The following is a 72,089-nucleotide window of genomic DNA, read 5'->3' as shown; positions in this document are numbered from 1 at the left end:
TGTGCCTGAATAAGGGAAAGAGTTCTGTCAAAGCACTCTGCATGAAACATTTTAAAAGACTGGATTATTCAGGACATAAAAAGCTAGAAAAACAAAACAAATATACTTAAGAATGGACTCTTAGCTCCACTAATTACTTATGCTCTGTAAAGAGTTTCAAATAATATGTTCTAAAGTATAAATGGATATGGGATAAAATAATTATGCCCAGGTGTGAATCTGAGACCTGGTCACAAAACTGCATTCTCAAATGTATAATTGCCTCTATTACCACATTCTGGATGACATGGGTGTGAGTCACAGACAGTGGATAGAAATAAAAAGGAAACTCTTTCAAATCAGACAATAATGCACTAGAGACCAGGTATCTAAATAGCTACTTGAAATATAAAAGCAAGCTTCCATTTTATATAACACATTCCATCAGACTAAGCCACAAAAGCATGGGTTAGGAAATTGCCACAAAAGAGCTCAGTCTTCTTAGAAATCTTCACACAAGGAATCTCTTTACTCCAAAAAAAGTGACTGCACCCCACTCCAACATAACAGACTGTTGTTTGAAAGAACTCTACAGTAATCTGAAGGAATCATTGTATACCCCACTCATATGCATAACCTGTTTTGCATACCCATTCCTTAATTCACCTGAATGAATGACAAGTGATCAGTGGTTCTTAAATCTGAGATTTGAAAAGCTCCTTGAAATAGTCTAGTATCGACAACTTTAACTTATATTCTTTTGATATTTCCACTATTTGTTACTAAAATTAAACAGTAAATTATTTTACTATTCCACAATTCTGAAATCCAAAGGTTTCAGAAAACTAGTTTGTTTTTTTGTTTTTTGTTTTTTTCAGAATTAATTTGGCAAGAAAACCCAACTTTTCCTACATTTCATTAAAAATGGATGCATATTTTATGATGTGATTTGCCCCCACCATTTTGTGTTTGTTACACATGTATGGTGTATGTAGAAGAGATCTCCTTGAGTAAACTTTAGTTGAACTCCTGTGAAAACTCTTTTCAATTAGGTCTTGGCCTTTGGCCTTCTATAATATCATATAGTATTGTATCATAGTTTCATATCTCCAGGAGTTTTCCAAAATCCTGCTGAGTTGCTTTAACAAGGACCCTTGACCAGTAGTCCATGACCACTCTGATTATGTTGTCCAGTTCCAGCTCTGTTGCTAGTAGATCACCCACCATGCAGTGCCCTCCACGGGGGGCATGTCCAATGAGGTTGTTCAAAGTCCTCCACTGTTTTGGTGTTTGTTTTTTAGTCACTGTCACCACACTGACCCCGGCTCTTCATACCCAGGCTCTTCATCATGTCTAACCTTCCTTCCCGGTTATAATAGTTTCTAAATAAAATCTCTTTTTGTTACTTTAATTATGTCCTGGTTCTCTTTTATTTTAATCATATAGAATTCCTTCTTTCTTTAAAGTTCTAGAAAGTCCAATATAAAACTAGCATAAGTATTTGGGGAAAAGAATTACAGTCCTTTTTATATGTGCTTCTTGTATGGCAAATACATACATACATACATGACTTACCTGTCCTCATCCATAATCAACACTGACAATTTATTCCTTTTGAAGATGATTGATAGCATCATGTGATCTGTCTGCCACAGTTTGTCATTAATAAATCATTCAGATCCAGTTGATCACTCCATTTTGAGGTACCACTAACATATATGACCTTAAGTGACCCCGATTTCTGACATTTAGACTCCAATATAAATAAGTATCTACTGTGGACATAGGAATATTAAATATTACTAAACACAAAAAGTTTAAGACCTCTGCCTAGAATGTGGGTTGAAAATCAGAATTTTTAAAATATTCACTTTAAATTTATCTAATATATAATTTTATCATAAGGATGTGTTACTTTAATAGCTAAAATAATGTATTCTATGTTAAAATAAAATCATTAAATTATACTTTACTTTTATATTTAATATTCTTGTATAATACAGGTATAGATATATTCAATCAACATATAAAAACTTTTAAGACTAGTTTGTCAATGTTAAGGCCAAGATTCCTATCTCACACTCAGAGTTTCTTCTATATAAAACTATATTCCTCCCTCCCCACAGATTATATAACAGACTCTGAAGTTACAACTAGAAGGTAGGTGATCTTATCCACATGGTTCTAACGCTGAGATGAAATGAACAAATGCTCTTCAGAGACCCCCACAGTAAGATGGGAGCTTAGATGGCTAAGACAATGAAAGATCTAGAATAATTTAGCCCAGATTATATTTAAAATCTCTCGATATATGATCCTCCTCATTTCTTCACCATAAGGAATAGCTGAGAATTAGCCACCTAGAATAAGTAAAAGTGTGCCAGCATGTGTTAGCCAATGACAAGCATTGCCAGATACCACAAAACCTCTTTCCCTACATGAATTTGTATTACTCTCAGCAACAGTTGGCTCAACTTCTATCCCTGGACTAATCTTCTAACTGCACTTTTTATAGAATATACAAGAAGCATATTGAATGTTTGTTGACATTTCCAATATCTTTATGATTTTTAGTATAATACTTCGGTTACATATCACATGTACAGTTTTCCTAACTTAAATTCCACTTAAGTTATAAATATACAATTTCCTATACTGAGATTATTATTAGATTGTGTACTATTAAGAGCCAACATGTAAGCCCCCCAAATACTCATTAAAAACCCTCTCCCTTCTCCAATATCAGTGCAGTCAGTGTACAACTTCTCTGTTTTCAATCTTACTCCTTCAGTGAGCTTCACTAGGATGCTGCTTTAAGAACAGTTGCCATTGTACATGTAAAGGTAATATGAGCTCCTATTATGGAAAAGTTAGAAAAGCAGTTAAAATTCTATTGAATTTCTTCTCACTATAATCATAATTCTGGACATATACAAGAAAAATCTCAAGAAAATGTGTGAGTCACCTCAGAAACATTGATTTTAAGCATGCTTTCACTATGAAACATTTCTATAAGGAGAATTTAGTCTGGTTATTTTCCTGTCCTGCATTATTCTAACATTGATATCTGAATTAATTTGACTTTTACCTATCATTTTCTCTCACAAAATGAAAACCCACTGGAAGACAGAGAATCACAGACTCTAGAAGGCCTAACCTACCCATGAGCAACAACAAGAGTACCAGTATCAATAGGTGAACCATACAATATGGAAAGATGACTCAGCAATCAAGAGCACTTTCTCTTCCTGAGGATCTTGTCCTCTGGAAGTTCTGTGTGTGCCTCTGGTTTCCCTAGGCATTTTTACTCATGCAAATATAGCCACAGAAACACATACCTGCACAAAATTAAAAATTGCTACATCCACTCCAGTAGTGACCCGAGTAACTGGCTGAAAAGCCTGGACGTGGTCCCGAGGTGAAAAGTTCACGGAAACTTAGTCTACTGGAACCATGGCATCCTGTAATAATGAATACTTCAAATCTGTCCTTGCTTTAGTTGGTAAATGGATCTGTGTGCTTTCCCTTAATATTGCTTTATTATAAGTGCCTCCAAGGATTGATTTTTGACATGTAGCTAAGTTATATTCCTCACCAATCCTTGGCAGTCCTTGAGCCGACCATGGGCTTTAAATTCAGTAAGAATATTGCCTATACAGGAACATTCAGAATTGTCTCTAGTATTGTAAGAGAGATAGTGAAAGAAATGAGGCATTACTATCTACTACCTAGAGTTAGAAATCTCAGGGAAAGCTTAGCAAAGTATACTTAGAATCTTCATTACAGTCAGGTATGGCAGACTACATTACTTATTAGTAGAAAGTTCCCCCCAACACAATCACTTAGAATAATAGCCAAGTTACTCCCATATGCAGGAATTTACAATTAACTAGGAAGAAGGAAGGTTGTGTCTAAGGAGGAACCAGAGTAGATACTTAGAACTATAGATAGCTGAGTTACACCCATACACAGGAATTTACAAAGGCCTAGGGGTAAGGTGGACTATACAATAGACTAGAATTAGAACTATGACAAGGGTGTGAAGCACTTGCCTCTGGCTTTTAAGATTAAGCTGACCTTAGGTGGGGCTGCTTTTGATCCCAACTGTTAACATTGATTTTTATCCCAGTTGGTTCCTATTAGCTTTTAAGTATGCATTCCTCTATTTTGTTGTAAAAGTAACGTTGCATCAGATAACTTCAATGTACCTTGAATGGCCTTAATGTATCACTTTATTTCTTTGTTTCCTGTAATATAAAAGACTGATGCTCACTTTGACAAAAATCCATTCAGATACCACACTCCCTTGTGTTCTTGTCTGTCTGTCACCCTTTTCATCACCAACTCCTTGCCCACATGTCTGGATCCCTGATTTCTTCGGTGGATTGAGGGAGGCCAACTGTGGCTGGTCTTCGGCAAAATTAATAAAAATAAGTTTAATAGAATAGCTGGATTCTCTGCTCACTCTATGCTGTCTGGCTTTCCCCTTCACTCTAGCAACATTGCCATTAATCTAGATGTCTAATCCAGAAAGAAACTGGTTATTTCTCAGATCTTCTTGCTTCTATTATATCCCACCAAACCACTATACACTTCACTTTACTTAATTACTCTTCAGAAGTCCCCAAAATACCATACAAGTTCCCTCTCACTATTTCTGGTCTAAAATATCACTTCTGCAATGAGAATCTCCTAAAATAAGCTCTCCAAAATTTTCAATTATGCATCAGGATTATTTTAAAACAATTATAAAAAGTAATATGTTCTTGAAAGTAACATTTTCAAAATCCATGAATATAAATAAGTCATGTTTTTTCTTCACATTCCCTATCTCTAACTCTCTCACAACAGATATAACATTACTTATGATTATTCAAAGATCTTTAAAATAACTACAATGCAGATGAAAGCATTTTTATTTTATCTATACATTTATTTATTTTATGTGTGTGAATATTTTCCCTGAATGTATATGATATGCACAGAGACTTGAAGAGGGGATCAAATTTCACGGAAAAGGAATCTAGGAGCTTGGACTCAATTCCCCAATACAAAGACATAGACTGACTGGATACATAAACAGGACCCAGTATTATGCTGTATACAAGAAACGCACCTCAATGACAAAGACACACTACCTCAGAGTGAAATGTTGTAAAACAATTTTCCAAGAAAATGGTCCCAAGAAAAAAGCTGGAGTAGTCATTCTAATATCGAATAAAATCTATTTTCAACCAAAAGTTATCAAAGAGGACAAGAAAGCACACTCCATACTTGTCAAAGGAAAAATCTACCAAAATGAACTCTCACTTCTGAACATCTATGCTCTAAATGCAAGGGTACCCACATTCATAAAAGAAACTTTACTAAAGTTCAAAACACACATCGCACCCCACATAATAATAGTAGGAGACTTTAACAACCCACACTCACCAATGGACAGATCATGGAAACAGAAACTAAAGAGAGACACAGTGGAACTAACAGAAGTTATGAACCAAATGTGTCTAAAAGAAATTTATAGAACATTTTAACCTGAAGGAAAAAATTAACCTTCTTCTCAGCACCTCATGGTACCTTCTCCAAAATTGACTATATAATTGGTCAAAAAACAGGCCTCAAGAGATACAAAAGATTGAAATAATCCCATGCACTCTATCAGATCACCATGGACTAAGGCTTGTCTTAAATTCCAACAAAAACAAAGGAAAGCACACATACACGTGGAAGATGTACAATGCTCTACTCAATGATAACTTAGTTAAGGAAGAAATAAGGAAAGAAATTAAAGACTTTTTAGAATTTCAATAAAAATGAAGACACATCATACCAAAACTATGGGACACAATGAAAGCAATGTTAAGAGGAAAACTCATAACTCTAAGTACCTTCAAAATGAAACTGGAGAGAGCTTATACTAGCAGTTTGACAGCACACCTGAAAGCTCAAGGACAAAAAGAAGCAAATACACCCAAGAGGAATAGACAGCAGGAACTAATCAAACTCAGGACTGAAATCAATCAAGTAGCAACAAAAGAAACTATACAAAGAGTCAACCAAATTAAGGAGCTAGTTCTTTGAGAAAATTAACAAGATATATACGCCCTTAGCCAGACTAACCAGAGGGCACAGAGACAGTATCCAAATTAAAGATGTCAGAAATGAAGTGAGACATAACAATGGAAAATGTGGAAACTCGAAGAATCATCAGATTCTATTACAAAAGCTTATATTTAATAAAATTGAAAAACGTGGATGAGATTGACAATTTTCTAGACACATACCAGGTGCCAAAGTTAAAACAGGATCAGATAAACCATCTAAATAGTCTCATAACCCCTAAAGAAATAGAAACAGTCATTAATAGTCTCTTAACCAAAAAAAAAAAAAAAAAAAAAAATGCTCAGGACCAGATGGGTTTTACTGCAGAATTCTATCAGACCTTTAAAGAAGACCTATTACCAATACTCTTCAAACTATTCCACAAAAGAGAAACAGAAGAAACAATACCCAATTTGTTCTATGAAGACACAATTATGCTTATACATAAACCACAGAAAGACCAAATAAAGAAAGAGAACTTCAGCTCAATCTCGCTTAGGAACATTGATGCAAAATACTCAATAAAATTATTGCCAACCAAATCCAAGAACACATCAAAATGATCATTCACCACAATCAAGTAGGCTTCATCCCAGGTATGCAGGTATGGTTTAATATATGGAGATCCATCAACATAATACACTAAATAAACAAGCTCAAAGAAAACAAATGACATGATCATTTCATTAGATGCTGAAATAGCATTTGAATATAGCATCCCTTCATGTTAAAAGTCTCTGAAAGATCAGGAATTAAAGACTCCTTCCTCAACATAGTAAAAGCAATATACAGCAAACAGTAGCCAACATCAAACTAAATGAACAAAAACATGAAGCAAAATCAAAGACTAGACAAGGCTGCCTCCTCTTTCCCTATCTATTCAATATAGAACTTGAAGTTCTAGCTGGAGCAATTAGGTAACAAAAGGAGATCAAAGGGATACAAATTGAAAAGGAAGAATTTAAAATATCACTATTTTCAGAGGATATGTTCATATAATTAACTGACCCCCAAAATTCCACTGGAGAACCCCTAAACCTGATAAACAACTTCAGCAAAGTGACTGGATATAAAATTAACTCAAACAAATCAGTAGCCTTCCTCTACTCAAAGGAAAAACAGGCTGAGAAAGAAATTAGGGAAATGACACCACCGCTCACAGTAGTCACAGATAATACTAAATACCTTGGTTTGATTCTAACCAAGCAAGTGAAAGATCAGTACAAGAACTTCAAATCTCTGAAGAAAGAAATCCAAGAAGATCTCAGATGATGGAAAGCTCTCCCATGCTCATGGATTGGCAGGGGTAATATAGTAAAAATGGCCAGATTACCAAAAGCAATCTACAGATTCAATGTAATCCCCATCAAAATTCCAAATCAATTCATCATACAGTTAGAAAGAGCAATTTGCAAATATATTTGGAATAACAAAAACCCAGGATAGCAAAAACTATTCTCAACANCAAAAGAACTTCTGGGGAATCACCATCCCTGATCTCAAGCTGTATTACAGAGCAATAGTCATAAAACCTGGATGGTATTAGTATAGAGACAAGCAGGAAGATCAATGGAATAGATTGAAGACCCAGAAATGAACCCACACACATATGGTCACTTGATATTTGACAAAGGAGCTAAAACCATCCAGTGGAAGGAAGACAGCATTTTTAACAAATAGTGTTGGTTCAATTGGCTGTCAGCATGTAGAAAAATGTAAATTGACCCATTCTTATCTCATTGTACAAAGCTCAAGTCCAAGTGAATCAAGGACCCCCACCTAAAAACCAGATACACTGAAACTTACAAAGGAGAAAGTGGGGAAGAGCCTTTAATAGGGAAAAGTTTCCTGAACAGAATGCCAATGGCTTATGCTCTAAGGTCAAGAATTGACAAATGGGACGTTGTAAAATTTCAAAGCTTCTGTAAGACAAAGTACACTGTCAATAGGACAAAATGTCAACCAACAGATTGGGAAAAGATCTTTACTAATCCTACATCCAATCGACGGCTAATAACCAACATGTACAAAGAACTCAAGAAGTTAGACTCCCAAGAATCAAATAGTCCTATTAAAAAACAGGGCACAGAACTAAACAAAAATTTTCAACTGAGGAATATCTAATGCCTGAGAAGCACCTAAAGAAATGTGCTATGTCTCTAGTTGCATTTGTAGCAGAGGATGGCCTAGTCGGCTATCAGTGGGAGGAGAGGCTCTTGGTCTTTCAAAGATCATATGCCCCAGTACAGGGGAATGCCAGGGCCAAGAAGCGGGAGTGGGTGGGTTGGGGAACAGGGCAGGGGGAGGGTATAGGGGGCTTTGGGGATAGAGTTTTAAATGTAAAGGAAGAAAATATCTAATAGAAATGTACAAACAAACAAACAAACAAACAAAGAAATGCTCAACATCCTTAGTCAACAGGGAAACACAAATCAAAACAACCTGAGATTCTACATCACAGCAGTAAGAATGATGAAAATCAAGAACTCAGGTGACAGCAGATGCTGGCGAAGATGTGGAGAAAGAGGAATTCTCCTCCATTGCTGGTGGGATTGCAAGCTGGTACAACCACTCTGGAAATATGTTGGGAGGTTCCTCAGAAAATTGGACATAGTATTACCTGAGGACCCAGCTATACCACTTCTGGGCATACACCCAAAAGATGCTTCAACATGTTACAAGGACACATTCTCCACTATATTCATAGCAGCCTTATTTATAATAGCCAGAACCTGGAAAGAATCCAGATGTCTTTCAACAGAGGAATGGATACAGAAAATGTGGTACATTATATAATGGAGTACTACTCAGCTATTAAAAACAATGAATTCATGAAATTCTTGGGCAGATGGATGGAACTAGAACTCATCCTGAATAAGGTAATCCAATAAAAAAAAAAACACACACATGGTGTACACTTACTGGTAAGTGAATATTAGTCTATAAGCTCCAAATACCCAAGATACAATTCACAGACCACATGAAGATCAAGAAGAAGGAAGACCAAACTGTGGGTGCTTCAGTCCTTCTTAGGAGAACAAAATACTCATAGGAGCAAATATGGAGATAAAGTCTAGAGCAGAGACTGAAGGAAAGGCCATCCAGAGACTGACCTACCTGGTGATCCATCCCATAAACAGTTATCAAACCCAGACACTATTGTGGATGCCAAGAAGTGCATGCTGAAAGAAGCCTGAAATGGCTGTCTCCTGAGAGGCTCTGCCAGAGCCTTACAAATACCGAGGCAGATGCTCACAGACAATCATTGGACTGAGCATGGGGTCCTCAATAGTAGAGTTAGAGAAAGGACTGAAGGAGTTGTAGGGGTTTGCAATTCCATAGGAAAAACAACAATATCAACCAACCAACCCCCCCCCCCCGCCCCTAAGAGCTCCCCTGGACTAAGCCATCAACCAAGGAGTACACATGGTTCTGGCTGCATATGTAGCACAGGGTGGCCTTTTCAGGCATCAATGAGAGGAGAGGTCTTTGGTCCTATGAAGGCTCAATAGATGCCCCAGTGTAAGGGATTTGAGGATGGGAAGGTGGGAGTGAGTAGTAGGTGACCACCCTCATAGAAGCAGGGTAGAGAGGATGTGATAGGGGTTTTCAGGGAGGAGGAAAAACCGGGAAAGGGGATAATATTTAAATTGTAAGAAAAGAAAAATATTCAATAAGTAAAATAAAATAAAATAAAAGAGAGAGAGAAAAAGAAAGTCATCATGTTCACAAGTCATATCACTTTGCTTGATAATGTTCAGACAATGTTTGCAAAAAGAGTGTGAGGCTTGTCATGTTCTTTTCATGAAGTCTATTCATCAGCACACACTTCAGCACTGCTACTAAAATTTATTTTGAAGTCATGAACCATCTGTAATGTTATTGACATTTTATTTTCCTAATATAGTAAACAACTTAATAATAAAAGTAAACTAAGGTAATTTTTCAGAATATCGAGATCACTTAGAATTCATATACATATACAATTAAAAGTTGTGAATGTATTCCAGTCACTATTTCTTCGTCTCTCAGTGGATTTATCTTAGTCTTGTTGGAATGTTAATAATAAAATTATATAATAATTAAAAAAATAAAGAAATGACCATTGAAAAAAGGATTTTCATGAGAAATTAAAAAGGATTTAGAATAATGAAAACAAAAACTGTTTTATTTATTAATCCATTCATTGATTGGCAGCATTGTGGTTCTATTGTTTAATTTTTGCAGTTCTTTATACATATTCTAGTTGTCAACAACATGATTTAGTTATGGCTGGCAAGGATTCTTTCTCTTTAGCCTGAGATTTACTTATATTTTCTTTTTCTCTTCAGAAAATTTTAAATTTATATACACTCATCTGTTGATTCTCAGAACTTTTTCCTGTGCTATTGGACTCTTGTTTAGAAAAAAATAAAAATTAAATCTGTACCTTAAAGTGTATTCCTTATATTTTCTTTATCAGTTTACACATTTAAGATATTTTTGTATTTTTTTTATCTCCTGACCAAAGTTTTCCCTTTCTCCTCCAGCCCTTCCAATTCCCAAACCAGCACCATCCAATCCTCCTCAGAAAAGGGAGGCCTCCCATGGTTATCTATCAATCACTGCGTATCAAGTTGTAGTAAACCTAGACATCTCTCCTTGTATTAAGGATGGTGAAGGTAAACCAGTATGAGCAAAGGGGTCCCAAAACTAGGAAAGAGACAGAGACAGCCCCTGCTCTCACTGTTAGGAGTCCCACAGCAAACAAATCTACACAACTATAGCTAACATATGTACCAAAGAACTACGTCAGACCCATTCAGGCTCCTTAGTGGTTGGTTCACATGAGTCCCCCAGGATAGTTAATTCTGTGGATTTTCTTGTGTATATCAGCATTAAGATTTTAAGTTAAGATATTTGATTCATTTTGAAGGCTAAGAGATTTAATTTCGTTTTTCTGCAGTTAGGAATTCAGTTTTGCCAGCATAATTTATTGAATATATTTCTTGTTTATACATCTGAAATCTTTTTTAAAAAATAGGTATCCAAACTATTATATGAGCTTATTTCTGAGTCCTCTCTTCTATTGCATTGGCCTACACCTGGTTTTATGCCATAACTATGCTGTTTGACACTATGGTTCTCCAGTATAATTTGAGGTCTCAAATTGTGATTATATATTGCAGTTTTCTTTTTGCTTAGGATTGTTTTAGCTGTGTGTTGTTTTGGGGCTTCATATACATTTTTAGATGGCTTTTCTTGATCTACGAAGAATGTCTTTGGAGGTCTCATGAGAACTAGTTTTTTCCTCAGAAATTCTGTTGTTGTTATATAGGAAGGCTATTGATTTTGTATGGAAATTTTTGAATTCTTCAAATTTACTAAAAATGTGTTTAAATTATAATAATTTTCTGGCAAAGTATTTAGGACACATTAAATGTAGAATTACATCATCTGTGAATCAAGATAAATTTGCTTCTTCCTTTCCTATCTGTATCTAGTTCATATATACATTTCTCTTGTCCTACTTCTAGCGAGTCCTTGAACTCATTTTGCAAGTATTTTGTTGGGAACTTTTGCATGTATACTCACCAAGGAAATTAGTCTATAGTTTCTTTGTGTGTGTGTGTGTGTGTTACATCTTTATCTAGTTTAGATATTAAGATGATACAAAGGCCACGAAACAAATTGATATTTTTTCTTTCTTTTTGTCTGGGGAAAAAAAGAATAGAAGTAGATGAATATTAAGTAAATGAATATTAGATAATCTTGATAGAATTCAGTATTGAATCCATCCAGTCTTGAGATTTTCTTTCTGGCATAATATGCACCATTTAACAGTAAATTATTTTTAAGCACGTATTTGTCTTTTTAACATCGAAAAATATCTACGTAAGTATTGTGACATTTCCAAGCAAAAGGTGAACAAATATTTCTCAGCAGAGATAAGGTACCCAAGACAAACAAAAGAAACAATCCTACCAATGTCCACATTGTCAAAACAATAAGCTTATTAGTGTTACTTGCAGGATTATGGGGTAAGAGACTACTTACAGGAACAGACAATACAAAAGCAGGTATATTGCTGAAAAGCACACCCTAGCATAACGGTGAATCAAAAAACCTGCATTGCTCTATCTATTTGCTCAATATGTAAGCAAAGACAAGTCAGTGAGTTTCTTATTTGCAGTCCATTCTAGTTACAGAGCTTTGAAGAGTGAGGGCCCTGTGCATGTTCTAAGTTCCAATACCTTCCTGAGTCTTGTGAATTGTTCACTGCCGGAGATCTAAAGAGCCTTCCATCAAAATGAAAGTCTTCCAGAGGAAATTGCTATTCGACACTCCACACATTTCTCCATTTATTATTTTCTTACCACTTCTTCTTTCATTATGTCTTCTGAGTTTTTGCAGGGAATGGTGTAGATGTTCACATAAGCCTAAGCACTGAAGAACTGTGCTGTAACGACAGCCATTTGTTCTCAGGATCATCAGTGGTGGTAGTAAGTCTTAGCCTATTGAAAAAATGAAGTTTTTCTCCATGACAGATTGTGACTACCATGTGGTCTTGGGTTTGAGTACAAATGTGTAGCAGCCAATATGGTAGAGACATAACAGGATAATAGGAGTTTCTCCCCACTAGGGCCTCTGACCTCCACAAACATAAATTTTCCCTTAATGTTACACACTGAGAGAGTTTCCTTTTCTAACCACACAGGGTACCTTCTGAATTTAAACCAAACAATTATTTTAATATTTCCACTTACAATATTGTGTGTGTCATTTTTATCTTACCTAATCATAAAGTTTCCAATAGTTTTATGGTTGTATCTAAGCCTTGTATTCTTTTTCACTATTTTTCTATTCCTGCCCCTTTAGATATACTTGTATGTCTCTCAAATGTGTTTCCAAATCTGCAAACTACTCAGAGATTGGCAATATGTCATATATGTAAATGATCCTTTTTACAGAAGATAGGCCAGATAATCAAGCAAGGTCGTAGGCCACCATCCCATGGCAAATACTGGAACTGAGACAACCTTGACAAGTTTGATGTTGACTCATCAGGTAACTGGCAATTTGTCTTAAGAATCAGCAACTGAGGGAGCACTAAAAAAAGTGTAGCCTGGTCCTGCACACCATTAAAAGATCCCACCACTTTTACTGGTCACTGCATTAGAATAGTTGGGGTCCAGAAACATGCATTGGCAGCACTTCCTTATTCCTCTGTAATACAGGACCCTTCTTTTTTTGCTCTTCTTCTTTATCCTGGAGTGTTCCCATGAGACTGTGCATCTCCCCAGCCCTGATTAATCTGTGGGGTTAGCAGAACTGTTTACTTTGTATTAGAACTAAGAGCAAATGACTGCCAGCTCCTTTGAGTGATGTTGTACCTTCCAGTTTGTCGGCTATGGCTGCATCTGCTTACTTGGTGCTGGCATAACTTTACAGCCACAATTGATATCTCTCTATAACAACTAGCTGCTGAGAAGTTTCCTAGCTCTGAAAACAATCTTTATGCTTAGCCAGGAAGTATACATAGTATAGTTGGAGAGAAATTTGCTCAACCCTAAGTTTAACTTAATCCTATTCACCCCCATTTTTGTTCCCATATCCATCCACTGATATTCATTTCCTTTTATACTTCTGTGAGCCCTTTTAGCTTCAGTATTCATGCAAACCATATTTCACCATAGAAGACCAAATAAATCTGCAATTCAACATGGAGTTTCTAGTCATCTATCACAACCCTCACCTACTGACACCCCAGCCATTCCATTAGGGAAGTGATTGGGGAGGTTTCTACCACTGGAGACCCCTTTCCTCTGCAGTAGGAAATGCAATAAGTATCACTCATTCCTCTGCTTTCTGGTTTTTTTGGAGATTGTTTTGTTTTGTTTTGTTTTTTCCCATGGTGAGCTGCTTGGTGAGGACTGAGGCCTTTCAAAGTTTCAATAGCACCACATTTGAAGTCCGTCAGTCTTTGTTTTTCCTTTTCCATGTAGACTCTAGGTTTATGCAAACCTCTCCATGTTTGGCTTTGATTTACTTGTGGTGGGGTTGGGTGTCTTTCCTATGCTCATTATTTTCCCTTGGTTTGATACCTTCTGCACACAGCTTACTCTAGTTTAAATCACATAGGTCTGATCACTCCAAGCCAGTCTCTAGGTCCTTGTTTAATTACTGAGCATCAGACAAAGCCTATCTTGTGCCTAGTATTTTTTGCACAAGGCTTGTTACTACTTTATTGGCCTCAACTCTCTGGTATCAATAGAAACTTCTACTGGTGAAAAACAAAGTTTCTCTGGTCGGTTGCTAAGCTAGTCCATCAGAGCATGAGTTCTATTGTACCGATTTGGGTTATTTAGATTTTGTCATGATGGATGAGTACTATATTAAAATTTTTTAGACTAATCCCATCTGCACTATGTTCTAAGCATCAAGAAAAAGGCTGTGACCACATTTGTTGCATACCTGGCCCATTCAGAATTCAAACAGTTCATGTCCATGTACTAAGTACTCCCTCACTATCAGTTTCTTATATTGAGCCACTGTTAAAGCGCCTGTTTTCATGCTGAGTCATGGATTTTCATTCTTTTCTATGGAAAGTTACAGCAGAAGAATATTTCCTATAATTTCTACCATGTTCTCTCCCATTCTTCCTTTATATCCCTAGTTTGAGGATTTCAGTGAGGACTTTTGGCACAGATACAACTTATATTTTATTTTCTTACCTACCCTTAGCCATAAGAAATAGAACCCAGTAGTTCTAACACATTCATTTTTATCCATTTTATTGACCAAATCAGAGGCCAATGGAATGGTGTTAGGACCTAGCCCTTTACACATTGTAATCCCTCCAAGAGGCAAATAGCTGGATCCTCTGGGATCCAGCTCATTCACCATTTGATATCTCATTACACAGAGTAGCAGTCAGGCAATGACTGAAGCAGCTTGCCAACACTCTTGTGCCTTACATGCTGCTCTTGAAAACTGTAATATTTTCTCTAGACCTTCAATCATGGCTAATGCCTCTCTAAGTTCATTTAATAGACTCTACTCATCTTGTAGGAATGCCAGTACATATCACATAGAATACATGGGCCACTGTAACATCACTCTATTCTCACACAGTACACATATTCTATCACCATTTTCAGAAATCATACAAAACCATGACAACAGTAGCCATATTAGAGCTCTTCCCCATAAATTTTCTTAGCACCTTCAAACATGAGCCTTAATTGTATGGCTCAGTACCCAGAGGAGAGGAGATGTGGAGGGGAAGGGAGATCAGGTATAGAAGAGCTGACTATAAAGGGCCAGGAATGGGAACAGGAATCAGCAGTTGGGGGAGGGTAGCATCTCCAGGACATGACCCCCCCCCCAATCTATTTTCTGTGGATGAGGGAAGCTCCAGGTCTCTAACTGAGACTCCTATCAGTGGGGGATATAGAGCCTGAAGTGGCCACCTCTTATAACCAGGCAGGAACCTCAGTAGAGGGTTAAGGAGATCAAACCACCCACAAAACTTTGGTCCCAAATTTGTACTGCCTACAAAATGTACAGGAACAAAGATGGCTCCAAGACTGGGGGAATGGGCAACAAATAACTGGCCCAAATTGAGACCCATCCCATGGGCAAGAACCAATCACTGACACTATTAATGATAATCTGTTATGATTGCATGCAGGAGCCTAGCATAACTGTCCTCTGAGAGACTACACACAGCAGCTGACCACAACACAGATACAGAGACACAGAGCCAAACATTAGATGCAACTCTGGGAGTCTTGTGTTGGGGGAAGGATTGAGGAACCACAAGATGGGGACTCCACAAGAAGACCAAGACTCTATTAACCTGGACTTTCATTTATATTTCATTAACCCTAAGTTTTAGTGTTTCTCCCTGTCTACCTTTTTTCTTTTGCAGAAGGTGTTATTTGTCATTTTTCCTAAAGATTTCAAGTGTATCATTATGTTATTTATAAGAGATCTCTCCAATTTGTAGATATTAGGTGTCCTAAACTTTCCTTCTTTGTGTCCCATAGATCTTGAGAACTCCCAGAGTCTGAACCACCAACCAAAGAGAATACATGGCTGGACATAGGCCACCTATAGATATGTAGCAGAACTACAGTTTGGTCTTCATGTGGGTCCCCCAATTAAAAGCAGTCCAACTAAAATTGATTAAGTGAAGAATTTTACCAGCTCTTTAGAGTATCTAATGCCAATACTCCTCAAATTATTTCATAGAATCCCCCCCCAAAATGCTAAAGAAACATTTTTAAATTCTTTTTACAAAGTCAGTATTTCTCTGATACTCAAAAAGACATAGAAAATTATAGTCCAATGACTGTAATGATAATAGACACAAAAATATTTAAATGAAATAGTTGTAAATTAAATGAGACAATAGAAATTTATCAATCATGATACAATTAGAATGTCAGAGTTTCAGGGATGTTTCAGCATATATAAATCAAAAAAGATAATCTATCATAGTAATATGATAAGACAGAAACCATATGATCATCTAATTAGGCAAAGAAAAAAACCCATGACAAAATCAAACATCCCTTCATGATAAAACTCATGGACAGACTTAGACACATAATAAACATATCTCAGCATAGTAAAGTCATTTACAAAAATCCCCAAGCCAACATAATTCTAAATGGAGATAAACTTCAAGCATTTACACTAAAAATAGGCACAAGTTAAGAATATTCACTCTGCTCATTTCTATTCAATATAGGTCTTGACAGGTTATGTAGAGCAATCAGACAAGAGAACAAGAAGGCACAAATAGAAAAAAAATCAAAATATCCTCATTTTCAGATTTTATTTGTATATATTAGTAATCATAATGATTCTACTAGGACATTTCTTTAGCTAATACATACATTCATATAAGTAGCCAGACTTAAAACACACACACACACACACACACAAAACTCAGTAACTCTCCTACATATGAAAAACAAACAGACTGATGGAAATAACAGTAACAATACTATTCTCATTAGTCTCAAAATTATCTTGAAATCTATCTAAATTAGTAAAATATTTGTATAGCAAAACTTTAGAGCACTGAAAATGACTAAGGTATCAGAAGATAGAAAGACCTCCCTTGATCATGGATTGATAGGAATAATACTTTAAAAAGGCCTTCCTACCAAAATCAATCTAGAGATTCAATGCAATCCCCATTAAGATTCTAAGATAACTATATAAATTCATATGCAAACATGGGGAATCACAATTGTTCAGTGTTTCAAAAATAAGAGTGTTAGAGTTCTTTGTCCTAAAAGGAATGGCTATGTCACTCAAGGTGCAAGGGGGCTGAGCAGAAGAGAAGATGCAAAGTTTATGAGAGCTAGAGATGGTGGGTGACTTCAAGAAAACAGTGTTTTCCGAAACAATAGACAAGAGGTGCATATAAGCCCTTATCAATTGTAACTGCAAGTATAAGACATGCACAAGCTCAAGCCAGAAAAAAATCCCATCATAGAGAAGAGAGGCAAGTGTGTAGGTTATGTAGAGCAATCAGACAAGTTACAAGCCTAACTGAAGAACTATATGCATTTGAATGCTGTTGAGACACGGGGAGCCATTTCTCTCTAATGGCTTGTATCTGCAACCCTATAGAGCAGGCCTCATGCCCAGGAGTAATCAGTAGTGCAAAATTGGGCTTGATGGGTTTAAAGAGAGAAACTGAGACACATACAAACACACACACAAACACACACACACACACACACACACACACACACACACACTCACACACTGACAGAAGGAGGGCAGGAGGGAGGAAGGTAGGAAAGGGGAGGGAGGGAGAAAGAGAGAGGAGAAAGAGAGAGAGAGAGAGAGAGAGAGAGAGAGAGAGAGAGAGAATAAAATTGAGAGAGGATCTGGCAGGAGTTTGGGAAGGGCATAATAATTGTAATATGTTGTGGGGCAGTATGCTGCGCACAGACAGCCTGGTCTCCAGTTGAGCATAAGTCTTGAACCCTGGGGGACCCAATGGGTGGTGTTTTCCACCTACATGGGACAGAAGGTGTTCAATCATGCCTTCTGGACCCCTGGCTCCTGTAGAAGTTACCATCCCTACAGCCCCCCACAGAAGAGGTGTGTGGCTATCAGTCACATAGGAACAGCACCAAGCCTTCCCACATGCAAATAAGGTTTCCCCCAAACTCTCAGTCCAAGCCAAAGAGAGGTACCTGCTGTCGAACCCTGAATCACCCCTGTCTATAAATCCATCCAGGGAATTAAAGGTGTGTGAGAACTACACCATTGTTTGAGTCTTTTGTTCCAAGAGCTGCAACACTTGGGAAGAGATCTTATTTCCTCGAAGCTTCTCATTGGCCCAGCCAAACCCGACTCAGTGCAGAGGGGTTCTGAGTTACCTAGCAACCTGGAAGGCATGGCAGAGACTTTGTCTCCCTGCCTGCACTCACTTCCCCTCACTGGAACCCTTGCACCAGGCCTGACCAGAGATCTTCGTGGAGAACCTCTGGTAGCCAGGCCCACAATATGTTATATAAAATTCTCTAGGAATTAATAAAGTATAGTTTCATGAATGTGCAGAAAATAAAATCTTTATTCTATTATTTTTATGACTAAGTTTAAAACTATGTATGCCTTAAGGGATAGGACATAGGCCATTAGCTCATGTATATTTCATTGTATAAGAATTACATTTTTTTATTATACAAAAGTGAGAGTAAATGCCAATAACTATACTTCATAATTTTGTTAAATGACTAAACTTTGTGTGCTATATACAAGGTGTATATGTGTTTGTATGTGTATTATTTATCAACGTGTTTTAAAGACATTAATAAAGAATTTTCTATTATGATGTGAAGTCAGCAGACTCCTCCTATTGGCTTAAGAGAAAAACTTAAGCTCTTCTGAAGAACAGAGTTCAACTGAATCTTCGGATAAAACAGAAACAGAAATATTCTTGCCATATTCTTTCCTGTTTTCCTCATTCTCCAGCCTTTACAGAGAACCCTGTTTAATATGAAGTTTCATCACCCACTGCTTAGTGAGAAATACAGTTTTGAAAGAGTCCAGAACATTTGCTCTTGAGCTAAGATTCTCCCCAATTGAAGGTCTAACTCCTGTCTTAGTTCCAAGATCCCACCCATCAAAGATTTTTTTTCTTCTTTGCAGTACTTTTAAAATATTAGATCAACTACTTCAAGCCTCCAAAAACCATGATCCAGAGTCTTCAAAAACTGTGTCTAAGAGTCTCTAATGCCTTCTTAAGACTATGGGATCCTCACTTCATAACACAGATTCTGATTTAGTAAGCCAGGGAAGGGTTTCAGTGTATGTCTACATTTGGAACCAGTGTCCAGGCATTGTTGATGCTGGACAATCAGGGTGCATATTGAAGCTCTGAAGACTTCACCATAGCTAGAAATGAGGCACCAGCAAGCTTCGACTTACCTTAAAAATGATAATATCAAGCTCTCCCAATTTTAACAACCCAGATGTCATAAAACAGAATAAAAGACTTTTAACCATTCTAGTCTACACTAAGACTATTATTTCCATGATTTCAGTTGCAGTAGGCAAACCTATAAAATGTATCAATTTTGTAGTTTTTAAGGAAATGGTCACATTGTGAAAGATTTTAAAGTTATTTGTCTATCTGGTAAAAGAAGCAATTTTTAATTGTATTGAGGACAACATATTCTATTAAAAGCTTGCTGTGTTCCTAACTTTGATGACACTTGAGTCTAAGTACCATCCCAAATGATTTCCAAAGACTTTTAGAACATGTTTTCTATAATGAGGATATACCTGCCACTAATAACAGAAGCTTATTATGAAGCAAATAGTCGTGCCTGTTTCTTCTGAAAATAACTGTTACCTCTGTCTCTTGAAAACCTTACAGGGAGAGCACCTAGCTTCCCTCAGAATCCACTTGCATACCTGTGTGGAAAACTAATGTTTTAAGACTTGTGCTTAACTGTTTGTCGCAAAATATAGACGATGATAGAGACATATCCATTGAAATCCCTTGAATATCAATGAAGGTGTGAAAATAGTGAATTCATTAAGATATATGACTTAGCAGGAAACAGATCAAATTTATTAAAGACTAAAAACCCCACTGCATACCCTAGACAGTTTAAAAAGAAAAGTCTGCTGACATCAAACATATAGTCCACATGGATGAAATTAGCTCAGTCTTCATGTTACAGTTTAAGATGTCATAAAGTATTGCCTGTGCTGAAATGACGTGTGTTAGATCCAAGGGTGGTTTATGACTTTCTAATCTCCTCAATATTGTACACTTGTGTTTTAACCAAGTACCTCCATAGTTCAGTCTGGTCTTAATAACCCATCCCCCAGTTTTGCAGCCTACTTCACATTTTAATTCCTAATAAACAAATACTGTGGTGTGTTTCTGGTTACATTTGCCTCATGAGAACATTCCATGAAGAAAGGGAGTGTATCCGCAACCTTAGTTAAGTGATCCTGGGTGGAGTTTCACAAAAAGCACTAAGATCTTTTGTGTTTTGTGAGTCAGTGACACTTGATGAAAACTTAATGGGTTCAGCTGTTGAAGGGCACAATTCTACAAAAGAGTCTACAGAAGTATTCTTTTTCCCTTTTTCTGTCCGGAGCCCCCAAATGCTAAAGTCTTAGTAAGTTTTCAGATAAGCAGGAAACAGAGAAGACAGTGGAAGGAAAGACATTCTTTATACAGCTTCAAGCTCTTCAGACCTTCAGTCTCTGAACTTAGAGAGACAAGGCACAGACTTGTTTAATTGGAGACTCCTACAGACAAGAAACGTTTATTTATCTCAACATCTTCCTGCTTCCAGGATTAGAGGCTTTAAGAAACAAAACATTATCAGGTCCATGATCTCTTTCTTGTTTCACTGACTTCACTTTGTTTGCAGCCATTGCAAGCATGTCACTTATTCTGTTGTAAGCACACATGATGCATTCACTCTAATCCTGCATCTTAACAAGATCACATGCTTTAGAAAACCAAAGGCATTACAACAAGATTATGGTAAAGAGTTCTGTTTCCTCTTAGACTAAAATAGATATCCTGAGTATTTGATTTGTGGTATATCATTACGTTTGATATGTGGTTGCTCTCTTGCTGAGGTCTAAATTAGTATCTTTATTAAATTCCCTCTCTAAGTGGCATTTTCCCCACTGTGTTTACATTTAGAATCATCCCTCATGATAAAGTCTGTCACAAAAATTGGAAAACTGATTTACTGCCTATTTCTCTTCCAAGTGTGGTAGCTGAGACCCATCTGTCAACAAAAATAAAACCCTCACACACACACCCCCCCCCACACACACACACATACACACACATGCTTTGTTCCTTACTAGACTTGGAGCAACTTACTCCATTACTCTAAGTTCATTTTGAACAGATTATAGTATTAATATTGCCTTGTTTCATTTCTCATACCTGCTCCCACTTTTTTTTCAGTGTATTCTCTGAACTTTTTAGAAAGTCAGGCTGTGTTTTATTTCAAAATGTCCCCCTACTTAATAATATTAGACAGAAACAAACTTTAAAGTAAGAAATGTTTTACTTAAAAGCCACAATTTAAGCATTTCGTGTAAGACGTGGATTGAATAAATTTAAAATAATTTAGCTTGAGGACATCATTTCTAAGATAAAAGAATGCATTAATCAATGACTAGAAACTTGGATTAGTTTTAGTAACAAACGCTTGTTAATAATTTATTTCGTATCAGACTCTGAAGTGATGAGTATTTATTCAGATGGCGCACTATGCACTGCAACACCTGGCATACATGAAAATACAGAAGGCCCTTAGCAAAAGGTAAGACCGCTGAGAGAGGAGAAAGAGGGCAAAGAAGTCTACATACAGGTGGTTGCCTTTCCCATACTATCCTTCCCTGGACAGAAGAGTAGAAGCAACACGTCCATCTATCTCCCCAGCTCACAACACAGGCCAAGGCATCTAGCTTCCATGCCTAGATCTCCAGTTGGCATGAGGCTTTCTAGCCAGCCAGGAGCACTGAGTAACACCGGATTAAATTAAAATAACTGGTAGTCTCTGAAACGCTTGTAGACCGAGGAGGTAAGTCATGATGAGAGAAGGGAAATGTATGTTGGACGAGCCATGAGTAGACTGGGTTCAGAGACAGATAGCTAATATTCAGGGTAACAGCTACCAAAAACATCAACTTAAACAGGCCTGGGCTCCTGTCCCTCTATAGCCTCCTGTCAGGCAATGATTTATACAAATCTTGTAGTGATTCACTGTTTTAGTGTTTTATGGGTACATTTAGCAAACTGACAGTAACAATATTTAGATGCAATTTGCCTTGTATTAGTGATAATCTTTAGAACTTAATTTTTCTCCTGGAATGATACAGTACCTGCAGAGAAGCAAACAAAGGTTTCAAGGAAAAGTTTTCTGTCTCAGTTCTTTATTAATTTGTGTCAGGACTTCCTACCAATCATGCCTGCCAGCCTATGCTACACAACAGTCATGGTGCAACCTTTTCTGGTCATATATAAACAGTAACATGAATAGGACCACAGGACAACTTCATCTTCATAATAATGGGAAGAAATAAACAGAGCTTCAGTAATGGGCCAGGTCGTCGGGTCCTAGAACTGCAATGGAGAGGGCTTTTTGTTGTTGTTATTTGTTTCAATGAATTTATTTTCACTCTCATGGACAAAGTTAATTAGTGTTGGTAAGAATTTAGCCTACCTAGAAAATTTTTCATTTACCAGAAGTTGCCTGTTTTTCATTTTTTGTTATTATTATTTGCTTGTTCTTTTGTTTATTTTTTTAAGACAGTGTTTTTCTGTGTAATGGTTCTAGCTGTCCTGGAACTCACTTTGTAGGCTAGTCCTCAAACTCATAGAGAGCTATCTGTCTTTGCCTCTGGAGTGACAGGATTAGAGACATGAGCCACCATGCCTGCCTTATGTTTTCCCCATTTCCTAAAGCCAGACACTGATTTGATGCCACATCAACAGATTTCATACAGATTCTGAAGAAAGTTATAGTCTGCCTTGTAGAGACCACACATATTTCGTGTTTGGAAAGAAAAAGAACAAAACAAAACAGGTTCTAGTCTGTGGTCTCTCACTCTTGTCAGCAACACTTGAGTGACATCATCTACTTTTCTCTATTTCTAAATAAGTCCCCCATAATCTGTGACAGCCTTCAATGTTGTCTCCAAACTCTAAGCCACTAAAGTCCTAGTCATATGGAGTTGTGTTTTCTATATAAACAAAACACTAATTAAAAAGTATAGAAAAGAAGACATCTTTCAAATTACTGTTTAATCACTGAGTTAAAATTGTGTATGATAAGAAAGCCAATGACTTTACTTTCACTTACTATATATGTTGACACTATCAAATAGGCACACCATAAGATAAACCCTCTAGTGGTAACTTGGCCAATATTTGGGATGCCACATACTTATAAAGTAATTTATTCAGGGAAAAAATCATTCACCAGTCACAACACACATACCGGCTCCACCTTCAGTTTCTAGGTTTTGTTGATTACAGAATCCTTATTGCAAGACTGATTCCTTCTCACAATTTAGGTCTGATTAAATATCACCTCTTTTGAGAGTCCTGCCCAGATTCTTTATCTATAGTCACTGACTTTCATATATTATTCATGTATTATACTTTGTCTAAAATCATCTTGCTGTTCTAAAAACCATAAAGATAAGATTAAGGTGTTAACTAAGATCAGGGTTGGTTCTTGCTGTAATGAGTTCTATGCCTCTCTCCTAGCTTCTGCTACATGGCCAGAAAGTTTTTGGCACCTGTTGGCTTATAGAATCACCACATTAATATTTGCTGTCATCATCATGCAGAATTCTCTATGATTCCTGTCTCCAAATTTCCTGTTTACATAAGTCACATTGTTCTTAATGGTCCACCACTCTCCATCATGACTTGTTCATAGTTAAATCTGCTATGGCCATGTCTATAAATAAGTACTTTTTTACAAAAAAGTACTGGGCATAAAGTTTTCAACAAATGAATAAGATGCCATTTAACCCTTTCGAATACTCCTTTTCAAAGCTGTCTTAAGCTGAGCTTCAACATCAGTCTGTGTTTGCTTATTGAGCTAACAAAATTCTAACTTGGAATTTTCCTGTGACATATCAAGAAATGACAGATATTAGATACTAACATGAAATGTAATGATGTTGTTTGAAAAAAATTTTAAGAATATTATATCAGTGTTCAAATAAAGGTCCTCCTAATTCACTAAGGGACCATGTCAAAATATCAACTCCAATCCAGCATGTATAAAGGAATATAAGGTTTTACATTCCTAATAAGTTCTCAGGCAACAGTGACATTGCTGGATTCTGAGTATTTGAGTAACACCAGATCAGGAGGCATATTATAATAACAAAGGGAAATGATTAAACTAGTAATAGCATATATTTTTTGAGAGAGATTGCTGAGATTTAAGCTTCAATTACTTTTTCTATGGAGTCCTGTGAAAAATAGGTATTTTGTAGATGGATGCTGCTTTCTAAGCCTAAGCTTAATGTAGGAACTTCCCATTCCTACTGCTTGTTGTAGTTTATAAGATTCTTACTGGAAAATGGACTGAATCTGATTCTAAGAGGAATATAATAGGTCAAAACTTGGGCTCTTTTCTGGAAGGTGCAGTGTGTGGTTGAAAACAAGGTGTATTGCCCACAGACCTTCTACTTTCTCTCCTCCCCCATACTCATTCCCTAAGACTCATCCCTAGCACTGCAACATATCACCAGCTATAGTCTCCCTTCTTCCCTGACCATATCTCCTGGAGATCCCAAAGAACATCCCCTGCTAACCTCTGTCCCCTGACTGTTGCTGTTTTTCTGCCTCCAACATGAACAGATATTCCCTGTAAAATCATCAGCTGAACAAGCCAGTAAAACAGGTAAGACACAACCATTAAATTCTCCAAAATTTGAGAAAATAGAAAGTGAGGAACAAAACAAGTACTCAACAAAACAAACCCAGAAATCAGTACTTAAAACTATAAATAACCAACCAGATACCTAAACACCAGCATAAGAACACAATTAATAACAGACAGGGAAATATCTCTCCACTAAAGCACAGCTATCCTATTCCAGCATGCACTGGATAATCCAAAATACTTGAGGAAAAAGAAAAAGAGCTTAAAGTCAAGTGTACAACCATGATTGGTGTCGTTAAAGAGAAAATGAATAAATCCCTTAAAGAAATACTGGAATAAAAGGAACACACAATAGAAAGAATTTGAGAAATTTCTTAAAAGAACATCAAGAAAACACTAACAAACAGTGAAGAAAATGAATAAAATTGTTCAAGATCTGAAAATGGAAATAGAATTGTTAAAGGAAACCCAAAATGAAAAATTCTAGAAATGGAAAATTTAGGAATTTGAACAAGAACTATAGAGGCAAGATACATCAACACATTATAAGGGATGGAAAAGAGAAATTCAGGCACTGAAGATACAATAAATGAAATGAATAGATTGGTCAAAGAAAATATTAATTTTACCAAATTGACACAAAATATCTTAGACATTTGGGACACTATGAACAGAACAAAAGCTAAGAATAATAGAAACAGAAGAAAGAGAAGAATCCCAGCTCAAAGGTCAGGAAAATGTTCTTAATAAATCAAATTATTCAAAGTGGAAAATTTCCTAACCTAAAGAAGGAAATGCCTATGGAAATATAAGAAGCAAAATAGTTTGAGCCAGAAAAGAAGCCCCCTTGCAACATAACAATAAAGACACTAAACATGCAGACCAGAGACAGAATATTAAACACTGTAAAGGGAAAAGGTCAAGTAACATAGAAAGGCAGACCTATTGGAATTACACCAGACTTCTCAATGGAGAATCTAAAGCCCAAAAGGGACTGGACAGCTGGGCTGCAGACATAAAGAGATCACAAATGCTAGTGCAGACTGCTATATGCAGCAAGATATTTGATCACAATATATGAAAAAAATAAAATATTCTGTGGTAAAGTCAAATATAAACAATATATATCTATAAATCCAGCCAGAATAAAACTACTAAAAGAAAATCTCAAAAAAGAAAAATAAAAAAAGACAATCCCCAATAGGATGCGAAATATACCCATGAAAACACAGGAAATAAATGAACTCACACTAGCAAAACCAAAAGAAAGAAAACACAGATACACATAAACACAGATACCATCATCACGACCCTAAACAACAACAAAATAACAGAAAATAACATTCATTGATATCTCTCAATACCAATAGTCTCAATTTCCCCAATAAAAAATAAAAACTAACAGAATGGATAAGAAAACAAGATTCATCCTCTGCTGCATCCAAAGACTACACCTCAACATCAAGGATAAACATTACTTCAGGGCAAGAGGTTAAAAAAAGAAATACCAAGCAATTGTACCCAAGAAGCAATATATTGCAGACATTTTAATATCTAACAAAATAGATTTCAACTTTAAATTTATTAAAAGATATGGAAAATGACACAACATACTCATCAAGGGAAAATCCAAAAAAATTAATATTTCAATTTTAACATATATACCCTAAATACGGAGCCACCTACATTTGTAAAATAAACACTACTACAGATTAAATCATGTATTGACATTCACACAGATTGTTGGAGACTTTAATAACTTCAATACCTCACACTCACTAATGGACAGATCATTCAGACAAAAACTAAACAGAGAAATACTAAAACTAACAGACATTATAAATCACATGGATGCAACATAACAGTGCTGTTTGTATTTTGATCTTAATTCAGCTTTCCCAAGAGGGGATACCCGGGACAAGATGTGAATCACATACTCAGGACTTCATGTGACTCTTCTAATGAATAAAGAAACCAATCATTGACCAAGTAGGCAGAATTTCCGAGGGAAGAGAGGAAGAGAAGAGGAAGGAGGGAGATATAAAACAGCTGGAGGACAAGATGTGTTACCAGTGGCCCCTAGTTTAGATGGTGATTCTGCCAGGATTCACCAATGGAGGATTTATATTTAATATGGCTTACAAGATTAGAATCCAAGCTGTTACATGTCCAGCAATTGAGATATCTGTTGATTATGAACAAAGTTGGTGTGGAATTGAACTGAAGACCAACACATAAAACCCAACACCTATATATACCTATTTTTTGGTAAAACAAACAAACAAACCAGAAATGCATGCTGGGAAAAAAAGACATCTTTAACAAATGGTGCTGGTCAAACTGGATGTCTGAAGGTACATCAGCAAATAGCTCCATATTTATCACTGTGCACAAAACTCAAGTCCAAGTGGATCAAAGAACTCAGCATAAAATCAGCTACACTGAACCGGATAAAGAGGAACTGTGAATGGGCCTGAAGCATTGGCACAGGAGATAACTTTCTGAAAAGAACACAAAACAAACACCAGGATCATCAGTTAGTAAATGAAACCTCATGGAAATGAAAATCTTCAGAAGGTAAAGACACCAGTAATAGACATAGAGCACAAACCTACAGAATGGAAGATGAATTTTACCAACTTCACATCAGATTGATGTCTAATATCAAAAATATAAAAATAAATCAAGAAATTAAATATAAAAACAAAATCTAATTTAAAAATTATATCTAAACAAAATTCTCATTAGAGAAATCACAAATGGTTGAGAAATGCCTACACACACACACACACACACACACACACGCACACACACACACGCACACACACGCGCACTTCATTTTCATATAGTTCAACCTGTTATACTAGTTGGCAGACAATTTATACCAGCTTGTTCCTATGACAAAGATTCAAAGGAGAAAAGAACAAACAACTACAACAACAACAACAACAACAACAACAACAAAACAAATACAAACACAAATACAAAACAAAACAAAAACAAAATGACTGATGGAGCTGGGATTAGACTGAAAGACAAGCAAGTAGTTTTATGTATGTTGACATCTCCTTCTGACTTACACACATATTTTCCTAAAGTTGACAAGACCATTATTGCCCCTCAAATCTTTTTATACTAAGATTTTTCATAGTAATGAAATAGTAGATATAATAGTTCATATAAATTTTATCTATAATATTTTGCCAGTTCTTATAACTGTATTTCATACTTATGATACTGTCCTATTTCAACCTAATACACTCCTACATGAGTTGTAGAAACTGCATTCCCCAGAATTTTTGTTATAATTCACATAAGACTATGCACTATATTCATTTGAATCTTCCTGAAATTATGTAAAAATCCAAAAGAGACATTTTAGCCTACAACTTTTAAACAAATTAAAAATTACAAGTTAAAAAATAAATTAGAAAAGAGAGATTCTTCTTAGATGTTCAATATTGCTTTTAAAACCCATGTATTACTAAACAAAACCCCAGTGCCACCCAGGGGACTTTTACTCTTGGTGTAGAACAAGTTTGCATCTTTCATGCCAGTCCATCCACTCAGCCTTCTCTTATTGTCAATCTCCATTCCATTGTATTTGTTTCGAATACTCTGAAATACTTTATACCAGGGGCCCTGAGTGGCCATATACTCAGGTAGGCTGTTTTCATTATCCTGCCATCCATTATGAACTCTCCATTTTTATCGTATGTTATTTTATAACAGCTTATTTGCAGGAAGACCCTCCTCCTACCCCAACTCCATACTGAGGACTCCTCCTCATGGTGCAGACATAGAATTCCCCATTGTCCTTTTATATTGACTCTTCAGACTTAGATGCTGAGGTACTTCAAGGGTGGTATGTGCAAGGACTTCAAAATAGCAATTATGAATAAATTCAAGGCCCCTAATGAAGGAATGATCAAATTCCTTAATGAATGCTAAAAACATAACCAGTTGAATGAGATGATGAAACACTTCAAGACAAGAAAGCAAAATAGAATCATTAGAGAATACCAAACTGAAATAAAACTGGAAATAAAAAGCTTAGAATGTCAAGCAAAAGCCTCAAGATAACCTCCTCACGACAGATTTCATGATATGTAAAAGATAATTTTGTGTCATGAAGATAGAAGAAATGGATTGTTGAGAGGGGAAAAATTAAATTTAATAAAATCTAAGCATAAAAAATATCTAGGCAATCTAGGACACTATGTAAAGAACAAATCAAATTTCCTATTGTAGCCTGCTTACACGAGGCCTTCCTATAACCAGACTTCCACACATGGTAGGGAACAGATTCCTCTAGCTCTCTCTCACAATGGAGGCAGAGGAAAGAAAAGATATTTAGGTAAAAGGGACTGGAAATACTTTTATCAAAATTCTGGGAGAAAATGTCTACAGTCTAAGGGAAGAGGTGCCTGTAACAGTACAGGAAGCACACAGAATGACAAATAGAGAAGAACCAAAAAGAAATGCCCAACACATGATATCCAAAACACTAAACTTATAGGACAAAGAAAGAATATTAAAAGTTACAAGGAGAAAAGACGAAGTGATATACAAAGGCACATGCTCTAAACACCAGATGGATCTAGAAGGATTTTCTCCAAACCCTAAAAGACCACACATGTCAGTCAAGTCTAGTAACCTAGCAAAACTAATCATCACAACCCATGAAGAAAGAAATACATTCTGTGATAAAACCAATTTCATGAAATTTCTGCTACCAACCCAGATATCAGATACCACTAAATAGAAAACTTCCATTTGAAGAGGAATGTTTCATCTGAACACTCAAAAAGCTAAAAGAAATAAATAATCCCAGAGTAGTAAATAAAGGAGGGGAATCCATAACTTAACAACAAAATGAGATTAACCTTTAATATTAATGTTCTCAATTTTCCAATAGAAAGTTCCAGACTAACAGAATAGATTCAAAAGCAGGATCCATCTTTCTACTGCTCTAGGAAACATACCTCAACATTAAAGATAAGCCTCACTTTAGGGTAAAAATATGGAAAAAGATATTTCAAGCAATTAGATCCAAGAAGCCAGGAGGTGTAGCCATTTCAATATCTGACAAAATAGGCCTCAACCCAAAACTAATCAGAAGAGATAGGACACTGCTTGGTCCTATTGACAGTACCCTTTGCCTTACTGAAAGTTTGCAGTTTCACGAAGTCCCTTTTATTAATTGTTGAGGTTAGTGCCTGTGTTCTGTTTAGTGAATTTTCTCCTGTGCCAATGCTTTTAAGGCTTTTCCATAATTTCTCTTCTATCACTCTCATTTATGTTGAGGTTTTCAATCCACTTGAACTTAATTTTGTGAAGGGTAATAGATATGGATTCATTTGTGTTCTGCTACAATCAGATAACCAGTTACACCAGCATCATTTGTTGAAGATGCCTTCTTTTTTCCACTGGGTATTTATGGTTTCTTTATCAAGAACCAGGTGGCCATAGCTCTGAGGATTTCTTTCTGGGGCTTCACTCCTATTCCACTGATCAACCTGTCTGTTTTGATGCCAATATCATGTGATTTTTACCATGACAACTCTGTAGTTCAGCTTGAAATCAGGGATGGCAATACCTATGAAAGTTATTTTATTGTTCAGGATTATTTTAGCTATACTGGGTTTTTGTTTTTCCATAATAAATTGAGTATTGTCTTTTCAGAGTATAAAAAAATGTACTGTGATTTTGATGAGGATTGTGTAAAATCTGTAGCTTACTTTTGATAGAACAGACATTTTTTTGCTATGTTAATTCTACTAATCCATGAGCATGAGAAATCATTGTCATCTTTTTCTGTTTCTTTGAAGTTTTTGTCATACAAATTTTTTCACTTGTCTTGTCAGGGTTCCCCACAACTTATTTTATATTGTTTGTGGATATAGTGAAGGGAATTGTTTCCTTGATTTATTCCCCAGTCCAGTTGTCCTTTGTATATAGAAGGACTACTAATTATTTGTTAAACAATCTTGTATCCAGCCACATCACCAAAGGTGTTTGTCATGTGTAGGTGGTCCCTGATAGAAACTTTGGGGCCATTTATATATGAATTCAAGGAATTTGACATCAACAAACCAAACAGTTCAACTAAAATGGTGTTCAGATCTAAATGGAGAACTGTCGTTAGAGAAATCTCAAATGCATGAGAAAAATCTTAAGGAAATATTCAACATCCTTTACCGATAAGGAGATGCAAATCAAAACTACTTAGAGTTAAACCTTATACCTGTCAAAATGACTAGGATCAAAATCTCAAGCAACAGCTCATGCTGGTGAGGATGTGGAGTAAGGGAACACTCCTCCATTGCTGGTGGAGTATAAGCCCTTTCCTCCATTATGGAAATCAATATGTTCCTTCTTTGAAAAACTGGAAATTGATCTACCTCAAGATCTAGCTAGTCCATTTTTTGGCATGGGCTCAAAATATGCCCCATCTTACCACAAGGACACCTGCTCAACTATGTTTATAGAACTTTATTTTTAATAGCCAGTAACTAGAATCGACCTTGATGTCTCTGAAGAATGGATAAAAGAGACTTGGTAACTTTATACAGTGGAGTATTACTCAGCTGTTACAAAAAGAAAAAAATTCATCATGAAATTTGCAAGCAAATGAATGGAATGAGAGAAATGTCATCCTGAGAAAAACAGACCCAGAAAGACAAATATGGCATATACTCACTTATAAGTGGGTATTAGCTGTGAAGTAAAGGATAACCGTACTACAATCCACAGATCCAGAGATATTAGATAAAGTGGAGAGATCTAGAGGGGATGAATAGATCTCTCTGGCAATGGGAAACAGAACAGATTTTGGGGATGAACTGGAGGTGAGTGAGGATGGAAAAAGAAGGAATCAAGTTGGGATGAAGAATGGAGCGACAGAGCATGTGAAGAAACAACTGCAATAGATGGGCATTTATTTAGCAAGTGATGTGGAAACTTAGTGTGGCATAAACTTCCTGGACCTTAGAAGGGTGATCCTAGGGAAGACTCCTAGTAACAGAAGATATGGAACCTCAAGCAACCATCTTCTGTGTCCAGGATAGGTTCATATTTTGATCATTAAAAATAACCAAAACTCTGTCATTCTTCAACATACTGACTTTAGACACTACATTTACCACAATATTAATTTTTGTGTCTTTCAGCCAGTTCATTTCCCAAATGATTTTTTCACATTATTTCTTATTTATAGAAATGTGATTTAGAAGGAGAATTCAGTTAACATAAGTAATTTTTATAGACCTTCTCTACAATGTTGTAAGTTAGACATCTGGTTTTATATCTATCATGAGCCTATTTTTTGTTTGTTTGTTTTTTTTTTCAGAGATGTACTTAAAAGTTTCATTTAGATGTTAATATAAAGTACATTGCCCATCTTTAATCTATAAAAGACAATTCAGTTTCATATACATACATATGTAAAGAAAACACTTAAATCAGACTAATGAGCACAGCATAACCTCACAAAGATGTTTTATATTCCTTTGTAGGGCTTTCCCAGTGTCAAGTATTTGAAGAAGCATTGTGTCTTGTTTTTCTAGCTTATTTTTTCTATAGGCTATAACCCTAATTCTTTTTCTCTATCATTTTCAGGAGCAAAGCTTAACATGTTCATTTTTCACTGTATAATTTTAGCTATTTATTTTGAGCTAAACTTTGTAATTTATATCTTAATTCATCATAATCTAGTGCAAATTAATATCGACTGAATTCTGGTAAAATATAGAAACTTTCTTCCAACTTCCACTTATATATATCTTCAGATTAAAAAGATCACAATTATAATGAGTACAGTTATATTAAAAAGAGTACAATTATAATGCTTTATGTACTGTTTATTTTGTTGAATATTTTGTTAATATTTGTCTATTTTTAAACCATTCACAAAAAGAAAATATAGTTGCTCAGTCTTTTATATTTACCTATTTACTTATATATTTGTTTACTTTTTATATTTACCTATTTATTGTATTATTTGCAATTCTTATTCTTGTCAATAATGATGGATGTCAGTTTTCATGTAACACCGTTTTTTATTGGAAAGAACTATATTTTTATTAGATATTTTATTTTTTCTTTTTTTCTTTATTTTCTCTTTTTTACTGGATATTTTCTTTATTTGCATTTCCCAGTCTTCCCCCACTGCCCCTGCAGGGAAATGCTCTATCCCATCCCCCTCCCCCTGCTTTAATAACAGTTTCCTTCTTTATGTGAGATTTGCTTCTTTTACACTTTAATTTCCAAAGGATTTTTTTTTTTTTCTGAACAAGAAATTCTTACTTGGTGTGTGTTGTTGTGACTCTTGGTTCTCATTCAGAACTTCAGGTGGGTATTGCAGTGTCTTCTGCCATCTGTTATCTAAGGAGAAGTAAGTTGTTATTCTCATTGGGACTTTCTTGTTGGGACAACACCCAGTATAAATATCTTTCTGTTTCTCACACTTGGGGGGTCGATGGGAATTCATAAATCCTTGGTTTTGTTTTCTATCAGTGTTTTCAAATTTTATTTTAATTACTTCTACAAACATTATGTCTAGTTCTTCCTTGCTCCTTTTCTCTTGTTACATTATGTACATTGGGAGACATGCTGCCGACATACCGGCCTCTGCAACTGTAACTATTTGATTCAGCGTCTGTGCTCTTTCCTATAGGTGCAATGACACTGAGTGACTTATTTTTGAAGTTTGCCGACTCTCTTCAACTCTTGCTAAACTCTTATATTGAATTTGGACTTAGGTATTACTCTTTTTTTGTATAGTTTCTGTACTTGGTAGCCCTTTGCTGCTAACCCCTTCTTTCCTAACTCCTTGTCTTTGTATGTTTTTTGGGTACTTGGCTTCTTTGAGTTATGTGAACTTAACTGTAGCATCCTCTTTGAAACCTTTTTCTGTTAAATCAAACATCTGGACCCATTCAAAAGATTCTCTTGAGTACTTACTACCTTTAACCATGTCACCCTTCCCTGTTTCTCTTCATGTTTCATTGTCTTTGCTCAAAAATAAGTTTATTAAATAACACATAACAGTTATTTGAATTTTGAATGTTTTCCTCAATACTTGTTATCACTTCCAATGCTTAATTACTGAGATGTTATTTTGTAAATCACATTAGTTGAAGATGTTGTAACTACAGAATAAGAATGAATTTAAGCAGAGGAAATATTTATCATGTCTCATGGTCTCAGAGGTTTCTGCCCATGGCTCCTGGTCACATCACTGTAGGACTGTGGTAAGAGAATGTCACTGCAAATAGGGAATGCTTGAGAGTAAATATCAGCAGCTTCTCAGCTTGTGGTAGCTAGAAAACAGGACAGAGCTAGGACAGAGGAGATTTGGACAAGTTGCCCCCCACCCCCAATCAAACAAAATGTTCTTCTTACATGGCCTCACCTCAAGTGTCTCTACTCTTTCCTAATAATGTCATCAAATTGTGAATCCATAAGTAGCAAGGATTAGGTACAAGCTGCTGGGATCCAATCACCATCTGGAGACTGAGCCACAAACACAAAGTTCTTTTGTAGTCATTTCATGTGTAGACAATAATAGAAACTTAACACTGTAGATCTGAGAAAATGACTGTGCTACATAAAGCCCCTGATATGTCTGCTCAGTAATTTTTAGAATTTGCTTTGTTGCCTCTTTGAGATCATCTTTTTTTGAGATGCATCACTTGACACAGTCAATAATTCATCTGAGATTTAAATCAAGCTCAAAGAATCCTTAATTATGTGTTACTGAATCTATTTTGGGTTTATTCAAAGTTGTACAAATATGAAGAGACTTTCTGTCTTAGCCCAGATTTTATTTTCCTGTATTTATGCTACATAAGTTTGTTATCGTCCAATTAGCCAGTCTCACATGTCTAAGTACAGTGATCTCAACATTGAAATGTAAAGGTTGATGTTATCAATTCTGGTTTCTTTTTGTTCATTAATTAATTAATTAATTAATTACACATCCTGATCACAGCTTTCTTTCCATCCTCTCCTCACAAACCCTCTCTCTCCCCTGCCCTCTCCCCTGACCCCTTCCCTCTCATGGATATAAACAAGACTTGGCATATCAAGTGGCAGTAGGACTCAGTACATTTTCTTCTATTGAAGCTGGACAGGAGAGCCCAATTGGGAAAAGGTCCAAAATACCAGCAAAAGAGTCAAAGGCAGCCCCTGCCCCAGTTGTTAGGGGTCTCACATGAATGCCAAGCTGCTCAACTGTTATATATATGTAAGGGTCCTAGTGTATCTTCTCCCATTGAGGCTAAATTCTATAATTTACCTTCTTCGGTGTGAGGTGCTTTGTATTTTTGTAGGTATACTTTTATTCTAAATCACAATTGACTGTGTTTCATCCTATAGGGTCATTCTTTCAAGCTTTGCTAATTAGGAGCAGAACAGAGTTTATTCAGCATATGTCAGTTCTGATAGGAGAAAAGGATCCAAAGGCAGGTAACACAGTCAGAGACAATCCCAGCTCCTGCTGTTGGTGGTACCACATAAAAACCAAGCTGCACAACTGTTACATATGTGTAGGGGCCTAGGTCAATTCCATGCATGCTTTCTGGTTTGTTTCTCAGTTTCAGTGGGCCAAGTAAGACTCTATGGGCCAAGATATCTAGCATTTCTCTGCTTACTTTCTACTCTTTCTGTTAGCCTGTTGGCCATCCACATGAGACCATATCTTCAATGACTAGTTGTATTTTTCTATTTGCTTTTTCTAAAGTAATTGTTTTCACTGAGAACACTGTTGGGAGTGTGCTTTTAATATATCACAATCAGATCTACCAGATTTCTCTCATGACCCAATGTTAGAACCACTATATCAAACACACTGGGAAGGAAACAAACTACTGCCCTCAAGAATCTAGTAGGAATACCTAGTGATTTGAGTATGCCTAGCCCAGGGAGTGGCACTATTTGGAGGTGTAGCCTTGTTCAAGTAGGTGTGTTACTGTGGGCATGGGCTTTAAGCTGAGTGGGAATGAGTGTCCTCATAGCAGCTTTCAGATGAAGATGTAGGACTCTCAGCTACACCTGTGCCATGCCTATCTGAATGCTGCCGTGCTCCCATCTTGATGATTATGGACTGAACATCTGAACCTCTAAGCCAGACTCAATTAAATGCTGTCCTTATAAAAGTTACCTTGGTCATGGTGTCTGTCCACAGCTGTAAAATGCTGACTAATACAGAAGTTGGTACCAGGGACTGGGGTATTGCTGTGATAGGCATGACCATGCTTTCATTTGGAGGATTGTAGATTTTCAGACTTTGGAAAGCAGTGGAATGCTTGCAATGGGTCTTAATGGGCTATCCTAGAAGGAATAGACTTTGTTGCTGAGGGTGACTTGAACTGTGAAAACCTGGCTCTAGAGGTTTCAGAGAAGAATTTTATTAATTAATTTATTAATTTTATTAATAGCTATATGTGCAGAGAGACTGTTCTTGTGATATTTTGGTGAAGAATGTGGCTGCTTTTTTGCCCTTTTCTGAAGAGTACACCTGAAGCTAAGGTAAAGAGACAAAGCAAATCTCAAAAAAGTGCAACAGAGACTTTGTTCTTTGGTTAAGTCTAATGAAGAGTGTTTTGAACAAGTATAGCAAGCTTAGAAAGGAAAAATATAAAATGTATGGTATGAGTATTAGAGAAGTCCTAGAAAGTAAAATGGAGCTGAATCCTATGTTCTAGGAGATAACGGATAAGGGAGTGGGATGTTGGGGCAAGATCCTACCCAGCTAAATTTATGTCAGGAAGGGTGCTATATACCTTTGATTCTAGGAGACAAAGCCAAGCAGATCTCTGAGTTCAAGACTAGCCTGGGATAGAGCAAGGTTGAGGTGAAGAAAAGTGAAGTCTGGGTGTGGGAGGTACACAACTTTAATCCCAGGAGACAGAGCCATGTAAATCTCTGAGTTCAAGGTCAAGCTACAGAGCACTCTTTTAGGAAGTCAAGCTTAGGCAAAGGAAGGCTGAAAGAAGCTGAAGAGAAGGGCGATCCTGTAGGAAGACCAGCAGTCTCAATTAATCTGGACCCTGAGCTCTCTCAAACACTGGACCACCAAACAGGCAGCCTACACCAGGTGATATTGAGGCCCCCAACACACATGCAGTAGAGGACTTTTGGGTCAGTATCCATTCAGAGATGATGCACCTAACCTTCAAGAGACTGGAAGCCACAGAGAGATTAGAAGTCAGGTAGGGTGGGGACAGTCACCTGGAGACAGGGGGATGAGGAGGAGGTATGGGATGTGGAACAGTTGGAGGGTGGATGGGGGAAATAAAATATGGACTATAAATAAATAAATAAATAAATAAATAAATAAATAAATAAATAAATAAATAAAGTTTAAAAAAATCCAGAAAGCTGGTAAAATAATAAAGGGGATCATATTCCAACCACACAAAGCAGAACTTAGTAGCTTTGGCCATTTGGACCTGGCTTTAGACTCCTGAAAAAGAGGGACTACTGGGACAATTGATGCTTGTTAGCTGGAGCTAATAAATTATCAGTGATTAAGAAGAGACCAGCATCACTGAGGTGAAATCTTCTGGGAATTATAAATTTTCTGAGAGCACAAAGAAGTTGCGTTCCAGAGAGAGCCAAGGTTGTACCTTGCACTGCAGCTGTACTTGGTAATGTGTAAGAGTCAACCAGATGATACTGGTTTTGAAGGTCATGAAGAGCAGCTGAGGCTTGCCACTGTGAGAAGCCATGGGAGACCATTGGTGAAGTTGCAGTCTCATTTGCACTTGACAGCCAAGGACTAAAGGGGTCATGCAAAGGAATTGAGGCTTGGCACCATGAAGAGAGCCTATGAGAGGCTATTGGTGAAGCCTGGTTTCAGTGGAAGACCCCAGTGGATTGGAGATGCCAGTGCCATTGGATGATCACTGAGAATAGCAGCATCAATGGAGTGAATCAACCTGAGCTTATAGTGATAAGAGGGCAGAGCATGAGAAGTGATGCCAGTTGTTTGGAGGAGCCCAAAGATCATGTGTGGTTCTCAGACACTGAAACCAGAAGCCATAACATTGAAGTTGCCTTGGAGACCCAACAATAATCTAGATGCCAGAGCCATGGTCTATCTACTGAGGAATGCTTCTAACAGAGAGTGAAACCAGCCCAGGAGAAAGAAGTTTGTTGTAGTCAACAAAGATTAAAAAGGAGTTGGAGCTCTGAAGACCACTTTGACTTCAGACATGGAGATACAGAGTTTGGAGTTTACCCAACTGGTTTCATGTCCTGCTTTGGGGATTACAGTTAAGTGATTGGATAAATCTCAAAAGAGTCCTTAAACTTTGGACTTTTAACATTGTTGAGACTACTCTAGACTATGGGGACTTTGGAAGTTGTACTAAATATATTTTTTTATTATGCTATGGATAGGTATGGCCTCCCATAGACTCCTGTGTTTGGACAAGCCTGTGAGGGCCAGGGAGTAGAATGTGATTGTTTGTATAAGCTTTGGTCAGGGAGTGGCACTATTAGGAGGTGTGGTCTTGTTGAAGAAGGTTTGTCACTGTGGATGTGAGCTTTAATACCCTAGTTCTAGCTGCCTGGAAGTGAGTATTCTGCTAGCAGCCTTCAGATGAAGATAGAGAACCCTCAGCTCCTACTGCACCATACCTGTTGTGTTCCTGAACTGATAATGAAATGAACCTCTGAACCTTTAAGACATCCCAATTAAATGTTGTCCTTATAAGAGTTGCCTTGGGTTCCTCAGAAAATTGGACATAGTACCACTGGAGGACCCAGCAATATCACTCCTGGACATATACAAAGAAGATGCTCCAACATGTAATATGGACACATGTTCATAGCAGACTTATTTATAATAGCCAGAAGTTAGAAAGAACCCAGATGTCCCTTAACAGAGGAATGGATACAGAAACTGTGGGACATTTACACAATAGATTACTACTCAGCTATTAAAAACAATGAATTCATGAAATTCATAGGCAAATGGATGGAACTAGAAGATAACATCCTGAGCAAGGTAATCCAATCACAAAAGAACACACATGATACGCATTCAATAAGTGGATATTAGACAAGGAGTTAGGAATACCCAAAATACAATTTACAAACCACATGAAGTTCAAGAAGAAAGAAGACCAAAGTATGGATACTTCAGTCCTTCTTAGAAGAGGGACCAAAATACCCATGGGAGGAAATACAAAGACAAAGTGTGGAGCAGAAACTAAAGGAAAGGCCATCCAGTTACTGTCTCACCTGGGGATCCATCCCATATATAGTTACCAAAACCCTGACACTATTGTGCATGCCAAAAAGTACTTGCTGACAGAAGCCTGATATAGCTGTTTCCTGAGATGCTCTGCCAGTGCCTGAAAAACAGAAGTGAATGCTCACAGCCATCCATTGGACTGAGCACAGGGTCCCCAATGGAGGAGCTAGAGAAAGGAACCAAGGAGCTGAAAGGGTTTGCAGCCCCATAAGAAGAACAACATAAACCAAACAGTATCCCCAGAGCTCCCAGGGACTAAACCACCAACCAAAGAATACACATGGAGGTTCTACTGGCTCCAAACACATATATAGCAAAGGATGACTTTGTGGGACATTAGTGAGAGGAGAAGCCCTTGGTCCTGTAAAGAATCAATGCCCCAGTGTAGGGGAATGCCAGGACAGGGAAGCAGGAGTGGGCGGGTTAGTCAGCATGGAGAGGGGAGATGCTATGAAAGGTTTTCAGAGGGGGAAATGAGGAAAGGGAATAACATTTGAAATGTAAGTAATGAAAATATTTAATAAATCATTATCAAAGGAAAAAAAGAGAGAGAGAGAGTTGCCTTGGTCACAGTGTCTATCCATAGCAGTAAAATCCTAAGACAGAACACATTTATATGTAAAGTGCAATGGGTGTTCATGAATAAACTATTGCTTTTTATTTGTTTTTATTTGACTTCTATCATTATATATGCTTGTATTTTTATGTAATTCAGATTTACAATTATATTTGAAAAAAAACTTTTCCTTCACTCTATAATAATGGGAAGTTAAGTTCTATATTTTACTATTCATAGTTATAATTCCCTGTTGTATTGTATACTAAGTAGTTTTTAATTGACTGCAAAATATTTCATCATTTAGCATCTTAGGTGTGGGGTGCTTTATATTTCTAAGGTATTCTTTTATTCTAAACCAGAATTGGCCAGAAATCATTTGATCCTGCAGGGTCATTCTTTTAAGCTTTGTTAACTAGGAGCAGAACAGTGTTTATTCAGCATATGTTACTTCTGAATTCTCTTGATGGTAATCTTGTATTATCATGTTTCCATTTTTGGTGGTATGATCAGAAATGCCTTCTGGGGCTCTGTGAGGCTCAGTGATTCTTTCTCCTAGAACTTTTTAGATAGTTCTTTCTATGGCTGCCAAAATTTTTCCTGTCAACAAGCACTAATTATTACTGGGCTAAAATGGTGCTAGGGTACCCTGAAAGTCTCTGATGTTTGTTTTCTCTGCCTCTTCTCTCTGGTCATTTGCCGTGAAAAATCTATATATCATGGTCTTTCCAAGTCTCTGACTCTTTTATGCATCAAGAGACAAATCTTAACCCTTTATGCCACAATCTGAACCTCTTCAGATTAAGTAGCTCATGGCAAGCATGGGGCTCTCCTCTCTGCTTCCCTTCAAGAAATCACCTTTTGTTTCTTGATGGCCAGCAGCCTAAAGCCATTGTTTCAAATTATTCTTAAGATCCATTTTCAAATTTGTGGAAGTAGGCAAATCTGACGTTCATTATCTATGTTTGCCAGAAGCAGAGTCAGAAATGGTCATTTTTCTTGAGGAATCACATTTTGTTGAGTCTACTGGAGAACTTCATTAACTTGTGTTTTCATAAATTCCTCTGAGTAGACTATGTTCATTGCCACTCAAGACAAATAAACTAGTCTTAATTTGAAGGCATGAACGTCTCAAAATAATTAGCTGCTATGTTCCTCAGTGTTAAAGCAATGGATATAAATTCCAACAAAAACATTCGGTGAGTGGATGTACAGTTAGAATTACCATCTCGGCCTCTAGGTGCTTAGCACTCTAGATGAGCAACCTACTTTCCCTCGTCTAGCTACACATACCTCACTTCACTAACTGCTTTTGCTACTTCCCATGCAGTGTTGGAAATGTCTACATTATTTACATGAGACGGTGACTATGCTTCCTTTCTTAGGAAAGTCATTGGTTTCTCTTCCCTCACCTTGCTCTCATAAATGGAAAATATTTCCTCTCTCTTCTCGGCAACCGTGTATTTACTTTGTTTTTTTCTCATTACATTAATTATATTTGGATAAAAGAGCAGCAATCATGTTTGAGTTTAAGATACAAAGCAACACAGCAGGATTCTATGAATAGAGTTTAATTGCACTAATTACTTACATTAATTATATACCAACTTTTTAAAAGACATATTTATTGAACACCACCAGCTCTAAGGGGTACATCATTCTCCTTCAAATTTTCTATCCTTTCTGAGAATAATCAACTCTCTTTTGACACATGGTAAAAATAAGTACCTAATAAAATCTCAATTAAAATTGTATATGAAATGCTTAATGTTAGAGATAAATTAGAAATGATTATCTGCTTCAAGGATCCACACTAGACAGGAGGAACAAAACTATATATTGCCTAGTGAGAAAGGACAGGCACAGATGAAGAAGATCTGCAATGTGCTTCCCAGAACCTGTTAGGAAACATCACCGTACCTCAGCAGATGGCACTGAGAGATGCCTTTTTATTTCTTTAAACAGACAGTTCCTTTTCATACAGTGTCTTGAGTGATTTTAGATTTCATTATTACTGTCATCTGTTAGAGACAGAAAGATTAGGTGGGGAGATGAGCATGTTATTTTCCACAAGGCAAGAGTATCACCATGGAGGCAGCCTGTGAGCACATGGAGTTTAATTTCCTGAGCTGCAGTAAGCAAGAGAAGGCACAGGCTGTCTCTCGGCTGTTCATTTCAAACAACTTATCTTTATTTGATGCTTGCCGAGTGTCATATTCATTCTCTCTTTCTTTATTTTAGCTTACCAAGGCAGTTTTTTTTCCCTCTTAAAGATTAATAAATTCTAAAGCCAATATAAAGGTTGTTGGGAGACACTAAACAAAAAAAAATTAATACTTTATTTTCTAGAAGTTTACTTCATTAGGCATGTATGACCAAAAAAATCACACACATGTGCACACACACACACACACACACACATGAATAATAATCTTAAAAATAACTTAAAATAATATAAAAAAGCAGGGTAGTAGTGGCCCATGACTTTAATCCTAACACTTGGGAGGCAGAGGCAGGCAGATCTCTAAGTCCAAGCCAACCTGGTCTACAAGTGGGTTCCAGGACAGTCAAGGTTACACAGAAAAATCCTGTACTGAAAAACAAACATGGTCCTCTGAGCCACATTTTCTAGCTCTGGGGTTGTTCTTCAGTCTTGAGGAGACTTCCAGGACCCCAAGAGCATACTGCCTCCCTCTGGAAACATTTGGGGGCGCCAAAGCTAACTAGCACAGAACACTGGCCACTAATCCAATCCCAATCAGATCCTCCCACCATCCCAATTGGGTCCAATTGGGACACAGCCTGCAGAGTAGAGTCTGCCTGAGGTACACCCAGAATAGTGTGTACCCTGACCTCCATTGTATGGCCCACAGCTGACCCCACCACACTGAGAAGACCTACTCCCATCAGTATCATCTAACCAACACCAGGGAAAAACGGATACCAATAGGACAATATAAGAACATAATCAACAAGACCCAGGGCAGTATGATAGTCCCAGAACACAACTTCCTGTTAAAGCAAACCTGGATATACTGGATTTCAAAATACCTAGGAAAGAGATCAGGAGCTATAGCCATAAGTGTCATTACCCAACTACAGGAGATAGAAGAAATACTCTCAGGTGTAGAAGATACAAGAGAAGAAATCAATAAATCATCAAAGAAAATGCAAAATATACAAAGTTCATGACACAAAACATCCAGAAAATTTAGAACACTATGAAAAAACTAAACCTAAGATTAGTAGGAATAGCAGAATAACATTCTCAGCTCCAAAGCTCAGAAAAGATATTCAACAGAACCATACAAAATAATTTTCCTAACCTAAAGAAAGATACACCTATAAAGGTACAAGAAGCTGACAGAACACAAAATAGGTTGGGAAAGAAAAAAACCCTCCTAAGATATAATAATCAAAACACTAAATATATAGAACACAGAAGAGATTTTAAAAGCAGCAAGGGAAAAAAGTCAAGTAACATATTAAGGCAGACCTATCAGAACTATACATTATTTCTCAACTGAGACTCTAAAAGTTAGTAGGATCTGTGGAGAATTTTTGCAGACCTGAAGAAACTACAGATGTCAGCCCAGACTACTGTACCCAACAACACTTTTAATCACCATAGATGGAGAAAATCAGATATTCCATGACAAAACCAAATTTAAACAATATGTTTCCACTAACCTAGCCCTACAGAAGATACTAGAAAGGAAACTCCAACCCAATGAGGCTAACTACACTCAAGAAATAAAAAATTTCACACTATTGAAACCATTAGAAGAGAAACACATGCATACACACACACACTCAAACACCATAATTATAAAAATAACAGGAAGTAACAACCAATGATGATTAATATCTCCAACATCAGTGAACATACTTCCCCAATAAAAGGACACAAACTAGCAGAAGATGTGTAAAAAGAATCCATCTTTCTGCTGTATACAAGAAACATATTTCAGCAACAAGATAGTCATTATCTCAGAATAAAGGTCTGTGAAAGGAAAGGGTTTTACAATTAAAGGGACCCAAGAAACAAGATGAAGTAGCCATTCTAATCTCTAATAAAATAGACTTTCAACAGACAGCAGCCACAACATACTGGGAAGGATACTTCATATTCATCAAAGGAAAAATCCACAAAAAGGACATTTTAATTCTGAACACCTGTGCCCCAAATGTACCCATATTCATAAAAGAAACTTTACTAAAGCTTAAATAACACACCAAACCCTATGTATTAAAAGTGAGAGACCTCAAAAGCTTACTCTCAATAAGGAGCATGCCATTGAGACAGAAAATAAACAGGGAAACAACCAAACTAACAGGGATAGTGATTCTAATGGATCTAACAGATATCTGTAGAACATTTCACCAAAACACAAAAGAGTATGTCTTCTTCTCAGCACCTCATAGAACATTCTCGAAAATTTACCATATACTCAAAATCAATTGAAAGTCTCAACAGATCAAGAAGATTGAAATGATCCCTTGCATCTTATCAAAATAAAACTGGACTTGATCAACAGAAACAGCAGAAAACCTACATCTCATGGAAACTAAACAACTATTTATTCAATGATCACTGGGTCAGAGAAGAAAGAAAGAAAAAAATTAAAGACTTTCTAGAATTCACTGAAAATGAGAGCACAACATACCCAAGCTTATGTGACGCAATGAAAGCAGTGCTAAAAGCACTAAGTGACCTCCTAAAGAAATTAGAGAGTTCTCATACTAATGAATTAAAAGTACATCTGAAGGCTCTATAAATAAAGAAGCAAACACACCCAGGAAAAGTGGACAGAAGAAAACAATCAAACTCAGGTCTGAAATGAATTCATTTGAAACAAGAGAACAATACAAAGAATCAAGGAAACCGAGAGTTGATTGAGAAAATCAACATGATAGACAAACCCTTAGTCAAACTAACCAAAAAGCATGGAGACACTACCCCACCTTCCTACCCTACCCCCAAAAAATTCAGAAATGAAAAGGGAGACATAACTAAGGACACTGAGGAAATTCAAAGGATCATTAGGTCTTACTTCAGACCTGGGAGGTGGGACACTTTCAGGACTCAAAGGGACATTAGATGAAATGCCCTGCAGTGAGGAGATGGAACTTGTAGAGCCCACCTCCGCAGAAAGACAGAGCATCATCAGGATGGGCTTGCCATCCCACAGTCAAAACTCTGACCCATAACTGCTCCTGTCTGAAAGAACTGCAGGGACAAAAGTGGAGAAGAGCCTGAGGAAAAGGAGTTCCAGCAACAGACCCAAATTGGGATTCAACACAAGAGGAGGCCTCAAGGCCTAACACTATTACTGAGGCTATAGTGTGCTCACAAAAGGGGCCTATCATGACTGCCCTCTGAAAGGCCCAACAAACACCTGAAAGAGTCAGATGCCGATATTTGCATCCAACCAATGGACAGAAGCTGCTGACCCCTGTTGTTGAATTAGGGAAGGCTGAAAGAAGCTGAGGAAAATGAAAGTGCTGTAGGAACAATCAAATAACCTCATTAAAAATGGGGCTCAGAGCTAAACAAAGAATTCTCACCTGAGGAATACCGAATGGCTGAGAAACACCTGAAAAAATGTTCAGCATCCTTAATCATCAGGGAAATGCAAATCAAAACAACCCTGAGATTTCATCTCACACCAGTCAGAATGGCTAAGATCAAAAATTCAGGTGACAGCAGATGCTGACGAGGATGTGGAGAAAGAGGAACACTCCTCCATTGTTGGTGAGATTGCATGCTTGTACAACCACTCTGGAAATCAGTCTGGCAGTTCCTCAGAAAATTGGGCATGGTACTACCGGAGGATCACACAATACCTCTCCTGGGCATATATCCAGAAGATGTTCCAACTAGTAAGAAAGAAACATGCTCCACTAAGGAACAATTCAACAATTCTCAACTTCAAATGAAAAAATCATAGATAGATAAAGCAATCCTGAACAATTAAAGAACTTATGGAGAAAACACTTTCTCTTATTTCAAACTTTACTACAGAGCAATAGTAACAAGAACTGTATAATATTGGTATACAAACAGGTTGATAAATGGAATCTAATTGAAGGACCAGAAACAAACCAGCACACCTAGGAAAATTTGATGTTTTGATAAAGAAACCAAAATCATACAATGAAAAAGAGAGAGCATCTTCAACAAATTGTGCTCTTCTAACTGAATGTCTGCATGTAGAAGAACTCAAATAGATACCTATTTGTCACCGTGCACAAAACTCAAGTCAAAATGGGTCAAAAATCTCAATATAAAACCAGATATACTAAATCTAATAAAGAACTAAAGAAGTTAAATAACATCAATACAAATAACTCAATTAAAAGAGCTAAATAGAGAATTCTTGAAGGAGGAATCTTTAATGTTGGAGAAGCACCTAAAAAAATGTTCAATGTCCTTAGTCAACAGGGAAATGCAAATCAAAACAAGTCTGAGATTCCACCTTTCACCAGTTAGAATGGCTAAGATAAAAAACTGAAAGGACAGCACATGTTAGGGAGGTTGTGGAGCAAGAGGAACACTCCTCCAGTGCTCATGGGAGTGCAAACTTGTACAACCACTCTGGAAATCACTTTTGAGGTTTCTCCAAAGACTGGGGATAGTTCTACCTCTAGATCCAGCTATACCACTCCTGGTTCTATACATAAAAGATGCCCCACCATCCTACAAGGATTGCTCTACCATGTTCATATTATCTTTATGCATAAAAGTCAGAAACAACCTAAATGTGCCTTCACCTGAAGAATGGATAAATAAAATGTGATTCATTTACCCAATGAAATGTTACTCTCCTATTAAAAAGAATGGCATCATGAATATCACAGACAAATGGATAGAACTAGAAAATAGCATCCTGTGTGAGGTAACCCAGACCCCAAAGGACATGCATAATATGTACTTACTTATAAGTGTATATTGTCCATAAAATACAGGATAGCTATGATATAAGCAATAGATCCAAGAAGCCAAAAAGCAAGGAAGGCCCAAAGAAGGATAGTTGAATCTTTCTCAGAAGGGAAACAAAATGATATCTGAGGTTGATGAAAGTAGGGAACTGGGTAGAAGATGGGGATGGGATGAGAAGGGGAACAGGGTGGGAAGGGGTGGAGAGATTATATTAGGGAAAGCAAGGGAGAAAGATGGGAGACAGGTATGTGTTGGGGGTGAGGGGATGCAATCTCTAGGATATGCCAGAGACCTGGGTTGGAGGAAGGCCCCAAGAGCTCTATGGTGGTAACTGTATGGAATATTCCCAGTGGAGGGTTAAGGACAAGAACACACTCACAAAACCTCAACCCCAAATTTGTACTGCCTACAAGATACACATGGACAAAAATAGAGAAGAGACTGAGGAAATGGCCAACCAATGACTGTCCCAAATTGAGATCGCATGGCAAAGAACCAATTCTTGACACTCTTAAATGATACTCTGTTTTGTTTACAGACAGGAACCTAGCGTAAATGTCCTCTGAGAGGCTGCATCTAGTAGCCAATGGAAAGAGATGCAGAGACTCACATTCAAACATTAATTGGAGCATGGGAGTCTTGTCGAAGAGTTAGAAGAAGGATTGTGGGACTCAAAGAGGACAGGGACACCATGGGAAGAACAGAGTCAACTAACCAGGACTCCTGGCAGATCTCAGAGACTGAATCACCAACCAAAGGACAAACATGGACTGGCTCTAGACCCCTAGCATATATGTAGAAGACTAGCAGCTTGGACTTCTTGCGGGAACCCCCAACAACTGAAGCAGTGTCTGTTCCTGAGCCTGTTGCCTGCCTGCCTGTGGATCCTGCTATACCCCTAAGCAGACTGGTCTCAATGGGAGATGATATACCTAGTCCTGCAGCAAATTGATGTCAGATTCCAAGGCTGAGGGGCTTTAAAGGGGAGAGGGAGACATCCAGAAGGGGAGCTTCCCTTTCTCAAAAAAAGAGAAGGAAGGTGGAATGGGGGAGGACTTGCACAAGAGGGCACCAGGAGGAGAGGAAGGGCTAATATTGCATTATAAAGTTAATAAATACATTTCAAAAATAAAAATAAATAAATGGCCAAAGAAAAACAAACAAACAAAAAAGGAAAAAAAGAAAAAGAAAATAACCCCATAGATTCATAGGGAGTGGCATCACTGGAAATGTGGCCTTGTTGGAGTATGTGTGGCCTTTTTGGAGGAAATATGTCATAGAGGTTAGGCTTTCAGGTGTTTAAGACAGACCCAGTGTCACTATCTTCTTCTGCCTAATGACCCAGATGTAGATCTCTCAGCTACTTCTCCAGACCATGTCTGCCTGCATGCCATCATGGTTCCCACCATGACAATCATGGACTAAACCTCTGAACTATAAGCCAGTTCCAATTTAAAGTTTTTCTTTTTCATGGTCATAGTATCTCATCACAGCAATAAAACCTGAACTAAGACAGGTGGTTACCAACATTTACTAAGAAAGTACCAGAATGATAAAGGCAAAGATATTTATTATTACAAATTATAACTATTAGCAGAGAACCATATATACTCCCTCATCCTAGTCGCTATCCCTTTCCATATCTGTCCTTTAAATAGAAAGGCAACACCCAACAGAACATTTTCTATCTGACCAGAGTTCCTACTTCTTCTTAGCTTTAGGTAATGGTCAGTGTTAATGAAACCCCAAGAAAATAGTGTACGTTTTTCATCTTTAGGATGTTTACAATCTGAACTCCTTCTTAGCTATGGAGTTCCATCACCATGAAACTCTTGGCAGTAGATGACTAGATAGTTATTGAAATAGTTATTGGAAGACATTTAAGAGAGAGCATAGTTTAGAATTTTTCCATAATATTTAATATAAGCTAAGACTGTCCCAGCCAAATAAGGGGCAGTTGTGTCCTAGATGTCTCCCCTACTTCGGTAACAGAAGCTAACAAAAAATAATTATTTCCTCCTCCCTCAATGGCTAGGGCAAAGGAATGCCTGAAGCTCACCCAACAGATGTTCCTTTTAAAAATTATATTAAAAACTATATCTTAAATCTAACAGTAGGATTTGTGAATGTCTGATGGCTAAAGAACTATCAGAGACACCATAGCCATGAGTGGAATAATTATTATCAAGATGTTTTTCAAATGGCCTTCAAATATTCTTTTTTTTTTTCAAATATTCTTCAAGTAATCCCTTTACACAATAAATCTGTGTTGACATGGGATTTATTTTAATGTTAATCAATAGATTATAAAATATATGATGCTCTGCTGCTGATAGATCTAAACCTTGAGAAACCCTAGATTTTCATTTTGCACATTGGGGAGCCTTAATCTACAATGTAAAACTCTAGTACAAGAAGGAATGCCTGTGAGTAGCAGGATGTGAGATGCCTAGTAGGCAAGCTGTCTGAGCTAGAGTGTTAAATATGTGAAGGCCTCTTCAAGCACTCATTTCATGTGAATGTGGCCCAGGTAGCTCATGTGTAACTAACTCGGCAGCATCTGTAAAGCTTGAACACCCACAGACTAAGCCCTTGAGTTTTAAGGTGTTTGTATATTGCATTATGGCAGTAAGTCAGAATTCTAATTAGCAGTTTACAAGCCCGTCTGGAGTTTTCTGTCATTTTCCTGTTGCAGTTCATTAGTCTTCATAAAAAAAAAAACTCCTTGCCTTCCTGATTTATTGACAACTCCTTTAAACATAGTTATTTCTATTTTGTTTTCCAGGATAGGGAAAAGGTCTTCAAAGATTTCACTTTTACCACCCCCCCTCTTTTTTTTTTTTACATTTAAATTGCTGAATGTACTAGGCACCCTTTTAATGAACTCTGGCTGGGAAACTGACAAAGCATTATTAAAAATGCTGCAGCAGCCTTAACTGGATGTGCATTTGCTTCAAAATGGGTACACATGCATTACAACAAAAAGAAGATCCTGTGCAAGTGTGTTCCATACTCAGTACTTAGAACTGGGTGAATATCTGACCTCCTGCTTGAATTCCCTACCCTCAAAGTCATGTCATCCACAGCAGGAGCTACCCTACTGACCAAAGTTTCCCTGTTGACAGTCGCTGCAAAGGAAATGATCTTCCAAATGCATTGATTCTTCAGAAGGGAAGCACTTTGGAAAACAGTGAAATTCTTGGACAGACAGTAGTCCTGTCACCGAAAGCATACAGAATAAATTCTTGAGGTTAAACCTGATTTCCAAAGAAATCAATTGTCTTCAGCGGGTACCTGTGTGCATGTGTCACATCTTGAAGAGAAATATACAGCTCAGCAAAGTTGCTAGCAAAGCTCCATGGGGTCTGAGATGAAGCTGTTCTGAACTTGGGTTCTAAATGCCTATGTATACCACTTCAATCAAGGCACCACTCTTGCCCATATCCCATAGAAAGGAATCTATATACACACACTTTTCATATTTGATCAAGTAGTTGCCAACAATTAAAAATGATTTCATCTTTGAGAGTATACTACAATTTATTTTATTTTATTTTATTTTGGTTTTTCTAAAACTGAATTTTTTTTTCAGTTGTGGCATTTTGTTTCACATTCTACAAACATTTCTGATATTAAAAAAACCAAAAAGGTAGAGAAGGGAATGGCTTACAATTGGATAACATATCTACACCTTTATTCCTTCTCATAATAATAGAAAACTGTTATCCAGACAAACAATTTTAAAAGTAAATTTTAAAACTGAATCTAGTAGTTATTTCTAACGTAGCTTATTTTCAGCTGCACATGTATCCTTCCGGAGAGCACCCTAGGAAAGTCTTCTGCATGCTTCTATTTTCAACCAAGTACTTAGCACTTAAGAAGAACCTGAAGAGCCTCTTTCTGTAACAGATACATAGTTCTCAGCTTTGCACAAGAGCTGAGAGCTAAAAACAAACTGCTATGACATCTTTACAGATAATACTTTAAACATTAATGGTAACATAAAATAGTAGTGTCAGCAGGAAGTTAGACAAATGGGAAAGGTCCAGTTTTTGCTTTCTGATTTAAAAAAAGAAATGACCAACATAACTTTTCCCCATGCTCAGGTGTTCAACTTTCCCTGGTCTTGCAGATATTAGCTAATGGAAGTTTTATAGAGATAAAGAAAAAAAAATAAACATCTTTCCTTCCAAGCTGTGGATATGGGCTCACTTTCCCTATTCAGTGGTCATTCTCTTATAGTCGCAAAATCATAAACACAAGCTATAAAAGTGATTTTCTTATAAACATATAAAAGTCCTCATCTTTTAAACAGGCCTGTTTTTCTCTCTCGACTGAGGTACTTTACCCAGCAAGGAATCATTAGCCACTGAATGGATAGAAGAAATTCAACTATATAATAAAAATCAGCTAACAGGTCAGCCAGCTATAAAAGGCAAATGCCCAAGAAATCAGGGTCCATTAACTAGCTTGTGGATTCATAGAGCCACTCTAAAAATCTGAGTACTAAAAGTTATCTTATACTCCCAGGCCTCCCTACCACAACAACCATGATCTTCTCTAGACGTTAAAACATGAGGAAAACAAGGGAAAGACAGGACGTACATCCTCATCAAGTATCTATACTATTCCAGAGGTGACCTAATTCAGAAACACTGTTTCCAGCTCCATCATTTACTCCTTCATCATTGCAAATGAAAATTTTCATTTATTACTTAACAGATGAGCAATATCCCATTGTGAAAATGTACTACATTTTCATTATCCATTGATCAACAAGTAGATATCTAGACCATTGTCATTTGCTAGCAATTATGAATAGAAACAGTGAATAGCAACAGTTCTTTGTAATGTCATGTTAGCTTCTACTTTTCCATTTTCCACTTTACAGCTGAAATTCTTGAAATTCTGAGCTATCCAAGGCTGTGCAGAACAGAGATTGAGATAGTAAATTTAAATTTGCACTCGTTGCTCTTAAGTCCCAGTTATTAGCTTCATGTGAGACCAACCACGTATGTCTCCACATTCTACCTAGCCACCTTATAGTCAGTAGGCTGAAGGAAGAGCAACTGAAAGAGGATGACCTGGATAAGAATGCATGCACATATCACATATAGAGTGTAGTCAGGCAATTTAAATTTCCAATACTATCGAAATGTGTTTAAAGACAATTGTGTTGGCTGCTACTATCTCTTCTATGCTTGAAAGGGCCATCACTGACATTTGGCAACCTTTTATCAGCAAAGACCCATGCTTCCTTCCTACTCATCAGTAACATCTCCATTGTTCTATAAAAATGGTAAACATCAAACATTTGTACTCAGCCTTCTTAAAGAAAAGCTTACAACTTCCATGTAAGTAACTATGCAAATACAATAGCTTTCTAGTCACCTACTGTATGGCATTATTTATTTTTTTTACTTGTTTGACACGATTCATTTCATATACGCATGTGAGTGGATATGCACACAGTGCAAATGTGCAGCTCAGAGGAAATCTTGCAAGGATTAATTCCTTGCTTTTACCATGTGAGTCCCATGATCAAATTCAGGTCATCAGGTTTATTGCAAAGTGATTTTACCAACTGAGCCTCCTCACCAGCCTAGCATTATGCAAGCAATATTTACTTTTACCTACCTTAACTAAGATGATATCACAGTTTACTATGGAAGAGTGGCTCTTACATCCATGAAAGTACCACTGTGATGTAACTTACTCCATCTCTGCCTTCACTGCTCCAAACACAGGTCCTAAGCTCTAATCAGTCAACATTAACTCTGTAGGAACAGACTAGGAACAGATTGTGGAGCATATAATAAAACAATTAAAAAGCCTCTAGAGTCAGAAATGAAATGTTTGGTTTGTGAAGCTGTCGCCTTGGAGCCTTTGAATCGGGCTGAGAGATGACTTGTCCTCATTCTAGAGAGATAGAGTGCTTCTTGGCAGTAATGAGGGTTGTTGATGAAGCTTTTGCAAGATGTACTATCAAGTGGCAGGCTGCTTTTTACAGGGACTTTCTGCCCTGCTCATGAATATCAGAAAATGCTGTTGCCTTTAGTACATTTTCAGATGAAGAATTAGATATCTCCCTCACAAGATTACCTCATACTTATGACCAACTGCCAAATCTCTAACAAGAAAGGAGAAGAGGACAGAGGAAGGTTATGGTCAACACTCCCACACCATTTTCATAAATAGATAGTTTTGCTACTGTGCAAAATAAAAATTAGACATATGAAAGGATGTAGCAAATGACTGAGCCTTGTAACACTAGAGTTTAATCAAAATTTCAACACCTACATATGAGTCTTATGTACTAAAGTGTACTCCTTATTTTCTGATGGTAGAGAGTTCATGGGAGAAGCATCTACTCCTATTTACACAATAGTGTAAATTAAACACAGTGTATTTCACAAATGAAAATTTGCTTTGATGAAACATTACTTACAGATGTTGATCTGCTGATCTATGGCAGGTTCACTCATGTCTGTATAATCCTAGTCAGCTAGACTGTGTTCTGAGACCAGCTTGTTAAAGTTGATCAAGACTACCATATCCTTAGGAAAACAAGTAAAATATCTCAAATAATATTTAAGCTACTGCTTATGTCATATTTGCTATAGGACATCTCAGGCTAAAATAAATCATGTAGTCAAGTCAGCTATCCAGTGTAAAGTAGCTGTAAAATCATATAACAAAGACTAAAAGAGTATTAGTCTAGAACCCTCTGTCCATCAAACAGATTGTTTACACACAAATTTTAAATAAAATAGGTAAGCACCATTTAGCTAATGGTACACTGTAACTCTTCTTTGTAAGAGTAAGCATTCATAGAACCAACAAGTAAGCTACACAAATAGTTAGGTTTATTTAAATTTATCTATGAGGATGAACCTTTATTAGACTTTTCTAATTATAGTATATATCATAAGCAGTAAAAATCCAAAAATAACATGACTAATAAGAAATTTAGTTTTCCAGGGATCTAAACCACGAGTCCTAAAACATAGAAACATCTCAAGATTACGTCACTCAAAATCACTAATTGGGTCTGAAAACTGAAGCTAGACAGTAGCACGGCAAGATTGTGTGTTTAGATGAAGGAAAGAATCTTTTAGCAGTTGGGGAAGAGGAGATCATAATCAGACTATATTGTATGAAAACATCTATTTACAAACATGGCACAAGGATTTCTCTTCAGTGTTAAAATAGCAATTAAGTTTGGATAGGAAGCTACTATGGCACTCATAAATGGACTGGTTTTGGAGTATGGGTTTGGCTATGGATATAATCAACTATTTCAGTGAGGGTGCAAATCAAACCAAGCCAGACATGTTCTCTGATTCTCTTACAGGGTTTTGGAAAGCTGAGTAGAAAACAAGGATAAGGAGTTAAAGGAATTACAAACACTCACCTTCCTATAATCAGTGATGCTGATTTGAGTAAGGAAGAATATGAGTACTTCACAAATATTCTTTTTAAGCCAATGAATTAAACATCTATAGGAAGTGGGGAAAAAACTAAATTAAAATTGTTTTTAATGAAATGATGTGGTGATGTGAACAACAATGTCTCCCATAGGCTCGTGTATTTTTTTTTAAACCAGTTGGTGGTGCTGTTTTGTGAAGCTTAAGAAGTATAAACTTTGGGGGAAATATGTCATGGAAGGCATCATTTGAGAGTTTACAAACCTGCAGTATTTGCACAATTTCTCTGCTCTGTGCCTGTGTTTCAAAATAGGAGCAACAGCACCCTGTTCCAGCTTTCACGCCTGTTTCTTGCTGCCATGCTCCTCTTGCCATGATGGAACCATAAGCTAAATAATCTCTTCCTTCAAAAAATAACTAAAATAAAATAAAAATCTAAAGGAAAAATATATAGCTTGCTATAATGATAAAAAGTCACAAAATTAACATCCTCCTCAGGACATTTAGAGGCATAACTCTCATTGGCTTAAATTTATAACCTATCATAGCATTCATGAATCAACTTTCAAGTTTTATTTTTACCCCTTCACTAAAATAACAGCATGGAGAGAAGAAGCAACCACAGTTTCTCATAAGCCTTGTTCCTATCATACAATGTTGCCTGTTTCCTTTCTTAGCTCCCAAGAAAGAAAGATGAAAGCAGCCTCCTTTCTGTTTCTGCAGCTTAGAGCTGAGAGACAGTAAGGATTTGAAGCAAGTTCCATACTTGTGGTTTATGTATAAAGAGGGCATATACCACCCATTTAATTAGCTATAGCCTGATATTATTTTTCAAGCCCAGTCATGAACTAAAGCATATCACAGGTCTATAGCTCCAACTGAGCCATGCTTTCTGATTCCAGTATAAAGTGCTTTCATGGCAATTCTGAAGTAGGATACATTCTTGCGCTGTGGATTTATACGATGTGCTCTTGATTAACCTTCCCCTTTACCCTCTGATCTGGTTGAAAAATTAAGGCCAAAAACTTTTTTTTTTTTTTTTTTTTTTTTTGAGACAGCGTTTCTCTGTATAGCCCTGGCTGTCCTGGAACTCACTCTGTAGACCAGGCTGGCCTCGAACTCAGAAATCCACCTGCCTCTGCCTCCCAAGTGCTGGGATTAAAGGCTTGCGCCACCACGCCCAGCTACCAACCCTACTTCTAATAGAAGGAAAGTATCAAAAATATATGAGGAACTCAAGAAATCAGAGATCAGCAAGCCAAAGTACCCAATATAAAGATGTTGTTCAGATCTAAACATAGAATTCTTGACAGAGGAATCTCTATTGGGTGAGAAGAACTTACATAAATATTCAACATCCTTATTCTGCCTCCCGAGTGTTGGGATTAAAGGTGTGCGCCACTACGCCCGGCTAAGGCCAAAACCTTAACCACCTCATTTCTGAACATCCCAAGTCCACCACCTGTAACTGCCCTATTGTAGGTTCCCAAGCCAGATAAAGGATGTTAAAGCACTGCCCATACCCAAGACAAGCTCTTAGAAAGCATGGCAGGAGTGGGACTACTCCCTACCCAAGCCAGGTTTATGCCTTACTCAATGCCATAGAGACAAAGGCCATGTAATCATAAAGCCAGTTAGGCTTCTGTTTCCCTGCCAGAAAGCTGACTTCTCAGAAATATTGTGACTGGCAGTCTGCTAATCTGATAGGCTTAGAACCTCCTTCTCCTCCTGCATGCATTGGTATTTTAATTGGTGTGTCATTAACAGTGCCTCTCTTCAATCAGGTCTGCATATGAAAACTGGCTATATCTTCTTTCTTATCTTTTTTCCTCCCATTATGTCTGACTCAAGTTGTAAAAACTAGCCCTGCCATTTCAATAAATGAGTTGTTTTCTGACAAAGTCTCCCTGGTCATTTATACGCACCATACTCACCATTGTTTGAGACTGTGATCTCTAGCTTCTCCGTTCCCTGAGACTGCAAGTGCCCCATGGCTGATTAGGAAAAGTGACTCAAACTCTACAGAGACAGCAGGTGGAGTTCTACAGTGGAAAACTTGAAAGGCATTGTTTTTGAACAAATGATTTTTGTCTCAGGAGCTCAACTTTCTTCAATTTCATGTAAAACCAAGATTTGAAGAGATAAGTAACACTGGAAAAATAGAGACAGACAGACAGACAGACAGACAGACAGACAGACAGACAGAGATAATTTTAAAATTTTAGCCCAGTATGAATATTTTACTTGAACTTGATGATTTTCTATTCCCTAAGGTTAGAATAATCACCAAATATAGCCTTGCCTTGAGGATCTCTCTATCAGATTATAGGTTTGAAGCCAACTAGAACATCACTGTGTGTGTTGCCAAAAGCAGAGGTCCAGGAGGGAAAAGAATGTCCAACCCCTAGGAGAGAAGGATCAAGGAAAATAGGCCATGCCTTGGCAGAGCGAAGCACCCTTGCTTCATGTGATGGTCAACCAGGTATACAACCGGGGTGAGCTACTTCAACCTTTTATGTTTCTTCTGAGGTAATGTGAGAATTGTGAGAGAGTTAGCCTTACTGGGATTTTGTGGTCATTGAGTCAGTTGATCTCTATAAAATACCCACTGGAGTACACACAGATCATTTCATGAATGTTACGTAGACATAAACATTTATGCACACAAAGATACAACTAAGAGTACAAACTAGCAATTCTACCCAAGACCTATTTGGCAAACCAATGAGTATATTTGGATTGCTACAGGGTATGGCTGAGGGATTACTTACAGAAGAGTGGGTGACCCCAAAAAAGCTGCATCCCTGAAAAAAATCACCCAACACAGGTGAGAATTTCTTATAGCTACATAGATGTACAGCTCATTCGATTTTCAATTCTCTCAATGTATCTCCTCCAAAGACAGCATTCAGCTGGAGCATACTGATATACAGCTAGTGGGGAGGTATATGAGAAGTGGCTGAAATATCCAGTAAGTGTCTGGTGACCTTCCAAACCCCTTCTTTTATGGAAGAACTTCATCAAATAACATCTAAACTTCTCTTAACTGTAGTCACAGCTGCTCTGATAAAGATGGTCATAACTGTTATGCTTGGAGAATGTCATTTCACATTATCATTTCATAAACATCAGAGGTTATGCCTGTCATTGCTTAAAGAGATTAGTGCTGAATATTGCCAAGAATTACTTTAGTGTGTCACAAGTTGTGTCTTATGTAATCATTGCATTTAGCCAACTAAAATTGGAGCTTCCATCTTCTTTCAGCTTTGCCATCTCAACCCAAGTACAGACTAGTCATGAACCACTCCTGTAACCTCTCTATTTTTCTCTTCTCAGTCCACAGAACCCTATAAGCAGCAAGTGTAAAGTAGAGGAATTACAAGAGATGATATATACAAAGAAGCAGTATAAAGCAAAAGTTTACAGTTAGATTATATATTCTTTTTTTTTTTTTAGGCTGAGCATTTGAACATTCTAGAATGATATGGGATGAGAATAAATGAGCTGCATGATCCACTTGGACCTAAATCTGATATTGATTAGAGTGAGGTATGCACATTAATGAGAAAAAATTAAATTCTAGCCACGGAAAAAATTTTTTTAAAAAAGGTGAATATGTTGTTCAGTGCTAGAGTGTATGGCCAGTATGTTAGGGCCACTCAAATAATCTCCAGAATTTCAAAGAAAATATAAAGACATAAATAAGCAGAAGCAGTGTACTAAGGTGTCTGCCAATAGTTCCAGCATTTAAGATGTTGTGATGGGACAGTGACATAAGCCCAGGGGTTTGTTTATGACTTTGGTAAGCCAGTCATATAAAGAAGAAAAGGAGATAAAGAAAGAGTGTGAGAAGCATAGCACAGGACAGTTTAAAAATATTCTTTCTAAAACTGTTGGAAAGGTTGAAGTCTACTTACATGTAAAATAATAGAGACAGAAAAACAATTATATAATACATCAATATATAACAATCAAATATTATAAAATTCTTTTTAAAAATGGTTTTCTAGTGCTGCTTTTAATGGTAGGACAAGGAGAGAGAGAGACTCAGAAAGATGAAGTGATTCATGAACATGTCCCAAGACATAGGGATGTCTGATGAATCTAGTGAGAGGAGGGACGGGTATTGATCAGTAAGCTAGGACTAGGAGCTGTGATAGACAATGTTTTAGCATGCTATGATGAGGAGCCTCCAATACCCTATGAGCTAGCTTTTCATGCAATATTCGATCAATGTAAAAAATAACTATCAAATATCATTTGTTTTTGTCACATCTTATTTATTTTTATTACATTATTCTAAGTGAGGGTCCAACGAAACCACCTAACTAGACCGTTCCATAAGTAGAAGGAAAGGTTTATTTGGGATCAAGCTGCCAAGGCTGACTCTTGGGAGGTGAGATAAGAGGAAAACCAAGGGAAAGTAAACATATTTTATATCAGCAGAGTTGGGGAGTCATTGATTTTATGTCAGTAGAGTGAGGGTCATTGAGCAAATACAGTTTATTTGGACTGACAGGGAACTAGATGTCTTACCCTGAGATGGCTGACCTTTGAGTTTGGATTAAGGGAGGTTCCTGTAAACAAAAACCAGCCTTTAGGCTTGTTAACCCAATAAAAACCCTTGTTTACTCAGCCAAAGTCTTTCTGTTTAGGGTGTTGCCCTTGTCAGCAGCACTGCCAGTTTTGAGGGGGAACTAGGGTAGGGGAGACACCTTGAACCTAGCAATTATCGTTAAGAAATATCTCATAGCATAGAATATAAAATTAGAAAATATTTGATAACAATTAAAATAAATATCCTGATAACTTCCGCTATTTGCTAACTTGTTAAATCTAATTTAGTCCTCATAGCTTCTAGTTCATAATGTCTGATAGAGAGCTTGCATCAAGGACACAGAAGACAAAAATTCAAGTTCTGCCCTTTCTCATTTCTTGGTATACCACTTCCTCCATTTTGTGAGAGTTACTTTTGATTAAAATTGGATGGCATTATCTATAATCAGTTAGGCTTGTTCATAAACACATTGCCATCTACTCCTCAGTGATATCCATTCTCTCTCTTTTCTTGGCTACGTCGTCTTCACATACAGGCAAAGAATAAGGATCCCATCACCTCTCACACTGAGTGAGGATACACATTCGTTTCTTCATAAATGTGTGTTTGTGTATCCTAGCGTTCATCCACCAAGTCATTTAGAGCATTCTCTTTGGAAATACTCCTAGTGGATGGGTAAGGCAGCATAAAACACTAGAAATCACAGTGTCACGAGGCTATGAAGAGCAATTACAATGGACTACAAAGGAGAACAAGTATATTTGGCAAAGGTTGAACTGAGAAAAATTAGACTCAGTATGAATAAAGACAGAAAGAGTGAAAAAAATAGTGAATTCTAGAAACATTCAGGAATAAAAGCTAGTGGTTCCCATGGATTGGAGTAGGAAGAAAAGGAGAGGAGTGACTCTAAATTTGATCCTTAAATTATGGATTAACGCATAAAGACTGACAGCAGCACTGGAAAGACTGTCTGTAAGTGGTGTTGAGTTAGAGCAGTGCTCATGCTCCCCAGGCTAGTAGAGGACCTCTTCTCCTTCTTAAGGCACACCCATTTGTTGTATCCAATAAGAGAGTAAATGTGAACTTGAAGACTATTGATGACATTTACATAGAAGCAGACAAACTCCTTTCTTTGGATTATCAGACTGAGCTATCTAGCGCATCCCAACACCCCTTACAAAGATTTAAACCCTCAGTTATAATCAAATGAATAAAGAGACTCTTAGTGTCTTAATGACCACAAACACATAACCAACCATGAAGATGAATTACACATATCTTGTGTTGTATGTACTTGCTTGGTCTGTAAGAACTCAAATTTCTTCAGTGTTTAAACTACTGTTGTCCCAATAATTTTATTCAATATTAGAAGTGACACTATCAACATAGAATATAATGCATAGACTTCCAAGAAGGAATTGGCAGGAGATGCTGGGGGCAATTTGCTCTTTCCTTTTCTTTGTTTGTTTGTTTGTTTGTTTCCCTTTTTAGCTCCTACAACCAACATACATTTTGTGCAGAGTTCTGACAGTATTTTCATCTTTGAAATACTGTACTGATATTCAGCACTGTAAACACAGTTTTGTTCTCTGAAAATGAGATGGCAGTGAAGAAACTATCTTTCTTTAGTTGTTATTTACTAAATCATATCACAAATACAGTGGATTAACACTATATTTTCAATGGATAAAATAATTAATGGGAATGGGTGGGTAGGGAAGTGGGGGGCGCTATGGGGGACTTTTGGGATAGCATTGGAAATGTAATTGAGGAAAATATGTAATAAAAATATTAAAAATCAAAAAAAATATATTAACTGATAAATGAAAATATGTAATTGTTGTCATCTTGAGAGTGTGATACTATTGAGAAGATTTCTGTATGCCCAGACAGGAGCACCTTCAGTGCAATGTGAATAAAATGGACATAGTAAAACCAAAATCATCCTCTATGTAGGTATAAAAATAGGAACATTTATTCCAAACTGCCAAGATGATCTCTTGGGAAAGCAAGGAAAAGTGAAAATAGAAAAACATTTCCTTTCTCATTGCCCATAAGATGTCATTTTAATATTAATATCACTATATAATACATTTCACCCTTTTTTAGCATTGTAGCCTTTAAAAATCCAAACACTTTAAAGTTCTGTTTCTTTAAAATATCCAAAGCCTCTCTAAAATATCCAAAATCACTCAACTGGCTTCTGAAAAATAAAAAATTAAGGGACACATTTTCTTTCTCCAAGATAGAAGAATCAGAGATTAATCACAATTAAATCAAGCCAAAATGAAAGTACAACCGTGTGAAAGTTCAGTATCAGATGTATGTTGGGCATTTCCACTTCTCTGGCTACCCATAGCAACACAGTTTTTCTCACTGGCTAGGGAGGGCTGCATCCCACAGCTTCTGCTGTTGTGGGGGTGAACCCACAGTACTATTATCAGCAATATGCTTGAGTTCCTGTGGCATCTGAAGTCACAACATTCACAAATTGCCTATCCTGGCCTCTCAGAATGCCAAGCCTCAGCTGCTTTTCATGACAACTTCATACCTTCCGAACTGTACTACGAAGAAAACTTTTCCACATAACCATATTTGGTTGTTAGCATGAGGTACAGCCTTTGCCTCCTGCACTATAGCTTCAGTGTACTGACATTGAAGCAACACTTTCCACAATATTTTGTTTCAGTGATGCTGCTCTATTCTTAATCACAGCTAATTCTATAGCACAAACTGACAAGAACCACTGAATAGTAATTCAAACTATCAAAGGGCTCTAGTATAGTTTATAAGGGACTCTAAAACTTCATAAGCCAAGCCTCTATCACTGTATTGCTCTCAGCCTTGCCACATAAAATTCCATTATAGTTCACTAAGCTCTAACAATCAGTGGGTACTCTAGCCCAAGTTCTAAAGTCCTTACACAATCTTTCTTAAGACACAGTCTGGTATGTGTCATGGCAATATTCCATGAGCTAGAACCAACATCTGTCTTAATTAGGTTCCTACTGCTATTATAGAACACAGACCAAAAGCAACTAAGAAAGGAAAGGGTTTCCATCATGAAGGTAATTCAGGGAAGAAACGCAAGACAGACAGTAAGTAAAGGAGACAAACCTGGAGACAATAAGTAAAGGAGAAGCAATGGAAAAGTGCTGCTTACTGGCTTGCTCCTTGTCACTTTCTGTGTCTGCTTTTATGTACAATTGGGGACCACCTTCCCAAGGGTAACATTACTCCACATAGGATAGCCCTCCCACATCAGTTAAGACTTGTAGCTTGTATCAAGTTGACAAAAACAAGAAAACACACACACACACACACACACACACAAAAAAAAAAAAACAAAAAAAAAAACAAAACTACCCAGCACAAACTGCACATTCAAATCTACAGATTCCTGAACCCTGTGCCAAAGTTTCTGATTCTTAGTGCTGAGGTGAGGCTCATGATTTATTCCCTCGAGATTCCCGGTGGTTCTGCCAGGCTCTGAGCAACAGTGCTGCTGTTGTTCTGTACACTCCTAGATACCTGCGTCTGGGGAAGCATGATCCTTTCTCCAAGACACAGGTATTAATTCCAAAAATATTTTGGAACATTTTGTGAGATCAGCCAACACAAATGTGTGTGGGAGGTGATACAATAGGACTCCATGTTTTCAAAGGAAGATAGTATCTATCTAACAAATTGTATCAGTGCCTCAGTTCTTAGTGTTTCACAGTATCACTTTGAAATGCCTCCTGCTAAAAAGGGGGAAGTATGTTTTCCTACCATTTGGCATACTTAAGGTTTGACCATGTGACATATGTTTATCCAGTGGAATGGTAGCAAGTGCATTATGAACAAAGACTTGAATTGTCCTTGTGTGACTAGCATCCTCTTATGTTCCTCTGCTGTTTCATACCCCTATTAATTTTCTGACTTCAATGAGAGGATGAGTCATAATGCAAATGTCTAGCATATCATAGGAAAAAGTTGTAGTTTGAATCACCAAGTTTGATGTTGTTTGCATCCAACATATTTTGGGATGATAGTAAACTGATGTGATTGATGCACATTTTTTTTGGTTGTTTTTTGCCTTCTCAAAGAATTAAAACATAGAAAATTTCAACAGGTGTCTATAGCCACACAAAATTCAATACTAAAGTGTCTGTGATATTTGTAGTTCCATTATTTGAAGCTCCACAAAAGGATAGTTTCTGGAATGACCAAACTCAAGTCTTCTCTCTGAAACTTGCAGAGGAAAGGGTTTAATATTTTGTAAAATTTACAGTGCATCAAGAAGAGAAGTTATGGCAAGAACACAAGGCTGGAGCTTGAAGACAAACCATAGAGGAACACTGTTCCCTGATTTGCTCTCCCTGGCTTCCTCAGCTACATGTCTAATACAATGCAGGCCAGCCTGCCACAGGATAGTACTACCAACTCATTGGGTCCTGCCATCCCATGCAAGTTATAGTTTTTTAAAAACAAATGCCTCCACAGATATGGCCACAGGCCAACCTGATAGACTCAATTTCTAATCAAGGAACTCTACTTTATATCAAGTTGAGAGAAAATAACCAGCATACTATCTATGGTTATTGTCATGATTTGGGAAGGTAGATTTAGGTAGTACCTAAAATATCTGGCTCTCTGATAAGCTTTGAACAATAATAGTTACCAGCTTAGAGACTTTCTAAAAGAACCACATATACTATAATATTTTTAATTTTTATTAGTTCATTAGGAATTTAGTACAATGTGTTATTTAATCATATTCACCCTCCCCAAAAACTTCCCTCCAAATGCATTCCTACTTTCCATCCAACCCACCTGACATTTTCCCAAAGAATTTAAAAATGGCCAATAGTACCTCCAGGATGGGTGTAATTTTTTGCTTAATTTGTCTCTTCTGCTGGGACTTGGTGTGGTTTATGATTGCCACATCTCAGAATGCTGTCACAACTGTGTTTGTTTATATGTGGAGTTGCCCTGCTATGCACAGACAATATTGTGTCCTCATAGTCATCCACCACCTTTGGCTTTTACACTCTTTCTTTCCCCTTTTTTGCAGTGATCCCTGAGCCTATGAAGCCTGGGTGTAGTATATATGGGTTTTCTTAGGACTGAATATTTTGGTCTCTTATTCTCTTCACTTTGACTACTCTGTGTTGCTTACATTCACTGCTAAGAGTAGCTTATCTAATTTATTGGTCAGTAGGAGTCAATTTAATATTATATCAATTTAGAATAATGGTAGGAGGCTCTCTCTGGGACCTTTGATCTCTTTGATTATAAGTTATCAGCCTGATAACTGTCCCAGATATTGGCTACATCTTTTGAAGTGGGTCTCAAACCCAAGCAAAAATGGGTTTGTTATTCCTATGATGCTCATGCTGCTATGGCACCAGAATGCACGTCTTGCCAGAGCAAATCATTAGTATATCTTACAGAGTTAACAGCTTGGTTTGATTGATGCTTACATTTTCTCCTCTAATAATGAGCATAGGACCTTCTAGTACTATAAAAGCTAGCCAGTAGGGATGAATATTTCCGGTTGGTAATAACTTGGTTTCTTTATACCCTGGCTCAAACATGTGGTATCTTCATTAATAGTCTTACTGTCAAGTTCTGAACAGGAGCATCGAGAATTTACAATAGTTTGTAATGTTTGAGGTTCTTTTAAAACTACAGTGTGTTGTCTCACATTAGGTTGGAGACTCAGGTTGTTCATGTGGTCTGTTTATCCATTAGTGAATGTCAGATAAAAATGGTCAATGTCCTTGTGATCCTTCATCAAGCCAAGAAAGAGGGACACCTAACATTGCTTACTGACATTCTAGCTTGTATACAAGGAACTCTAAACCATGAGAACTAAGGAATAGTTTCGATGACATAGGTGAACTTAACTTCATTTTTTTCTGGACTTTACCTAGGAGGCATCCAAGGTCTGATAGCTGCTTTCTATCAACTCAGAATATGGTAAGATTAGAATTGTGGGCAGATTCTAGGCCAGATGTTCAGCTTTTTTGCTGTTAAAAAGATGCTTCTCATTTTTGGCAATAATTTAGCAGTTTGTAATGTTTTTCTGTTTTGCTCCAATTCTAAGAAAATGAGTCTGATATAGAGGAAAACATCCTACAATATGGTATTCAGTAAGCCAGACACACTATCCTTTCAAAAGATGATAAGCTTGAAAAAACTTCATCTTAGAAAAAATGAAAGTTGCTTTCTGGTTTCTGTCAATGTCTACTTATTTAGGCAATGTCTGAATATATTTTCCAAGTTCTACTTAATAAGTATATTTCAAACCTACTGCCATGGTTATACTAGCAAACAAGGAAGAGTACTCCATCAGAAGAATGCACTGAAAATCTCAGGACATTACTATTTTCTAATACTCAGAAACGATGCCAGCCCAGTTCTCAGCCCTCCTACCCCCATAGGGCTGTAAACAGTTCTACCATCCCATTCAACTTATACTTTGCCAAACAGCTTTGGCACATATGTGTGAGAACGAGATCCAAGAGTTTCAGACAATATGTTCACTCAAGCTTCATCATGTCCCACATTTTATTTTATTTATAAATGGACAAGCAATTCATGGCTCCAGGGTTAAACTCAAAGCAGAGCCTGTGCACTTGGCATTTACAACAGGTTAATCAAAAGCATTGCCGGACCAAAAGTAATGCAAACAGGACCCACAGGGCCAGGGCATACAGAGGCTCTGGAACATTGTCATTATTATACAAAGGATTAATTACAAACTCACTGGGATATTCTCATCAAATAAGCCCTGTTCAAAGTCAGTATAACCACAGAATAATCTGGTCATGATTAACTGTGGAAGAAAAGAGCTATTCATAATATATTTTTTAAAATAAATATATTTAATACAGTAGATTTTTAAAGAAAAAGTACTCAGATGTATAACCTTACTTTTGTAGTTGAAGTGGTTTCTCTTTAATTTCATCTCCCAACAACTAACCAATGTTTAGTTGGGAGAGAGAAGTCAGTAGAGGCATTAGAAGAGCTAAAAATTTATAAAGATCTACTAAATAAACGGTTGCCCTCCAACTTTCCTGAGGTTAGAGAGAAGGGTAGAGATGAAGACAATGAGGAATTTTAATAGGAAAACTGATCTTAATGTTACTCTAAAGGTAGATACAAATCATTATATTTTTCCACATCTATATAATGAAGAAAACAAGCAATTGTCCAAGTGTAAACCATGATCACTTTAGAGTCAGCTAACCATCTCAATAAACCTTGACAATGAACTAACAGAACATTGTGGGTTAAATGGTGGGGTCCCTGTGTCCAGACAATGGAGTTTTGACTACACATACCCCACACTGGAAACCAGGCAAGCAATGGGTTATAAGAAGCCATGGCACCCCTGCTCCAAGGATGGGGGAGCACAGTCTGAAGTTCCCGGGGACTGACAGAGTCATCAGGTTCTCAAACTCTTGGGTACCACAAATGCTGCTGGATGCCTTGGAAGAGCTGAGAATGGAGTTGGGGCTTGCTGGCTGGATCTAGCCTGGGGATGAAGAGGAAAGCTGGAGTGAGCTCCTGCTGGGTCCCCTGGGTCTCTGCCTGCTGAGAAAGTCCTTGGCTTTCTCAGCAGGCAGCTTGGCTTGATGGAGGTCCTGGCTGGGAGCACTGAGAGGCCTCCTGCAGGAGATTAGATGCGGCTCTTTAGGTGAAGACCTGCTCCATTGCTCCCCACGGATTCCAATGAGAAGAGACAGTCCATGGCTTTAAGGAATTTATTGTCATGGAGGAGAGTTGTGATGAGTAAAACTGTACCCCATTTTCTCAGGGTGGACTTGAGGTTACATACCTTTTGCAGGGAGGAGTGTCTGGGAAGGGGGGCTTAATTGGCTAAGCCATTCAGGCCATTAGGTACCTCATTAAAACGGAGAGCTGTCTTGAGGCTACAGGATCTGTGATCACATCTTCTACCTATGAAGGGACTTTGGGTGTTGCCCTTATAAGATTAATGACCACAGAATTATAGAGAGCTGTGTCTTCATGTTAGGTGCCTGGTTTCCCCGAGTGTGGCAAAATGCCTACTGTTCCTTGCAGGGTCTCTGGGGTTTTAAACCTAGCCCAACCAGAAAACAGACTGTCTTTCACAGTTCCACAGTATGTTTTAGTTAATTTTTATTGAATTGTTATTTATAGCCCTTGAGGCTCACAGTAAAAGTGAATAGAAAGGAGAGCAGCTTCCCAGACCTTCCTCTTCCTGGCACAAGCACAACTTCCTCTGCGATGGCCATGCAACACCATGGGGCCAGGCTTGTTATAGCTGTAACTCCTCTAGCAAATCAGCAGCCTCCACAGTCCACAGTCTCTACTTACTGGATAAGCAATAAGATGTACGAATTCCAGATGTCTTGGTGACAATATGGCCAGTGTTTTTATAAGACAATGTCAAGCTGCTTTCCAAGTAGCTGAACCATTTTATGCCACATTTCAACAGAATTGGCGTTTTAGTTGTTATGGACTGGGATTACTTTAACATAGTAGATATACTATTTTATTATTTTGTCTTAACATCCTGGTAACATATGGAATGGCACATTTTTACCTGTTTCTTTGCCATCTGTGCAGGTTGTTTGATCACTTTGTAATCAGGATAGAGATTTTCTTACCTCTTCTACGTTTAAGAGTTCCTTATATACAAAAGACTCTTTAATATATAAAGAGACATGTGTGTCTCTTGTAAATATTTTCTTCTAGTGTATGGTTTCTTTCCTCATTATCTTTATGGGATCATTTTGATTAAAGTTGTGAAATTATTTCATATTAGAATATTATACAGCAAAAACAGTTGCATACAAGTTTATTACTTTTCTGAGTCCCAGTTTGCTTACACGTTAAGAGAGTCCAATGATAATAAATAGCTTAACGAGATCGTGAAGGATAAAATAATCAGAACACATAATGTTGGATGGTGATTATAGAATCAAAAACAGTTGTAGGTAAGTTGACAAATATTATTCTGGCTGATTTCCATTCAGTTCATTCTGAGGTCTCTACTGTTCATATTGCTCATGTCCAAGGTAAAAATCTTCATAAACAAACAAGCAAAAAATTCTACTGAAGAGGGATCAAGATGCATATTGTAAGGAAAATGAACTGGAAGAATGAATGTCCATCAATCCCAAAGACAGGAAAGTAATGACCCTCTGAAACATGGGGAAAATGAATAATAAAGCAAAATAAAGGGGCTGAGACACTACTCTCTCAGGCCTCCAAGAGCCCATGGTCACTGTGTCAAATGGAGGTGACCCAGTTAGGTTTTTGGTAGACACTGAGGCAGAGGTTTCTGTTTTAAATTTTCCATTTTTTTTCATGGTTTCTCGCCATAATCTGGGTCCTACAGTGTGCATTTTTAATTTTCCACGTTTTTCAGTATTTCTCGCCATACTCTGGGTAATACAGTGTGAGTTTTAAATTTTCCATTTTTTTTCCTGTTGCTTTCCTGATCCTCAGCTCCCCCCTCAACCCATTTACTCACCAGAAGAAGAGGACAATGCCCCACTTCCAAGATGAAAAACAGGATACAACTGGATAGCAGATAGGGGAAGACTCAAGAATTATCCTCCCTATGGTCTTTGCATGCTTTAAGAGCATCAACTGCACCAGACTGCTCATTACAGTGCCACCAGACTAACTAGTTATTTTCTAGGTACCTGATTCTGCCACTCTGAGAGTTGACCACTGAAGTAGCCTCTGAAGGTTTCTCTTGTACACAGGTCAACCTAAGACAGAGGTAAAAGGGGATCATCACTGTTACCCTGAAGGGCCTAGCCTCTAATAAGTCATGCAAAGTTGACTTCACAGAGATGCACTGTCCTCATGCTGGGTATAAGTATGTGTTAATTTTTCGTGGCCCTGTTCTCAAGATGAATAAAAGCCTTTCCTACAAAGAGGGAGGCTGCTCTGACAGTGGGCAAGACTCTTTTACAAGAAATTATTTCTAGATTTAGCCTGCCCCTGACAGTTGGATAACTTAGTAGACCAGCCTTCACTTTGTCCATAGCTCAAATGCTAAAAAAAGATCTTAAACTAATCCGGAAACTCTACTGTGGCCACTGGCCTCAGATCTTTGGACAGATCTAATGCATAAACTGGATTATTCAGCTTACTCTTTCTAAATTGTGATTTTTAAAATGGGTGAAAATTGGCTCAACCTTTTATCCCTGGCCCTTCTTAGTGTCAAGATGTAGCTCTTACAAGACAGAATTCAACCTCTGTGAGACTTTGTTTGGAAGGTCACCCACCTTGTTTCCCTGTTTAAGACTCCATAATTAAGAATATAAGTAATCAATCTCTTTTAAAGTATCTCCAGTCTTTTAAACAGGTCCAGACTTCAATCCATTCTAGGGTTCAAGACACCCTTCCAGTTCTCTCCTCAGTATCCTGGGACCAAGTATGCATCAAGAAGTTTCAAGAAAAAAGTCCTGACACCTTCCTGGAAAGGACCTTATAGGGCCACCAGACAGCACCAGCAATCAAGGTTGATGAGATTTTCTGGATCCCTCAGTGCCTTGAAAAGCCTGTTCCAGTTCAAGACAGGAAATGGACAATATCACCAGAGCCAGGTTTACTTACACTAAGACTCTCTCACAAATAGAACTCCTGTTTGCTTATATGATGCATTCTGTGTGTGGACTATCTACATATTCCTTTGCTCTCACTTCCTTCTACAGTGTAAGAATCCTAACAAACTAACTGGACAAACAGACAAAGTAAGCCTATGTGTAAAACTGATCTCCCTCACTGGCAATGAGCGAAAGAACACCTTATTGGTGGTGGTGTTCATATATCCATCAAAAAAAGAGCAGATGGCAGTCCTTTGTTCATCCTAGCATGATGTCTGGCTTCGTGACCAAAGATGTTTTATGCCTAAGACACATAAACATTAAATAAAATCAAATCCAGGAAGCACAGCATGGGAGGAAAAAGAGAGAGACCTGCATGCCACCATACCACATGTTGGGTGCTGAAAGATTCCCACAGACTTGTCTTCTGCCCCATGGCAACAGGGACCATAGACACACAAAGCACTGCCTACCACTATGCAGCATAGCACAGGAGGAGAAAGACAGCAGAGATTTGAAGACATCTATGCCACCTGCAGACCTGCCCTTTGACAAACAGCACAGACTGGCATAGACACCCACCTGCCACCATGCTGTGTGGACAGAGGATGTCAGCAGCCAAGGGGTCAGCATTCAAAGAGAGCCATCACAATGTGCAAGTATGTGGCGTTAAGATAGGAAGGAAAGAGAAGTAGAGCAGTTTGGACATTATGAAGATAGATGGAACTGGAGACTCGAGGGTAGAGAGGAGTAGCCTATTGAGAGTGGCCAGGACAACCACCTGGGACCATTATGAGGTCACACAGCTTAAGTAGCCACTTAGGGTCATATCTTGGTCCATTGCTACACAGCAGCAGAGATCAAGACTTATGTCTTTATTTCATATTACCAGATCACCACTAGAAAACATGGGAGCATACCTGATCAGGAAAACCACCAAGGAATGGATGTCCAGGGGCTGTACAGAACTGTCCCTGCCCCATACTGGCTGAGGCACTCTGGAGAGCTAGCTCCATTTTTCACTGATGACAGTGCTCCACCCAGGCAGCACAGTGGCAGCCCTGGTGGCTAGTTATGTATGAGCAGGCCCTGAGATCATGAGTGAGTGAACTGCTCCTTACCAACTGCAGCACTCAGAAGAACAGGAAGTGAACCTTGTCTGGACATCACAGTAAGTCTGACCCTAGACTGGCAGCACAGGCACAGAGGTGTTGCTCCCACCCATGGCCCCAGCCACCTCCCAGTAATCAGGAAAGCTGCCCTCAGGATCATGACCTAGAAATCTATCCCTGCCTCTCACCAGCTCCAGCACTGAGAAGAATGGGCCCTGAATGTCCTCTGAGTAGCACAGTGCAGTTTCCACTGGTGGCGGAAGCAAAGGTGAGCTGGTCAGAGGGTGTGAGCAAGGAAGAACTAGCCCAACCCCTCTTTGCTGTGAGGTGGCCTGAGTGAGAGGGAGCTAGCCTCTGCTCTTCCCATTTTGCCATCTGAGGCTGTCAGGAGAGGTGACCCTGGGGTCATAAGAATGGGTGAACTGGTCCTCACCACCTGCAACACTTAGTACACCAGGCCCTGAACCTTGCCTGGGCAGCACAGTAAGGCTGGCCCTAGTCAAGGGTGCACAGATTCTCCAGACCCCAAGCTAAAAAGTGAAGAAGTGATAGCCCTGCCATTTGTCTGCCGTGATGTGGCATGTATGTGGGGGTGATACCCTCTAACCCCCACCCTGATCACTTGGTTCTGAGGGCATGAGAGTGGGAGAGCTAGCCCTGATCCTTGTTGGCTGTAGCATTCAGGAGAACAGATTCTGCACCTTGCCTGGGCAACACAGTGGAGGAGCCCTGATGGCACAGGTGAGACAGCCCAAGGGTGAGACAGTAGAAAGCTGTACCAGCCTCTCACAGGCTGCATCACTTGGGCGAATGAGCTTCTTGCCTTGACTAGATTGTACATGGGATCTGTCTCTGGAATCATGGGTGTGGGTGAGTAGTCCTGAGGGTATGAGAACAAGACAGCTGACGTTGCCTCTTTCCAATGGCAGCACTAGGTGGTCTTACTGAAGAAGTGATAGAGAGCTTGCTCTGGTGGTCCAGATAAGGGAGATCTAGCAGGATGACCAGCTCAGAGACCACCCAGGCCCAGATTTGGGCTCTGAGTTGGCCCACCCCGAAATCTACATCATCTTCAAATGGGTGGGACATGTGAAGTGGCCAGTCCTATTAACCCAAAACTGCAGTAACTCCATGTCACAGGTGCACAGCAGCAAAACCAGGAGTAGTCCCGATGAGAATACAGTATTGATGGTGTCGCAGAAGACAGATATATCTCTAACCACGTCAGACTCATTGCAATGAACATTTGCAAGTGGACATTTGAGAACCGAGGTATATACAATGGGACACACTCTGTCATACTTCAGCTTCTGCAGTGAGATGTCTTCTATAGTTTCTTTTGTTTCTGTGTATGTATTATTTTGTGTTGCGAGGTTTCAAAGGCAAATAGCAAATAGGAGAGTATGAGGAGATGAGCTAGACTGGGGTGCATGCTGTGAAACTCACAAAGAATCGGTGAAAAGATACTACTGCTACAACAACTACTACTACTACCACAACTGATAATAATAATAATAATAATAATAATAATAATAATAATAATAATAAAACAACTTGATCTCATAGAACTCTTAAACCTCCCCATTATAATGACTGGAATTTACCTTTTGATAGGCTTTAGGGAAAAGCTTTTTAAC

This window comes from Mus caroli, chromosome 4, assembly GCF_900094665.2.
Source record: "Mus caroli chromosome 4, CAROLI_EIJ_v1.1, whole genome shotgun sequence".
In the NCBI taxonomy this organism is placed as follows: domain Eukaryota; kingdom Metazoa; phylum Chordata; class Mammalia; order Rodentia; family Muridae; genus Mus; species Mus caroli.
This window is presented reverse-complemented; position numbering follows the sequence as displayed.